At 30.7% G+C, this 71349-nt stretch overlaps 8 protein-coding genes and 1 long non-coding RNA gene across 12 annotated transcripts; 4 read left to right on the top strand and 5 right to left on the bottom strand.

Annotated features, from left to right (window-relative positions):
• Positions 1-16111: 16111 nt before the first annotated feature.
• On the top strand, positions 16112-18193 carry LOC8271502 (adenylate isopentenyltransferase). Its single transcript, XM_015724072.3, has one exon. The coding sequence runs from the start codon at positions 16621-16623 to the stop codon at positions 17779-17781; it is 1161 nt and encodes a 386-aa protein (XP_015579558.1). The 5' UTR covers positions 16112-16620; the 3' UTR covers positions 17782-18193.
• A 9566-nt stretch (positions 18194-27759) lies between these two features.
• Positions 27760-28835, top strand: LOC8260371 (VQ motif-containing protein 8, chloroplastic). The gene has a single exon (XM_025158743.2). The coding sequence runs from the start codon at positions 27920-27922 to the stop codon at positions 28559-28561; it is 642 nt and encodes a 213-aa protein (XP_025014511.2). The 5' UTR covers positions 27760-27919; the 3' UTR covers positions 28562-28835.
• Positions 28836-34827: 5992 nt separating this feature from the next.
• On the bottom strand, positions 34828-36117 carry LOC8260368. The gene has a single exon (XM_002526938.4). It carries the CDS (start codon positions 35972-35974, stop codon positions 34958-34960), a length of 1017 nt encoding a protein of 338 aa, XP_002526984.2. The 5' UTR covers positions 35975-36117; the 3' UTR covers positions 34828-34957.
• A 12889-nt stretch (positions 36118-49006) lies between these two features.
• LOC8260369 (endonuclease 2) lies at positions 49007-51231 on the top strand. The gene is made up of 9 exons (XM_015724071.3): positions 49007-49428; positions 49523-49697; positions 49924-50031; positions 50147-50202; positions 50308-50391; positions 50485-50577; positions 50667-50734; positions 50857-50930; positions 51023-51231. Exons 1-9 carry the CDS (start codon positions 49312-49314, stop codon positions 51115-51117), a joined length of 870 nt encoding a protein of 289 aa, XP_015579557.2. The 5' UTR covers positions 49007-49311; the 3' UTR covers positions 51118-51231.
• Positions 51232-51437: 206 nt separating this feature from the next.
• Positions 51438-52674, bottom strand: LOC8260370 (universal stress protein A-like protein). The gene is made up of 4 exons (XM_002526940.4): positions 52340-52674; positions 52151-52236; positions 51922-52040; positions 51438-51637 (listed from the first exon to the last, which is right to left on the bottom strand). The coding sequence occupies exons 1-4, from the start codon at positions 52566-52568 to the stop codon at positions 51562-51564; spliced, it is 510 nt and encodes a 169-aa protein (XP_002526986.1). The 5' UTR covers positions 52569-52674; the 3' UTR covers positions 51438-51561.
• A 3454-nt stretch (positions 52675-56128) lies between these two features.
• LOC112536139 lies at positions 56129-56864 on the top strand. The gene is made up of 3 exons (XR_003080198.2): positions 56129-56255; positions 56450-56511; positions 56622-56864. It is a non-coding gene; the product is annotated as an uncharacterized LOC112536139 (long non-coding RNA).
• Positions 56865-57363: 499 nt separating this feature from the next.
• Positions 57364-58623, bottom strand: LOC8260372 (universal stress protein A-like protein). The gene is made up of 4 exons (XM_002526941.3): positions 58192-58623; positions 57975-58066; positions 57698-57816; positions 57364-57618 (listed from the first exon to the last, which is right to left on the bottom strand). The coding sequence occupies exons 1-4, from the start codon at positions 58382-58384 to the stop codon at positions 57510-57512; spliced, it is 513 nt and encodes a 170-aa protein (XP_002526987.2). The 5' UTR covers positions 58385-58623; the 3' UTR covers positions 57364-57509.
• Positions 58624-59074: 451 nt separating this feature from the next.
• Positions 59075-61788, bottom strand: LOC8260373 (acyl-acyl carrier protein thioesterase TE3, chloroplastic). Of its 2 annotated transcripts, XM_002526942.4 has the most exons (5): positions 61428-61785; positions 61209-61309; positions 60380-60489; positions 59706-59801; positions 59075-59630 (listed from the first exon to the last, which is right to left on the bottom strand). In XM_002526942.4, the coding sequence occupies exons 1-5, from the start codon at positions 61631-61633 to the stop codon at positions 59511-59513; spliced, it is 633 nt and encodes a 210-aa protein (XP_002526988.2). In that variant the 5' UTR covers positions 61634-61785; the 3' UTR covers positions 59075-59510. The 2 variants fall into 2 exon arrangements, with proteins under 2 accessions (XP_002526988.2, XP_025014503.2); XM_025158735.2 differs by lacking the exon at positions 61209-61309 and having other exon boundaries at positions 61435-61788.
• A 2613-nt stretch (positions 61789-64401) lies between these two features.
• On the bottom strand, positions 64402-66467 carry LOC8260375 (transcription factor bHLH75). Of its 3 annotated transcripts, none has more exons than XM_048373168.1 (6): positions 65699-66467; positions 65445-65579; positions 65183-65248; positions 65039-65107; positions 64843-64920; positions 64402-64700 (listed from the first exon to the last, which is right to left on the bottom strand). In XM_048373168.1, exons 1-6 carry the CDS (start codon positions 65990-65992, stop codon positions 64602-64604), a joined length of 741 nt encoding a protein of 246 aa, XP_048229125.1. In that variant the 5' UTR covers positions 65993-66467; the 3' UTR covers positions 64402-64601. The 3 variants fall into 3 exon arrangements, with proteins under 3 accessions (XP_048229125.1, XP_025014510.2, XP_015579552.3); XM_025158742.2 differs by having other exon boundaries at positions 65445-65576; positions 65699-66466; XM_015724066.3 differs by having other exon boundaries at positions 65445-65567; positions 65699-66451.
• Between the last annotated feature and the right edge of the window lie 4882 nt (positions 66468-71349).

The raw sequence follows: 71349 nt of genomic DNA, 5'->3' as shown, positions 1-71349 counted from the left end.
GCAGGAGGCTCCATTGCATGTTCTTACCACTGTGGAACTGACCAATAAGTGCACCTCCGGCGTGCTCTAGACATCCAGTCGTTCTGATTTGATTTATACATATGAATCAAATCAAACAGTAGTTTTATTGGTACCAAAAAGTTGTAATCATAACATTGATTTTTGAATCTAGCTAGACAGTGATGTAACGATCTTACCATATGGTATCCTTTGGTTTAGTTAGTTCAACCAGATTTTTGCAATATGAGAAATCCAAATCGAACAAGAAATTACAACAATGAATATCACAACGTTGATTTTTAAAAAGAAAAAAAAAAAAGAGAAAAATATTGTTCATTATGGGTTGAATTATTGACTTCTTATGCTATAAAATAAATTATTAAGTTATTAATTCAGTCGTACGTCATCTTGTTAATTACCTAGTGTATAATTAGGGAAAAAACCAAATCGATATAATATTCATTAATTTTAAATTATTAAATTTATGTCAATCATTCAATTCTAAAATATAATACGTGTCACCGTGTGTAAGTGAGAATTATTCCATTCCTTTTTAAGTGTAGTTTCTTGGAGAAGTCTTTTTTTTTTTTTTAAATATATCATTTTAAAATATTGACAAGACTTTTAATTCTTTTTTTTTCAATTATATCCTTATTAAAAACAATAGATAATTGATGCATTTTATTTGAGTGTATCTATGTACTAAATGGTAGTTTGATAATTTTTTTAGCATGTATCCTAATTAATAGTTTCATAATTCTTGTGCAATACCAAAAGGGTCAGATCAAAAGGAATGGAGAGAATAACTCTCAATTTATTGTTAAGCTTTTATAGATTTAACAAATTTTAATAAATCTAATAAGACTTAAATCATAAGTATACATGATAAAAACAAAGCTAAAATAATAAAAATAAAAATTATTTATAATAAATATAAGAATTAGATGTATTCATTTCTTAAAAAATTTGAAAATCTTTGTGAAAAAAGAAGATATTATAAACAAAGGCAACTTGGTAATATTTTATGTAATTACCAGCAAGGAGTTCTGGATCATAGTGTATCATGCAAAACTTCAAGGGAGTTGTTATATATTTTTGAAAATCAGAAGGCCAAATAGTATAATTTTTATTAATTTTAGGAGGGTTTTAGTAAATTTCCTGAAATAGATGTGTGAAACGTGATTTTCACTGTGAAAGTTATTATTGAAGGTATTTAGTAGAGAAATTATTCCTTGGACTCTGCAGTAATGCCGACAAAGTGGAATGTGGACCGGGAAAGTTTGTGATTGTAAAAGAAAAAGAAATTTGAAAGAAAGGACTATGTAACTACCATTGTGATTTCAGCATCCCAATTGATGGGGAAAATGACTAATGGTTGAACTTTTTACGGGGCTGTTTCTGAAATTCCAGCCGAGGACTTGAATGGTTTGCAGTTTCTCTCCGGCTAGCTATATAGCAAACCAACCAAATCTCGATTTCAAAATAAACTTTTGCTGGCCGACTTTGAATTTGGGCTCTAGTCAAATTTAGAAATTAATTGAGGCTGTGATTTACTCATCTATATGAGAAATAGTTCTGTGGATTTGGGATTAGTCGGTATTACCAAGCTGAGCTGAGTGAGAAAATGTGATAGTGATTTAGTTTGAATAATTTGTATGCGGTCACTTTTAGTCCCCATTTTTCCCAACTTCTCCGATCTTTCTTTGTGGGGTTTCATGGAATTTTTGTTCATGTTGAGGAGGGTGGGAAGTTGGGGAACTTTGACAATAACAAGCGACTAATGCAAAGTCTAATATCCTATTTAATGCAAGTTTATCGGTTACCCAAGAGGAATTTCTTTAGTGTACATAACTAATGGATATATAATTTAATATATAAAATCAAAAAAAATAAATTTATTTTTTCCATACCCAACAATAATTTCGAGCACATCCTTAGTTATTATATTTATATTGGTTTGCACATTAGGACTTGATAGATTTTATCTTGTCCATTGTTTATTTGTTGGGTTAATAATAATCAAGGGCTACAATGGATATAACTTTTATCTTATGAATCCCCCCTCATTATGATAAGACTTATAAACTTCCACAAGTGAAAATACTCGAGTTTGATGCTTATCTGGTAATTTCTTCTTATTACAACTATTTTTGACAAAATTACACATGATGTTCTTGTGGTTTGGACATGCCTTTTTTATTTATTTATTAATTTTAAGATGTGATATTTAATCAATGATTAGTGATTATGTTTTACTCTATTAACAAAATAAGTATATTGTTAAATTTTTACAAATTTGTCAATATTGTTCTAATACAGTAAAGAAGAAAACGCCAAGTAAATAAAACAAATATTGCATCAATAAAAAGAAAAAAATATCCCATCATCTTTACGTCAGTAAAAAGAAAGAGTGAGTCACTTTTTAAAAAAAACAAATCTAGGTCTTCAAGAGGATCATCTTTCATATAATTGTAAGAGAGCAGCTGATAATTTTTTTTTTAATTTTTATTAGTTATATTAAAGTGTTTAAATATTCTTTTAAAACAGTCATCGGTAATTATTAAAATATTGGAAAGTTTTAGTTATAATAGCTTCATTTTGAAGCTATATATATATATATATATATATATAGGCATTATTTGATTCGATTAATTAATGCAATTTGATGGTACGGTAGGTGATTAATAAATTAATAGTAAAATTTTATTACCTGTTATTATTAGTATGTTAAATGATGATTGAAAACATGATTTATCTTTAAATATATTTTATTTTATTATTTTTAATGATACATCAATAGAAATAACTTATAATAATAAAAATGTTATAGTTAATTTTATTTAGCTCAATTGTATTTATTATTAAAAATATTAAAAAATATATTTTAGCACTAATAAAATTTCTAATTTTAAATGCTATAATTATTAATATCATAATTATTTAACTATATAATTTTAAATGTTAATTATTTATTATGAATAATAAAAAATTTAATTATATGAGACCAACCTAAAATAAATTATTATCATTAAGTTTTAACAAGGACGATATTGTTTAAATTTAAAAACAAATCAAATCAATTAGTAACTTATAAGAAAAAATTTTAAAATAGAGCTGATACAATCAACAACTGATTGAGACTAAGGCAGCTTTTAACTGCTGATTTTCTAGTTTTTACTAGACACTTGAATATAGTTGTTCAGTAAAAAAACTACTAAACACCCTCTATATAAATAAATAGATTATTGTTATTTTTACTTGAATTGTTATTCTTTTAAGTTTGACTAGTTATAACTTAAATTACATTTTCTGAAAAAAAGATAAAATTCAAGGTTATTCTTTGTCTCTTAGAAAACTAAGTTACAGGGATTTTGAATGACTAAAATAAAATAAAACTTTACTTCTCATTTTATTATTTTCTTTATAAATCTAAAATTATATTTATAATATCCTATTTAATGTATAAAATTATTTGTCATATAAATAAAAATGCTAATACTAAGATATAAAACTAATAAAAAAAATTTAGATGTCAAAAAAAAGGTTAAGATTTTAAATTTTATATTGTATTATAGTAATAGAATATAGTTTCAGCGACACCTGTTAGTTATCTGCAACAACTTAATTAAATAGGAGCAGGACATTATTGAATTTTTATGGAAAGGACGGTAGGTGCGTGCCTCTATTTTTTGCTTTGAAGAAAATGTTTAGATGATAATTGTCAAAAGGCAATCATTGATAAAAGCTCAAATTCATATTCTAGTTGTATTGCCCCATGAAATCTTTCACTTTCAACTTTAGCCCAACCCTCCTTTCAGCACATTCCAAATAGAAGACCAATTATGATATCTCAGTTGGAAAAATGAATTTCTTGTTCGATTTCTTTTGAAAAAAAATAAAATTAAAAACCCTCTATAAGATCGTGACAAGGATACTTGTGTCACTAAGTTAATAGATTTGCTACAAGGTAGGTCTGTGATGCCAAAAGAAATAAATATTAGATGTTGCCGTTTTGCCATTTCTAATTAATAATGATGATTATCTAATTTGAATGTGTAATGTGTGTTGTAGTTGCGAAGTCCCTTCTTATCAAAGATCTTTTTTATGTGATCAGTTGGGGAAAAAAAAGTACAAAGATTTGACTGTCTACTTTCCTGTCACTATACCCTAAAACTGGAGTACAATAATGAGCCTAATAAAGACTTAAATCTGTAATAACAAGAGAAGATTTTACTCATGGTCTACTAATAATTTGTCCTCAAGTGATGATTAATAATACACTGAACTTTGCATTAGATATTACCATTCACGGGATGGCTACTTGATTTCCTCACCATCTACCTTTTATCAAAATGATTTGATGTTGGCATCAATCAAGCTTGTATTATATGTAATCTACTTCTTAATTAATTAATCAACGATCTAATCTAATTATCTATTACACAATATAGCTTAATTAGCTTCTGCAGACGAGTCACATTAATAGGATTTTTGAACCATATCTCTCTTTCTTTATCTATCTTTCTTGTCCAAGTCATTTCTACATTGCACGACCACAAACAAGCTAGCCTTGCCAAGAAAATTGTTTTGATAATATTAATAATAATATTGCTTTGAGGTTCTGGTTAGTTGGTGTATGCTTTTAATAATTGTAATTAAGGAGTGTTAACAGCATCATCAACTCAAATTAATCATATTTTGCAAGTTGTAACGAAATTATTTTAATCACTGTGTTTAATGTCATGATCAACTTGAAAAATGACGTGAAGTTTGAGGCCTACCAGACTCTGCTAACCAGTTATTCAGTCGCCAAATCATCGGTTCCCTTAAGATCCTTCCAACAACAGATGATGTCAAGTAGTTGACTTTGTCTTTCTTTTCTTTTCCTGTTTAATTATTTGCTTAGTTAATAGATGATGAAGGATGCATTTAGCTAATTAATTTGGTTATTTTTGTTTGTTTCCTTTTCTTTCCTTCTTTCTTTCAATTTGTTGTTTATAATTTGAGGAGAGTATATATATATATACTCGTGTCATAAACTAGTCAAGATTTACCAATTCAATATCTTAATCCAAACTATATCTACCTAAATAATATTTTTAATTCGACATGAGGTATGAACACCTTCAATTTACCATACATAACAGATAAGACATGCAACTCTGTAAAACTTAAATTATTTGCAACAATGCAGATCGGTCTTTAGTGGGTCTAAGGACGTCTAGCCATTAATCATAGGAATGACAGTAATTGTATCATCTTGGTAGCTCAAAATTTAATTGTAAGGGACTAATATATATATAAGCTGAGACATAAAAATATTTTAAATACATAATTTTTGTATTTATTAAATGATTAATTTATTAATAGATAAGTTGTTTTCCTAATTAAAAAATAATTTCAATCATTAAATTCAAATTTAATGGTTGAGATTTTATTTCTCAATAAATAATAATCGCTATAGAAACTAAAATACAAATGATAAGATAAGACCCAGAAAAACAATTTATTAATTAGTAATAAATAAAGGCGGAAAAGTATGCAATGGATTGGTCAGCTTGGAGAAACTAAAGCTGTGTTTTGACGACTTTAAGTAAGTATGCGCGCATTCAGAAACTGATTCCTGCATGACCACTTTGAAGGACCAGTTCCTTTCGGGGGAAAATGCCGCATTTTGGTGTGCCCTACTAACTATCATATCTGAAAAACTTCCCACCTCAAATGATTACGAAGAAAAAGAAGATCGAGATAATCATTTTAAGATAACCTTTTTCTTATTATTTTTATTTGATACTTTAATTCTTAAAATGGATTTGATTCAACACGCTATTCTTTACATTTTGTTAGATACATAATTTATATTCATTGATTTTTAGTATTTAGATAATTAATTTAATAAATGATTCAATCAACTTATATATTATATTTTACCAATAACATTAGATACTAATTTATATATTTATATATAATTTTATTAGGGGTAATTGTCAGAAAAAGAAAAATCTATTTACTTTATACTTCTTTTCAAATCTAGCAGCTTAACATATATGTTTTAATTTTATTGTTTGTTGATTTCTGACAAATGTGTTGAGTTGATGATGAAGCTTAATTAATAAAATTCAATTTTTTGACTATCTTAATGTTCATTTGCAGAGTCGGCAACAAAAAAAAAATTTAAAAAAAATGCTGCTTTCTATTTTTCTCTTCAATTTTCTCCCTGAATAAATAAATATGAAAATGCTAAATATTTTATTTTTTTTCATAATATGGCATCAAATATTTTTAAAAAATTATCCATTTATTTTAAAATATTAAAAAACGATTTTATGAAAATATTAAATATCACATATAGATGAGTAAAAAATGGAATAAGAAAAATGGACTATGTAATATTATTGGATAAATTAGATCGGCGTTCATCAAACTTTTCACTTTATAACAAAAAGTTACTAAATCTTTAATTTGTAACTAAATAGTCACTAAATTTTAATTTTAATAACACCGATGATTTTATCCTCACACTTAGAGGATAAATACATATATGGTCACTAAATTTTACATTTTATAATAAATATGTATTAAATTTTAATTTATTATAGAAAGGTACTACCTATATATCTCTTAAAATTAAAATTTTAATATCTTTTTGTTACAAAATATAAAGCAAGGTGACTGCTTATATAATTTTTTCTCACTTTCCGAAAAAACTCATCGGTATTATTAAAAGTGAAATTTATTAATCATTTAATTATAAATTAAAATTTTAATATCTTTTGTTATAAAATACCAAATTTAATGACTACAAAATGATTATTCACAAAATATTAGCCCGGAGATCAACAAGATTCCATCATAAATCTTATATTTATATTTTAGATATCTCGTTAACATAGAAAAAGAATTAAACTCTAACAAAGACCAACTAAGGTAAACCATTTCAAGAAGAGCACTATGGGAATGCCATCGAGATTATGATTCATGAAAAGTCACATTGTTTCATGACAGCCATCCTCAGCACCGCCACCATATGGTGTAGGAGGAGAACTATTGTTTCACGGCGGCCATCCTTATGCACACAATATCCACCACCATCACCCAGTCCAACAATTCTCACTGTATTATAGAACACTATAGCTGGATATCTCCACATAGCTCTACCACAACGATGGCCATTTAGCATTGCCATCAACATCAAGTACGTACTGGTCAATGTAAGGAAGATGGAGGAGCAGGGTCATCGTGGTGGTCGTGGCAGCTAAGTTTTAGGACTTTTTTTTTTTCTTTGTTATCAGTATATAGAATATGGAAAATGATGGTGGTTGCTAGGGTTCGTTTTATGGAGTGGAAGGAGAAACATATAGGTTACTTGGAAGAACAAGGTGACACATCAAATTAAAACTGGGTTCTAAGTTTTATGGTAATTAAGCCTTCTAATAACTAATAAAGCTTATATAATCATGCCAAGAGAAAGATTACACTAACAACCTTGAATTCGAGAGAAAGAAGAAGGAAATTTTCAAATTTTTGTGGAAGTACAATGAAATAAAATGATTCATAATATATACCTTGTGATAATAATAGAAAAAAAATACAAAGAGATAAATCTTGATTCTTTGTTATATTAAATCTCAACTTTTTATTAAGTGTCTACTTTCCTTTTGAAGCAATAATAACATCAAAAGAAATAGGAATAACACAAATTTGATAATATTCACAAGCACAAAAAAAGTCAGCAGAAATTTCGAATTCGAAACTTAAGTATGCGGCTGTATTAAAATTTTTGAAATAGTATTTTTTATTTATAAGAAATTTGCACACTTTAAGATAAATATATATATATATATATATATATATATATTCAAATAAAAATATATAAAATTGATATAATTCAGGTGATTCATTATTGAACTTTCATATCTTTGGGAAAAGAAAGAAAAAGAGGTGTTTTCTAATGATGACAGTGATCAAGTTTCAACACATACTCTAAATCTTTTCAACAATGATCGTTAGCTGGATGTTATTTTGGCTTGAGTTTGACAATGGAAGGCGTCTAGCTTTCTCGTTTGCAAGCTTTGATATAAAAACCTACTTTTTTGACTAATTTTACTGGTGTACACATGCGAAAAAGAATAATATAAAGAAAAAATTATGAATTTAATATTTTAATTTTTTTTATTTTGGTATCTAAATTATTTTTTTAATTAAATATTTGAATCTGCTATAAATATTTAATATAGTATCTCTAACTGGTTTTATAGCTTAAAGTGTTTATTTGACTTTTTTTAAATAGTAAATTGACTTAAAAGCTTTTTCTTAAAATAATATATTTTTTTTTATTTTTTTTATTTTTATCCATTTTTAGCACTATTTCTTTAAGATTTTATTTATTTTTCAAAAGACAAAGAAAAAAAGTAAGATTATTTTATTTTTCTCATTCGTTCAAATAAAAATTAAAAAAAAATAAATATCATTTACTTATTCTTTTATTTTCATACATTCACTTTAAAAAATAAAATAAAATATATTCTTTCACTTATTGTAGAAGAAAGAAGAAGATATTAAATGATCTAAAAAAGTAACTTTTAAAAATGAAAAGATGATGAACAAAATTTTTTTTAATAAATAAAAATTAAAAGAATTTAAGCCAATTTTTCTTAATGCTAAAAGAAGAGTTAATAAAAAATAGAAAAAAATAAAAGAATTAGAAAAAGAAAAAAATAAATAGAAGAATATGTAAATAAAAATGAATAAAGATATTTAGATGATTTCATATGTAAAATAAATTAAATTATTATTTGAACCTGTAAAACCTATAAGAGACATTACAATATATATAATTAGCAGGTTCATGTACTTAATTGAACCTAAAAAATTATTCAAACACTAAAATAGAAAAAATAAAATATTAAGATATTAAATTTATAATTATTCATAATATAAAGTAAAGAGAATGGCAAAAAAAGTGTGAATTAAATCGTTATAATTTAAAAAATTTATATATAAATATACAAATATTTGGTTTCAACTGATGGGGCATAAAAGAAAATATTTGGACACCATAATATAGTTTTTCTTGATTGATACATATTGATTAGTTTTAAATGATAAAGTACATGTCAATCATTTAATTTTAAAGTGTAAAATATTTATATATCCGTGTTACTCTTTCATATATATATATATATATAACTATTGATTGAATAATAGATATGATATAATTGATGTGAGTCCACAATATTTAAATTGATTGCCCTAGCTTTGTGAGACGTTGATGAACGACAGGGGTGGGCAGGTTTATGAATTATAAGTCACTTTTGTGCTTAATGATTAGTGATCTTGGAAATTTGCTTGTGGTCGGTGACTAAGTCTTGGGTGGTGTAGTTGCAGAGGATACATCATTTGTAATAATATCATTAGCCATTAATTTTATTCGACACATTCTGTATTATTAAATTGAAAAATGTATTGTGTAAAAAGTAAATCTGATCCGTCCAAATCCAAATGAGAAATGGAGGAGCCATGAAGACCTAATTACCTGCTATTATCATGGGTATGAAGTTTCACATTAACCTGAAAGAATTGGTTCTTCCTCACTATATGTGTGAACTTCTTGACAGACTGAGACGCTGAAGATGGCTAGCAGCTTCAAATGGTCATACTTAATGGATTTTCTCTGTTTCACCCACTCCTTAGGCACTTGCTCTTCTTTTCGCGTTAATAGGATGGCCTATGAATGATTTGTCAATTAGCAATTGGAATTAAATCTATCACTAAATTAAACTAATTTTAATTTTATAAAATATAATTTTCAAGTCGTTACTGAAAAAAGTTACTTGATTAAACTAATTATCCAAATTTAATCCAATAATATCCCTACTAAAGATAAATGTTTAATACTAATAATAGTAGTAGTAATAATTATTAATTTCTAATCAAAATATGTAGGTCTAATAAATAAATTATTAATAATAATAAAATAAAGAAGAAAAGATATAATGAAACGAAAGAAACAATAAAATAAAATAAAATAAAAGAGAAAATAAAAAAGCAAAAGGATATTAAGATATAAAATTAAGTTGATAGAAACAATTTAATAAAATTATTAATATTAAATATTAAATTATAATATTAAAAAATTAATAGAAACTAACTATTTTTAAATATATTTTCAATTTTTTAAATTTTATACTACTTTTATGATTGAAAATTTGTTGTATGATTAAGAAATTAATTTATTATTGAATATGATTTTAAAAATATAATTTAAGATGTTTTATAGAATTAGAATTATTATCTAATTAGAAAAATAATTTATTAGTTAATATAATATTAAATAGAATTAATATATTATTTTTTATGATAGAATTAATATTTTTATCTAATTAAAAAATTATTTATTAGTTAATATGATATTAAAATATAATTTAATATGTTATTTCTTAAGATTAAAGTTCATGTTTAAATAGGAACGTAATTTATTAATCAGTAATTAATAGAAAAAATTATAAAACTTCATATAAACTTGAATTTTATATGTTAAAATAAAAGTTTTATATGTCAAATATTAAGTACATATGTCATAAAATAGCTTTAAAATATAAAATCAGTTCGAGTGAATTAAAATAGCATTTGAACTATAGGTATCTTGTAGCTAAATTTTATTTTTTTTAATTTATTTTATAAATTTAATTTATAAGAAAAAAATAAAAAGAGAGAATATTAAGATAGAGACCGCAAAAAAAAAAATGAGATAGAGAGAAAAAAAATGGAAAATAGATAGAGGAAAAGAAAAAACGAAAAAGCAAAGGAGAAGTAGATGAATTTAGCGAAAAAAGAGAAAATGTTAATTTTAGACTTAGCTATGAATAATTCTGACACTAAAAATTAAAAGAGCAAAAATGATTTTTTTTTTTTTTTGAAAAAGGTAGGTGAATTTAAATTTAGTAATGGATAATTTTGATGCCAAATAGCATCATTGCTAATATCATACCTGCAGGAATGTTGAAACATTCGCACACACTATTTGAATTAAAACGAAGATGATATGTTTATTACCCGTGTCTGTTTATTTTTATTTTAATACAATAAAAGTTTTTAATGAATGTCACGAACATGACTTTAACACATAAAATGTAATTAAATAGATTTGTATGTTAATTATAAATCTAATATGATCCACTTAATCTGTTAAATAAATATTATACATTATACACGTTTATTTCCTTAGAAGAAAATTAGCTAAAATCTTATTAACAAATAAGAGGATAAGAATAAAGAAGAAAAGAAGAGTAGAAAGCCGGACATCAAGAAATAAAAAGAAAAAAAAACATGTTGCTAGAGTTTTGTTATACTAATTAACTGTCATTAATTGTTTTTACTTTTAGTTCTTTTGTATTTCATTTGCTTTGTCTTTATATATAGTTATTTTCTTATTTTTCTAAAATTTATAGATTATAATTAAGTCGATATAATTCGACAAGATATATATGACGATTCATTTTAAATAATGTCCTAAATATGTTGATCCATTTATCGGTCCGAGATGCTAAATCTCAATGCTATCTTTTTTGACGCCCCTATTTCATAGCCAAATAGCGAAGGGAATTGTCATTGCTAATTAACGTTGCTAAAAATAGTGCCTATTGCTAAACTCCCGTCGACAATTCGTTAGTATTCTATTACAAAAATCAATGCAAAAATTGATGCTCAATCTGGCCAGGGAAGATGTCATTACTATGATGTCTTCAAATGTAGGAGAGTATCTTGTGTCAACTCACACTAATTTGTTACAACTATCTTCTAGAATGTGTGACATGTATTTCCGGGATAAGAAATCTTGAACTGACTTCTTATGGTTTACTACTGGCGTTTAAGGTGTTAGTTGACGTATATTATGGTTCTAGCTAGGTCGATGATACATTTCTAAATGCGTTTTTTGTTTATAACTATTGGTGGATGATAGCTGATAAATTAAATCGTTTAATAAAATTTTATTAACGGTTGTTGTTAATATGTTAAATAACCATTTAAAATATAATTTATTGTTAATATATTAATATTTTATTACAGTATATTATATTTAATGATATAAATTAATAAAAATAATTTATAATAATTAAAAAATTTATAGTTATTTTTTAGCTCAATTGTATTTATTATTAAAAGTATTTATAAAAATTATTTTAAAAGTAGAAATTTAAATTTAAATTTTACTAACAAAAATTTTCTAATTTCAAACATCATAATTTTAAATATTATAATTATTTAACTATTTAGAATAATTTTAAAATAATAATTATTTTTTAAAAAATATAAAAATTTAATTGTATGAGATCAATTTAAAGTAAATTATTATTAATATAATAAGAATAATAGTGCCCAAATAAATAAGAAATTCAAATCAATTATCAGCTAATAAGAAAATAAATTCTAAAATAGAGCTGATACAATCAACAACTGTTTGATACTAAATCAGCTATTAGCTGCTATTTCTTAAATTTTTACCAAACGCTTTAATATAATTGTTTTAATGAAAAACATGTATTAGCTATATTAAATCACTGAGCTAAAAACTCTCCAAATATATTACTTGAACTCTATAGAACAGTAAAGATAAGTAACGAAGTCTTGTAAACTAGGGCAATTTGTTACTTGTATATTTATTCAAATGATTTTCCGAATTATAATTATAGTGGCTCGTCATGCTGTATAGTAAAGCACTCCTGCAAATTTCAACATTTCATCAAGAATCAGATCTATTCACAAAATTGCATTGTTAAAAACTATATAGATTTTAAATAATCAAATTTTGTTTCTATCAAAAGAAAAAAAATAATTGTTTTTATAATAATTGTTACCTTCTCCACTTCAAAATAGTTTACATTTAATTTTAGTCGGTAGGATCCTAGTAGTCTTACATGTAATCAAATCAGTTTTACAATTAAAGTAATTAACCTTTTTTTAACTTTCAAGGTTGTTGGCATTACTTCTATCATCTAATCCATTCCTTTTTGTGCTGTAATTATTATTATAAGACCATTATTATTATTTATTATTATTGTTATTTTCCATTCTTAAGCTTTCATGGTTTTCACTTTCTTAATAATTTTGAACTTCTTCAATTCAAAAGTTATCACATCTTTTTTCCTTCTTTTTTCTTTTTTTTTTTATCAATTCTTGCCACATCTTCTTCTTTCTTTTCTTTATGGGTCGCGTTAGCCACAGCGTAATACACTAAAAGCATCGACCACAGATTAACTATAGTGTCATACAAATTAGATAAAAATCACAACATCAATCAAGTACTTTCTTATAATATTTGAATCATGCTAGCTATAGGGTGACACACTGAGCATCTATCATTATGCATCATGTTTTTGTGATATGATTCCTAAGAACTTATTACTAATTAACGTCTCAGTATGGAATTTTACAATTTAAAGATTGTACATGTAAAGAAGGAAAAAGAAAATTACTGATAAATATATCAATAGATATTCATTTGCAAAATAGTTTTTCTTCGTTGATCTTGTATATGGCTTGCACGTATAATGTTATTGTGATACTATCTTATTTCAAAGTTTCTAGAAGGGTGAGTTTCTATTACCTTATTTACTATGAATTTCAAACTTTTTATATTCAATTTGAGTATTAAGTTAGAATCTTTCTCCTTCATTTGTATATAAAAGAAAAAGCCTCAAGTACTTTATGATTTTCTTACACAGACCAAGGATCGAAGAATGTTGGATACGTTACAAGATTAACGTGCTCTTGTCTAAAGTTATAGATAATTTATTGTTCTAGGTGCAATGCAGTGTGATAAGAGTAAGTTGAAGGACTAGAGTAGCCGGAAAGCCGCCGGTCCTTCTGGTCACCATACATACATACATATATATATATATATATATATATATATATATATATATATATATTCATCTTTCTAAATGCTCACATGCGGGCTAAAAACAGATATTGAAGATGGGGGCAAAGCATTTAAGAAGGTTAAGAGACAAGAAATGAAGATGTTGGAGGGTGTTCTCCCTCTAAAGAAAACAAGAGCCAACATGCATGGTAGCACTAAAGAAATGAAGTATAGGGTGTAACCCATAAAGCGATCGAAACCTTAGGCAAATGCAATATAAGAAGAAGAAGAAGAAGAAAAAAAGAAATGCATGCATGTGGATGTTTTCCCTCACGCCTACTGTCGCACACAAGCAGCCACTGCCCATTGAGTAGTAGTGTTACTAGCAGTAATAGTCTCTGATCAAAGTGGCTACACATGTTTCGGATTGGGTCAAGAGTCGGTGCATTGTGGACCCAACAACAGATCCATTAATCCTATGTATGTAGCAATATTTGCATTAATTGTTAATAGGAATTGAACCCACCAAGAGAATTTAGGGTGGGGTTGGGATTGCAACGTATGAGATTTGGATCCCACATTGAGAATAGAAGATTTGATGAAGAATTTCTTTTGATCCAGAGTCTCCCATCTTAATAACAAGTTTTTAAATGTGTAATTTTCTTAAGATTTATAATAATTGGTATTAGAGTCATCCAATATGTCTTTCAGAGAGTTCACTTGAAGTTAGGATGGAAGTATGAATTTTAATGAGAAATTGATACAAATTAAGTCTCTCATTTTTCAATGGTTAACTTCTTAGATTTGTGATTATCAGAAAGTTCATAATATAGATGTTGCTTTCTTGAGAGACAAAAGCGTGTTATAGGTGGAAGGGAGCACCATAACAACACACCCATTAACACTACAACCTTGTTGTTTCCCACTCCATATATATATAAATTAATTCATTCTCCACCAGTTTCACCTACACCTTTGCCCTCATTAACTACTGTATATGTAATAAGGTGACAGACTAGCTCGAGGAAGTGGTTCGATAAAGGTAGGAAGAGGAAATGTGGTAAAAATAGAATACCTAAAAACAGAATTTCTAACAACATATGATTACATGAACGAATGAAATTACACATTAAAACAGAATAAATATAGTTGATAGTATGTATATAAAAAGTTAGAACTAATTACATAAAGTGTTTTTTAATTGTTTGGTTATGTAATTATAGGAATACCAAAATTAAACATATTGAATTTGTAAAAAATTTCTGATTGAAAAATCTTGAAAAGTTTTGGAATCATGTTATATAGTTTCAAATAATGATGAATATAATAATTTTTTATTTTTTATTTTTTTATTCTTTAACTTTTCAAGAAAAAAATAAATAATATTCTATAACCGTTCAAAAATTTAAGACAGGGGTGAATCATATCCTATCCAATTCAATACTATTTTCCATGTATAAATTTGTATAAATATATTATCTTTCAAGTATTCTGTAATTTATTTATTTTTTTATGTACAAAGTTGGTTCTAGTAGTAGGAGTGGGTTAACATTTTGTGAAGGCTTTAGACAATTAAAAAATAAGGCAATTTAATTTTACAAATAAATAAATTTACTAAAAAAAAAAATTAATAACAAAGGGCCTTAGACAATTACCTCACCAAGCCGCCCTGGTTGGTATTAAATTAATAGTGACATTTTGCCAAAAATGTTGTATCTCGCGTTACAAAATTAAGTACTTGCAACGCAAGATTCCTGTATGATTCCGCTCAAAGAAAAAAGAAAAAGATTCTCGTAGAAAATTAAGTGATCACGCACCACTTATAGTGGAGGATTGTGGGATATTACTTAGAATGTGAAGAACTCAATTTAGTTGTTTTTTTTTTTTTTTGAAAAAAATTGAAAGAATGATTTTATAAGAATATGAAAGAATAAGCAAACAAGAGTAATTTAGTAATTTACTATGTCATTATCGGAAATATTTGTATGTAATAGTTCTTCACTAGTTTATGTAATTCTATAATCATCCATCCGATAGTATAAATTACATAAGGCAGTTGAGATAATATTAAATTAATCTAAGGAATATAATAAGGTTTTTGTCATCCTTATTATGACAAAAGAAAAGAGATGAATTAATGGCGCTTTAAGGAAAAAAAGAAAAGGTGGAAAAGGGATATGTGTGTGTATATATATAACCCTCATCTCACCCCCCGGCTGTTCATTTCTTCGTTCCTTTCCCTTTTGTCTAAGAAACCAGAAATAAAAACTCCCTTCCTCCTGCAGTCACTTGGGAGGTATGCGTAATTTCAATTAAGATGGAATTATAAATTTGCATATTATTTATTAGAAAAAAGAAAAGGGAGAAACTCTCTGCTGTTGTGTAGTTGAATAATAAAATAAATCAACTACTACTAGTAGAAGAAGTTTTATTTGTTGGTTTGTTTATAATTTAGTAATGTATAAAATTAGAAGTAAACCCATGAGGCCATGCCAAATAAAATTACAGCAGCACAGCTAGCATCATCAGCAGCAGACCAGGGAGGGTACAGGTACGAGCACACAAGCATTATAGTTGCTTATTGTTCTCTCTCGCCGCTAGAAACCCCACCCACGCTTTTGGTGTCTTAACATTCCGTATATGTCTCTCTCCTTATCGCTCCTTCACACCTCACCACCACCTCCTCCTCCTCCTCCTCATAGCCTAACTGTATTATTGTTACCGTTATTACCCATCTTTCTTTCCTCCTCTATTTGCCTATGAAGTTCTCTTTCTTTAACCTCACTCACCACTCCCATTACACTCCTCCTCCTCTTTTACCTGTAACAATCATTAAACCCACCCGCCGGAAATCACCGCCACGGTGGGTCCGCATGGACTCATCATCTCCGTCTCCTCCTAAGCAACAGAAAGACAAGATCGTTGTGATAATGGGAGCAACCGGGTGCGGCAAAACAAGACTCTCCATTGATCTAGCTACAAGATTTCAATCTGAAATCATTAACACTGATAAAATGCAAGTCTACAAAGGTCTCGATATCACCACCAACAAAATCACCCTCCAAGACCGTCTCGGCGTCCCTCACCATTTACTCGGCGAGGTTGACCCCGATAACTGCGAGTTCTCCCCTTCCGATTTTCGCTTGCACGCTGGTTTGTCCATCTCCGATATTGTTTCAAGACAAAAGTTGCCTCTTTTAGTGGGTGGGTCCAACTCTTATATTCATGCTCTTCTTGTTGACCGCTTTAATCCCGAGATTAACGTTTTCCAACAATCCAAAAACTCGGAATCGGTTTCGACCCAGTTAAGGTACGACTGTTGTTTTATTTGGGTTGATGTCTCATTACCGTTGTTATGTGATTACCTATGTAAAAGAGTCGATGAAATGCTCGACTCGGGTATGTTTGAGGAACTATCGGAGTATTACGCTTCGGTTAACCCGGAGAGTCAACCGGGCTTAAGAAAGGCTATCGGAGTACCGGAGTTTGACCGATATTTTAAAAAGTATCCGCCTGGTTATCAAGGGGGGAAGTGGGATTTCGTACAGAGGGGTGTATATGAAGAAGCAGTCAGGATGATAAAGGAGAACACGTGTCAGTTGGCTAAAAGGCAGATGGGGAAGATTTTGAGATTAAAAAGTGCTGGATGGGACCTACACAGAGTTGATGCGTCGGAGGCCTTTAGACAAGTGATAAGGGCATCAACAGCAGCAGCAGCAACAACAACAAATACAAATGGTTGTTATTATAACAATAATAATATTATTATTAATAATAGTAATAATAATAGTAATAATAAAGATATTATTATTATTAACAAAAAGAAAAAAAGAAAGAAGAAAAAAAAATGGATGGAAATTTGGGAGAGAGATGTTTTGAAGCCAAGCATGAAGATTGTGAATCACTTCTTGGATGAGTAGGTTTTCCATTCATCCAGCTTTTTCCAGCTATTATTTCTTTTTCTTTTTCTTTTTTAAATTCAGTGCTTCTTCTTCTTCTTCTTCTTCTTGTTCTTCTTCTCCTCTCTCTCAATGTTTTTTTTTAAAGAAAAAAAAAAAGAGTAGAGAAATTTTAGATTAGAAGTTGGGTAGAAAATGGTAACCAGTTTTGCAGCATTAGGACTAGACCCTTTGGGCTGCCTGGGCAGTAGGCACTGGCTAAAGGGTTTCTTTTCTTTTTTCTTTTTATTTTGGGTCCTTTTGACTTGTGAATGGGACCATTCGAGACAAAAACAAAACATACACATTGGAGGAGAAGGATGAGGAATGAAACATTGTGAATTATTTGGTGAGAGTTGTTTTGTGTTAATACTTATATACTTTTGAGTCACAAGAGATTGGTTTGGTGCTATTTTGTTGCATTTCCTTCTTTTCTTCTAGTTTGTGTGTGGAGTTGTATGGAATGTAACGGAAGAGAATATTCTTACATGTGTAGTCCATTTTTGGTAATTTGGTTTCAAGACTTGTTATATAAATGGATCCAAAAGAGACCTTTCTGCTTAAACCCTTTTCTCTTTTTTCTTTTAAAAAAAAAAAAATTCTAACTTGCTCAATGGGTAAAACCTCTATCCTTTTTGTCTGTGTATTGCAGGCACTCTACCTCCTAATTAAGCCTCCAACAGGCATTTCTATACCCTGTAATTCTAAATGGAATGCGCTTTATAATCTTACTTTCTTTCTGCCTATTTTAGGTAGTAATCACTAATCACCCATATATAAATGTACAAAATATTCTTCCTTTAATAAAAATGTATTCCTCTTTTAACACGTTCAGAGCATAAGTTTGGTTTGGTGTCAATACTATAAACTAAATAATTTTAAAATGATTTGACACTTGGCAGGCAGCACTTTGAGCAACTCCTTATATTGATCTGGGAATCTTCTTCCTCCTAATTGTGAACTGTTTCCATTTCTCCAAAATATTTGATATTTAAACAAAAAAATAAAATTATATCTGATCCCTAAATTCAAAGAGGTTGCCATGTGATCACTTCTAAAATCCTGAACATTGATCCTGAACAAGAAGATCTCGCATCAACATTTGACAAAATCTATCAAATTGGTGGCCTAGATTACTTGATAGATTTTGTCAATCTTGTCACAAAACAGGAGAAAGATTTTTCATATTTATCAAAATGGTATTTAAATTACAGTTTATATATACACAATCCACCCAATGATTATCTTGGCAAAGCTTGGTTTTTGAGATTCTTGAAAACTATTCGATATAAAATTCAAACTTGTTACCCTCTTCTTCTGGGTCAAACCAAACCCTGTATATAGGAAGTTTAGAACAATGGTCCAGCATCCTTGAGTTCTGTTTGGCTTTTCTTTTGGAATTCTGTGTATGGAATAGGACAGGGATGTTAAGGTTATAAGAATGCTCTTTTCTCTTTGTAAAATTTTAAACCATCTACTTCTTCTCTCTTGTCCCTGTCAATAGGATTGCAGCCTTATGTTTTGGAGAATGACACCTGATGTTTTCAATGGGCTCTTAAATGAATGTAGGCTGTGAATTGTTAAATTCTTTTGCCAGAGTTTGAAGTAGCTGTAAATGAACTCATCTCTCACTAATCTCAACTTAAAGTTTAAGGTTTCCACCATTAACGCTACATAATTGTAAAACTTTGCTGCCTTACTAAATAATAAAAGGCGAGATCGTTTAGAGTAAGCACCAGGCCGGGTTCCAAATTTTACCGCTATTGATTTTATTATCTATCTGTACAGAAAAGTTTAAAACAATAAATGCTAGTATCTGGCTTGTCCCATTTTATTAATTAAGATTCATTTAAGTATTAGTGAAATGACACTGATACTAATCCAATGCAATCTTTTATGATTTGATTGTCTAATAGATATGGATTTATTTTCTATCAATAACTAAATCTTCTCTGTAGTAATCTAACCCCCCAAAATCTTAGTTCCTCTTGATTTTCTCTCTTTCTTTTTCCCCTTTTTGTTTGTTACAAAAGTTTGGAAAATATAAATATATAAATCCACCTGATGTCAACTAAGATGCTGCTTTATTATATAAGATTTGATACAATTGTGTGAACAATTTGGTCGTGAAAGATATGGAAGAGGACAAGGTACTCAAATTTATCAGCCCGCAATTGGCTGGGATACTGATTAAAGCATTCCAAATGGAATAAAAATTACCAGAAAATTTATTAATCTGAATACTAAATGAACCCATCTTGTGCACATGGCAGGCCACAAAACCCTATAAAATTTTACATATTTGGGAATGTTAATTGATTCAAATCCAGCTTGGTCATTATCGTTTCTTTAATTCTAATAATATTGGGTTAATGGAGGGTCACGATCACAAATAAATCAATGTTAATTAACCATGATAATACATTTAACTTAATTATATCTTGTATTTCCATGTGTTATTCAACTATATGTCTAATGCATGTCCATGCGTTGAACCTTGCAACACCTGAATTGGCCTCTTCCTAATATGTTCAGTTAGTTATATATATATATAACTGTAAGTTATTTACATTGCCTATAATATTCTTTAATGTAGTTTGCACATGCTTGGCTTAATGATAGCTTATCTTTCAAACTAGACAAAATAAAAGAATCAAATTTCTCCTCTCCTCTTATTAGCAAAAAAGTACATAATATATAATTTTTTATCTAAATAATTGTTATAGTCAATAATTTTTTATAATTTAATTAAAATTTCATATTCAAAATTTAAATATACATTTATATTAAATCAGCAAACTAAAATTTTATTCAATCCACTTATTGGAAGTATTTGAAATACATTTATACACTGGCAAGTTCTTTCATTATTGTTGAATGTTCTGCAACAATTAATGATAGAAGCTATACTGCATTTGCTACAGGCTAGAGATGAGACACTAGCAGTCTTATCCCAGTTTCAAATCTCTAGGAATTCTCATATTCATGGGGTTCTAAGAGGTGTATAATTGACAAGAGCCAAAAATACATATTTAGGTTTTTATCACATCCATCAAACACAGTTTTGGAGCTCTTTGGATTTTCTGTTTTCCATTTCAAAGATCAACTTCTTCACAATGTGTTTGTCTTTGGGTCCACATCACTATTTATATACACAACTATAAATTTATAATGATGGGTCTCAACTCAACTGATGAATCTGTTTATCCTCCATATATGTTCTTAAATAGCATTTTTGCCAAACAAAGTATTAGGTGTATAAATAAATCGGCCATTCCTACCAACATTATGAAAAGTGCTAATCCATCCTCATTTACGAGAATGACATGTGGATAATATCATATGCCTCGTAGATGGGTAATCATCATTTTTATCCTCTTTTAACCTAACAATAACCAGAAAAGAAAACATGGTGGAGTCAATTTGATGTTAATTACTTCCATCTTAATTAAAATTCATAATGTAGAGAAGAAATTATGGGTTGCTTTTAAGAAATTGGCTGTCATGCAGTGCGCTCCATAGAGTACAATGTGGTGAAGGACATGTCTAATGGGGTTCTTCTTGTGCCAGCAAGCAATGCTACATGGGGAGACTTTTTCTTTAAGCTAATTAAAATGAAATTTTCAATTAGCATTCTTATTACATAAGATCAGTGAAGAAATAAATTAATTAGTGCAGTTTGATCATTTCTTTTTTCGCTAAATAAATAACTGTGATGATAAACTAGCTCACTAAAACAAGACAGACTCCATTTAATTATTTAATAATTTAATTTCTCTTGTTATTGAGTCTTGTGTGGGGATCATGATCACACATGTAGGTGTAGCTCAGCTGAATAGGATAATTAGGTTAAACCTACCACTTGCACTAAACACAACATGCAAGGATTGATAATAAATGCACAAATTGCTATGCTCGCATGGAGAGTGTAACCAAGAAAAAACAAAGAAACAATTAGTTGTTCTTCCTTTTTCTTTTAATTTCAAAAAGAAAAGAGAGAAAAGAATTCCAAATCTTGGAGTACATGGGATGTACTTGAATTGGCTAGTCTTAACTAACAAGAAACAATATGCTATAATTATTATCCTCATGGTATGTTTAAGCAGACAACAATAGGCAAAAGCTAGTTAATAGTTGGTAAGACCTAATTAGGAACATAACATAAGCAAGAAGGAAAAATTTATTGGTTAGTCAAACAAAATGATGAATCCTAGCCTTCTGCAAGACTGCACTAGTGCATATTTGTATTTATTTTATGGTATTTATTCCTGCAACTTGACATTAGAGAATGTCAATGTATGCTTAATTGTTTGTATTTGAAGCAGGAAGCTTCTCCTCAATAATGGAGCCACTACTAGAGAATTATGAGCACCAAAGTTATGATTATCCTAGTTGTTGTGTAAAAATACAATTAAAAATAGAGTTGTAATGAAAACCGTACCAAGACAAAGTACTAAAATGGATTTTTGGTAAATAGTGAGAAGGATATTGGAGAAAAATTAAAACTGCACATGCTTGGTTCATTGAACAATTTTGGAACTCATGCCATTCTAATTAAAAAGACCATATATATTAAGTTCTAACCCTGAGCATTATTATTATTATTATTATTATTATTATTATTATATGGTCTAGTATTGCCTGATTTGCTGTCATTATAAAAGATAAATAAGCAATTAGGCATCTTTTCAAGTTTTTTTTTTAAAAAGGGTCTAGTAGTTTACACTAATAATGGAGTTTGGTTCTCCAAGCTGAAATACAAGGTCTTTTCAGGATAGTTTAGAGATGGTGTTTTTTATTTTTCTTTTTTTCAACTTTTTAATTTAATTAGGCTCAAGTGATACTGCCAGAAGCACCCATATTGCCAAATTGCCATCATGATGTTGTGACCAGATTAAACAGCTGTGCTAGCAAGAAGAATTAAGGTGGAGCAGTGGGAGGTACATGTCATAACAATAATCCTACGTGGTATATTGAATATGTTTTATAATCTTACCTGGCGAATGAATTATTTAAGAACTTTCAAATTCTTAGAATAAATGATGGTTTTACTGAAGCCGCACGTCCCAAGAATGTTTGCCTCAAGAGTTAGAAAAAAAGAAAAGGAACACTTAGCTTAACAAATACATTCAAAAGTACAAATGAAAGACCACAAAAAGGAGGGGAATGATGGGAAGAGTGGAGAAGTGGGAGATCCAAGAAAGGAGTGAATTAAAAGAGTTAAAAAGACAGGAACAGTAAAGAAAAGAAAAAAACCACAAAGAAAGAATTCTTAAACAAATGCAAAACCAGAAGAGAAGAGAACAGACAGACATTGTATCCAACTTCAACTCATAAACAGACCACATTTTTTAAGAGAGACAAGAAACATGAGAATGGGTAGCAGAAACCAAGATCAGAGCTGGTAGCTGTGTGACTGAATTTGTGCAGAGTGCGCGTGCGGTCTCTTTTGCGCATGATCCTATAATAATAATAATAATAATTCTACCCTTTTTGTTTTTCTAGCAGAGGAACAGTGTTTTATGGCCCAAGAACAACAAGTCTCTTACAGACAGAATGATTTAATTAGTTTGCATGCCTAAAATTAATGAATTAATTATATACTTAATTTTGTCTTGAGCGAGCTTAACTATGTTGACTCTGTTTGACCCGACACTTCAAACTTACTTAAATTATCGACATTTACACTGATGTTCTTTCTTGGCTTCTTTGGTTATTCTTTCAAAACTTTGTCGTTACTTTGTTAACTTCTTCCTTGTCTTCTTTACCTTAATCTTTGCCCATGTATATATATATATATATAATCAATTTTCTTCCCTTTTTGGCAGGTCAGTTTCTATTCATGGCATGCGCTTTTGTTTACAGTATTTTATTTTATTTTTTATTTATTTCAAATATTTGATTGCTACCTCTCTCTTAAACATGAAGGTTTTTCTTTTTGAACCTGTAATTTCATTAACTCAATGTCTAAAGGCATGATGCCATTAATATGTGATTTCTCCAATAAAATTAAATAATTTTTTTAATTCATTGGACGCCTAAGACCGTGCACTTTAAAAATATAAATACTCACTATTTTTATATTTATTATAAAAACAAAAATTACTTAATGCAAAGAAGAAATCTTGAACCTGAAATTTCTCTCTCACACTAATATAGACGCTTATATCATATGAGATATGTCTCAAACATTAGAAATACATAATTTTAGTATAAAAAAATATCGAGACTACAATAATTAGCATAAACTAAATCTAAATTAAAAACTGAATTAACTTAATATCAATATCAATATCAAATATGAAAATAAATTCTTTTTGTAAGAAAATAAAATTAATCTTAAAACTACTCTAGTTCTGGACCCTTTATCCGCCAAACAAAATCTATTTAGTGCAATATAGAAATGTTGGCATGTAAGTCCTTACTTTATGTTACATAATTTTATTAATTCATGATTCTTCTATGAAAGAAAACAATCGTCTTATTTTGTTAATCATATTTTCTAGTTAAATTAATGTCATTTTAAGAGCACAAATAAACAATTAAAAAAGTTCATAATAAAGCTGGTAGAGCAGTAAAGTCAGTGTAAAACTCTAAAATGTCAATTTATTAATCATGTTTTAAATTCTAAACATACAAAATGAAATAAATATTTAATAATTCTTTTTATATCGGTGAAATTTCAAACGGTGGCCTCTCCTAGCCTAGGTGAAGCATCAATTTGGACTATACTTGCGATATCGGTTCAAGCCCGTTTAAAGCTCCGATCCAGGCTGAAAAATAGGACTATGGTTATGGGTTCTAGCCCAATTAATTGTATGGTGAGCCAAGGCCTCTGTGCCCCTCTTTGTGTTTAGAAGGACCATTGGATTATACAAATTCATATCTATCTTTTATCTATATCTATCTACCTATCACATATATTTATTTTTAAATAAAAAGGTTCAGCTCGGGAACATATAAACTGGTAAAATTGTTTCTTTCATGTTTTTCTTTAGATATTTACCAAAAGAATCATATTTTATAAGTCAAATTTTATTAGGAAATTACCTAAAAATCATATATTTTAATTAGGATCAGAAACATATTAAGATTTAATGAAAAATATATTAGTGATTAAAATATATAAAAAAAAAGATCAAATTGTGATAAAATGATATTTACCTATAGAACTCTGGATTTAAAGTTTAAAACTACAAATCCATTAGCAATGAGAATTCGTAATTGAATTGAAGACAATAGGGATTGGGCTTTGTTGGCTTCTTTAAGCCCAATTTATTTTATGATAATTTTAAAAAATATATATTAAAGGAGCAGGGACAAAAAATCTCTATCTGTTTCTTATAATCCAAAACAGTGTCGTTGGACTCTTGGGATCACATACATAGATGCTCCAGACTCCATTTTATAGTTAGCGCTCTCCCTGTTCACCAAATTAGACTTTAATTTAGTTCAATTTTAAGGAAGTCTTTACTTTTGAAGTATAGTTTAACCACAAATAGTTTATAATATATCATTGGAACTTTGTTCCATTCAGACATTACTGCTCCTGCTGTAAACAGCCACAATATAATAATCAATTTTTATGGACCTAATAATCAATGGGCTGAACATTCCATTATTAGACGATTCACTTTACCTATAAATAAATGGCAATTGAGATTTAATTGAAAACAATACATTTTAAAGTTTATATTTTTTGTCCAAAATATGTTAATAGCCTTATTTTATGTTGTAAAATAATCTTTTACAAAAAAAATTGAAAGACTAATATACAATTATTTATATAAACTACTTGTGTTTTTCAGAATTTAGCAAATAAAAGATTATTGGGCCTTTCTTTCTTTTTCTCTTCTTCATTTTGATGGGAAGGTGAAAGGTATTAGTTGGTAACCCAAAAGAGAGATGCAACTTGGAGTTGTTTCCAATAACTAAATAATGTCCAATGAGTTTGTTTTTTTTTTTAGTTTTTTTAATGTCTGATAAGCATGTGGTCTTCCCCCATCTCGCCTGGCATCCTATTTTTGTTTCTTTCCCCCCTTGTAATAAATTTAGATGCGGTAAATGGATTAGGCGATATAATAATCCACATCCAATGAATAATACATATATAGATAGAAAGTTCCACCCAGAAAGATTCCTGAGGCAATCACTAATCTAATGTTATATACGTGATTAACCAAAGCTGAGAGAGCAGTCAGCCACAAAACTTGAAGGAATCCAGCTTAAATGAATACAATTGACTATGGTTGGCCGCAGCTTCGGTTGATTTTGGATAAATTCCCTTTTGTGGGTTGACTTTTGATAATATATATATATATAATATATATATATATATATATATATATATATATATTAATAAGCATATTCCAAGTTTCATAATTGCATTGCAATGAGTGTGTTTTACTTTGACACTGTATTTAATAAAAGAAAAAAAATGAATTGAAAGACAATTTGCAGACAAAAAAAAATAATAATAAGAAGGACAAAAGTCGAGGACTTTGACTCTGACTTTCAACAATTTCAAAAGGATTCATCCCAAGCTTTCCATACAAGAAGTCTCCTGGAATGAGCCAAGACTTGGATTCTTTTCGTTTTTTCTTTTTCTTTCATCTGGATAATTGAGAAAACAGGTCACTTTGTACGTCCATGGTTTTAAGATGGACTCAGTTTATTATTAGAAATTTAATGCGTCTAAATTGGCTAAGCTGCGAGTTACCTCTTTCCCCTTATCTCATTCTTAAACAATTTAATGGCGTCTTGTTGGAGATCAATTGAGGTTTATTAAGGTTAATTATTTCTTGTTCCCGTGTGTGATTAATGCTTAAACGCCAGTGGTTAAATTAATGTACTGCTGCTACTGGTGTTTTGAGCTTTCGGAGAGACATGAATGGGGATGATTGGTAACTATTGAAAGCTAATAATTCCTGAATAATAATAATAATAAAAGAATTAAATACTACCATTAACTACAAATAGAGTTTAATTACTCATTTGATTTAAGGTTGGTAATGAAAATAGTACTCAGAATAAGAATGAAAATAATAAAAATGAAAATAATTATAATAGGGAATCCCACTCTAATTTTAGAATAAATATTTAGAAACGAAGTACCAATATTGGAAATCATTCATTCACACTCTGATTCACATTCTTATCATATATTTTCATGTACTAAATGGATTCGGCATTATTAGTTTTTAAAATTAATTATTGGTGCTAATGAATATTTTTATTTGTAAAATATCAAATTAAAAAAAATATTTAAGATTGTTGATTAAAAATGTTAATTTTTATGTATTTCAATCATATGAAAAGAAATAAGCGAAATATTCTAAAACATACGGAATCTAGAGATGGTATTTCAATAACTCTATATTTTTCAAATGTCTTATACATTTCCGGTAGCTGGTTTTTTGGTTATCGTCGAAACTAATTTGGGGTCTTATTAATTTAAACCAAACTCAAAACAACTATATATTTTTCATCAACATGTAAGTTAATAAATCTGGAACCACCCACAGGTGGCTCAACCATCATTCATACACATATATAATAACCATCATAACAACAATTTGATCCAATCAATCAATTTTTCTAAACTTTATTTATTTTTTATTCTAATATATATAAAATGACCATTGAATTACTCCTTTGCTAGATATTTTATTTTCTCTCCATAATTTTCTTTGATTTATTTTAACTTGAATTCGAACTAGAATTTCATGCTAAAGAAATAAATGAAGATCAATAAAAATAAAGAAATAGAGCTGGCCGAGCCGACAAAGACGGCCAAAGCTACCTTGTTAAAAATAATAATAATAATAATATAAACAGCTTTCCGCTAAACCCTTACATTTCAACACCTTATACATCTCCATTTATATGTCAACGGTCAGAATCGCTGGCTACTCTTATAAAAAAGATTTCGTCATTCCCTGTTTATATATAAAACATATTTCCCTTTCTTTCTATAGTAACAAACATCCTCAAAACCAAACTTGTAAACTAAATCTTGTTTTTTTGTTTTATTGGTTGTTGCTGTTTTAGTGTCTCAAGCTAGCCGTATATATCTCCTCTCCTTTTAGCTTCATTGGTTCTCAGGAATTGAACAGCCACAATGAGCCCAGGAAAGTTGCATCAGCAACAGCAGCATATCATTATCAATGGCCTTCGCCTTTCTCCATTGAAGATCAACAAGGCTTCCCAGCTCATTCACAAACAATCTTCTTCTTCTTCTTCTTCTTCTTCAAACAATTCCTTATGTAATATGGGTGGTGAAACAAAGCGAGAGCAGCAGACGCAAAGAAATGTTAATCCTGTCATTATTTACACGCATTCACCAAAAGTTATCCACACACAGGCTAGGGATTTCATGGCTTTGGTGCAAAAACTGACGGGTCTTTCCAGCTCTAGAAATGATGAACCATCATTGCTGCCTGCTCAACAGATACAAGGCAGTGGTGTTACTAATAAGGGTTCAGACTCAAAGCGAGGCAGGAGCAATGAGAATGAGAATTCTCTGATTTCAACTGATGAGAATTGTGGTGGCGGTGGTATCAATTCACCGATTCTCAACCCGCCAAAGAATCCGTATTTTGCTGACATTCCATTGTTTACACCTACTTCGGTCGATTACTTTTGCTCGCCTAAGCCTGTGTACAGATATTCTGAGTCAGCTTATTCATCATCACCAGTCATTGGGAATTCCGTATCTCCTTCTGCTGCTCTGGAGTTCATCAAAGGATTGCCTGAATATTAATTGGCATGATATCAAAGTAGTCTAAAGGGAATTAGAGAGGCCATTGAAGCAAATTAGTAGTGAAGTGCTGAACTTCCACAGATATGATGATTAATGGAGTTTCCTCCTTGCCGTGTCCATAGAAGAGAGGTCGATTAGTTCTTTTATATTGTTAATCCGTATGTTTATTTACTACTCTTATCATTATTTCTTGTAATGTTTAATTGTGCTATTAGGATGATGGATCGATCATCTAAAGATTGATCAATGTGAATAAATATGTAAATTTAATTCATTCTTTAGCCGTTTAAAATATTTAATCTTTCAGAATCTATATAATGTTGGTCAAATAATATCATATAATATATAAAACATTTTATGTTTTGTTATTTTTCTTTTTCTACATCTTATATCTCAATTTTTTGAATTTAAAACACTAAAAGATTGTACAAAAGAAAGATCTTAAATTGCTGTTATAATGGCGATTGAATATGTTATAGGTACATAACAAAGGTCACTTTTTAATTTCAAAATTAACCAAAAGAATAAACAATAGATTTAAATGATTAGTAAGAACATAGGAAGCTTCAAGGATTCTACCGTGAAATTACACTTGTCTAATATTTTATGAAGTTGAAAATAATAGATTGTATTTTGTAAGGCTGTTATTATTAATTTTATAATTAAAATTAAATTTATAGATATAATTTAATAAATTTTTAATATTTAATATTAATTTATAATATTTTAAATAATAATAATAAATTAATTATTATAAAAAATTTAAAATTATTTATTTATTAATTCTAATATTATATAAATTAAAACTACCAATATAACTGATATTACTATTTTTTAAAATTAGAAGTTATTATATAATTAAAAAGTAATTTATTAGTGAATATAATATTTAAAAATATTATTTGTTGTAATTAGAATTATTATCTAATTAAAAAATAATTTATTATTTAATATAATATTAAAATATAATTACTATATTATTTTTAAAATAATTATTATATAATCAGAAAACTAGTTATCATTTAATTAAAAAATTAATTTATTATTAATATGTTATTTTTAGAATTAGATGAATGTTTAATTAGGGATATGAGTTATTAATCAATAATTTAATAGAAAAAATTATAAAATTACATATAAGTTTAAACTTCATGTGTCAAAAGTAAGTACGTATATCAGGACAACAACTATATATTTTAAAAATTAAACACATATATTAAAAAAAATTAAATATTAAAAATTAATATATGTAGATTAAGATTTAGGCAGGGGCTGAGGTAAGTGTCTCCTATGGTGCAGGGTTTCATTAGTTATTAAAACTTAGAAAGGCTCTAAGATAGATCTGCTCTTATCCCTTGCCACTAATTAACTTTCTGATCCGATCTGATGCAGTATGATAATTAATAGGCCACAATTGTAGCTATGAATTGCCTTATTTTAGTTTTAATGGTTAGAGACTTTGTAATGTCGTCTTCTATTTTTTGTCTTAAGTGATTCTTAAGCTCTTTAGATGGCAGTGACTAGTGACTAAAAGCATTTTTAGAAATTTAATCACCTTATTCACTTTCTTTTATCACATATATATATATATATATAGGCAATATATTTATATGCAACTGTTGTTTATTATAAAATTAAGAGTTCTTTTTATAAATGCCACAAAAATATAAAATAATTATAAAATACCTACAAAGATTGTTGATAATAAAAATATTTAAAAATAAAAATATTTAGAATTTTATTTATAAAAATACCCGATTTAGTTTTTTTCATATGGAAATATATATGTTGGATATATATTGAAGAAAAAGTGTATTGTTCAATATATTTTTGATAGAATATTGAATATAATACACATTAGTTCTTACAGAATATTATTGTATTTTATTTGATTTTATGATATTAATAATGAATAGATAAACAAATAAATCTAAAAAGTAGTTTTCTGATTTAAAAATTTAGAAATGTGTTGAGAATATCATATCTAAAAAATTGAGATAACTTGCTACAAGATAAAAAGATGTATATGTTTAATATATTTTGAAGAAAAAAAGCATATGTCTAGTATATATTAAGAATACATCAGATATTTCAACCTATTCTAACTAATATAATATGTAAATTCAAAAGAATTTGAACGATAAAAGGTATATGTTCGGCAAATAGTATACTTTAGGTATCTAAATTTTTTAAAATTGAAATAAAATTCAACTCAAATGTTTAACATCAAATGGTATATGTTTATTAAAATATGTTAGACGGTAGACATCTGTAAAGCATTTCAAAATAATTTTGAAAAAATAGAAAAAATAAAGAAGGTGAAGAATGAGTACTTCTGAAAACAACATGGGGTAATTTAAAAATAAAATAAAATTTAAATTTTTTTATAACTATTTTTTAGAAAATGGTAAATGGTGAACCTTTCTCTAAAATTAATCTTTTGTATTCTTTTCTAATGATTTGTTTTAAAAGAGGAAATGAGCTTTATTAATCAATCCATAAGCAATAAGGTCCTCTACAAACGCAGGAGGGGCCTGCCAGACAATAGATATTAATGCTCTAGCAATGGAATGAGCAATAATATTGGCTTCCCTATTAACAAAATAAACAGAAAAACCATTTTCGGATGCTAGAAGAAAATTACAATCTACGATCCACATCGCAATCTACTATCAAGAATTAGTTTTCTAATGATTCTTAATCTTAGATATAATTATATTTTAAAATTTATATAAATTAATAAATTAATTTCTAATTATAACTTTTATATTTGTTGCATTAATAAAATCTTAATAATAAGAAAAACACTTTAAAATGTCTTAAATTATTGTTAATTTTAAAATGTGACAAGTAATTATTAAATATTATAAATCTTTTATATTATTACTTATAATAAAAATAATAAAAATAATCATGCAATATGAGAATATACAACTAATTTTTCAATCTCATAATACATCCACTATATCATAGATTAGCTTATCTTGTATTTTTATTAAGAATGGAAGTATCTTTTAATTATATTTGTTAATTAAATTTAAGGACTAAGCCTGCTCATAATAAAGCCCAAAGCTCATGTTAATGAGAAACTACCTATGATAATGATTTGGTCTATTAAAAGAAAAATAACAATTTCCTATAGACGTGGAAGAGTATATAACTATAAACAAAGAAAAATAAGGAGAGATTACAGTAGAAAAGTTTCAACAACTAAAAACAATAGTTTCTGCAATAAGTTACAAAGATTTCAGGTTGCTTGTGGTTAAAGGAAATCTTTTCAACACCGGTGATTGCTTCTATGGGTCGGTGATTTAGTTTCCAATTTGCTCCCATAAGGAGAAAACCTGTAAATTGCCCTAAATATTAAAATATGCAATCTCTGTGTTTCTTGTTCTTATTTTGTGATGATACTTTTGAGCATTCTTTTAATGCCATATGTTGATTGTCAAGAACCCAATACTGTCACAATGTTTTCAATGCGATGCCGTATGTTGATTGTCAAGAACTCAATACCGTCACAATATTTCCAATGCGTTTTAGACAAATGCCTAAAGTATGATTGATTAAGCTGTTGATAGCCGATAGTTATTGTTGATAATTGGTAGCTAATAGCTAATAGCTGTGATTAGTAAAATTATCTATAGCAGTTGTTGTTTATATGTCTAATTATTAATATAGATATTAAATTATTATAAATTAAAATTAAAAATAATAAATAAAATTAACTTAGTATATTTATTTTAAAATTAAGAATTGTTGATGAAAAGTTTTTAGAATTAAGAATTATTGATGAAAAGATTTTATGAACTAAAGTTGTTGGATGTTCTAACAACTACCAACTTGTTCAAAAAAAATTAATTAAACACTTTGATATTGCTGTTAAAAACCAAAAAACTATTAGCTCTAAGTTGCATAGAGATGGGCCTATAACAAGAAGCACATAGTTTGACTAAAAAAAAAAAAAAAATCAATTTCATGCCTTTTAGTAGAAGCTAAAAATAATTAAAGTTATTGTGTTTATAGGCGAGGTGATTGGTTATATGAATACTTACCATAACATTTAGACTAAACTGGAATGAAAAAACGTGATTAACAAAGGAAAAAAAACAAAAGCGTTATTATAACAATAAATAAAAAAAATAATTAAGATTTATTATATCAAATCCTAGAAAAATTTTAAAGTCTAAAACTGGGTTTAGTTTTGGATTAAGTTAATAATTTAGTTAAATAGTTTGATGACTAGGATAGTAATTTACCAATTTCTTAAAATATGTGTAATTTAACATTGAATATTTTAGATTTATTATTATTCTAGCGAGTTAAATCATTAAATTTTAAATAAATAACTAATTGATTATCCAATTTAAAGTTAAATAATTATGAAGAAATAAATAAAAATATATATGACTAAAATAAAATTTTGTATAAAATTAAGTGAGAATTGGTATAATTGTTTTATCATCATACCAACAAAAAGTAGGATTATAGAGTGGGTAGTTTATTTGGACAAGTAATAAATAGATCCAGCTACAATAAAAAATAGACATTTAAGTTAAAGTTATTTTATATCATAATGCTTCAAATATTTTCCAAAAAAAAAAAAAAACAAAATTACCGCTGAAATATATACAATGTAAATGTCTTGGAAAAGAAAACCAATTGGACGTACCAGATAATGAAATTAAATTTTCGTTTCTCTATATATTACATATGTTAGAAAGTCAAATAATCAAATAATTTTCTTTTTGAACAATTAAAAGAAAAGATAGCATACCCCACCTTCATTATATAGGTACAACAACTAAACTTATGGATATAAAATAACTCTTTTTTTCTTACATATTTATAACATATTATCGATTTTTAGCTAAGATAGCAATGGTCCAAGAATATTATGGCATAGCACTTTTATGTTTTGATGACAACACAACGAAGCATCAATGCCTATCTATTTGATATGTGGTGCATAATTTTCAAAATCGCATTTTTTTTACTTTATTCTTTTCATCTGCAGTCTTTCTTTTCTAGAAAACTTAGCTACTGTTTGGCTGTTGGTAAAATTGCTAGGAAAAGTAATTCGGAAGTATAATTTTCTTGTTTTTGGTTTGTGGAAAAAGAATCTTTCTTCGTTTGTAAATTTGTGGTTCGAACCTGTTTTTGAACATGCATGAGAAAGTGCGGCTGCCGCTATTAATTTTTTTTTAACTAAATTTATATATAATAAATTTTAATAATATTTATAAGAAACTAAGTTAGTCTTATTTAATTATATTTTTTTTATAATTAAATCTATTAAATATATATTTAATTCAAATAAAATTATTAAAAAGTGAAAATTATTAAAAAAATAGAAAGAATACCTCTTAGGAGAGCTTGGATGAAATTTACGAGAGAAGGCAATAGCATTACTTTCTTTTAAAATATAATGACTTATTTCTTACTTTATAAAAAAAAAAAAAAAAAAAACTCTAAAAGTGCTGGATTAAAGAGTTACTTTCGCATTGACATTGAATTGGGACATAGAAAAGAAATTAACAATTAAGCATTAATATTTAACCTCGTTTTAACTCTTATATGGTACGTACTCATTAGGAAGTTAACTATGCACTTAGTATAGCTAGACGTTAACCTTCTTATAATGAATTTTTATCAACTCTTTTCTTTTTCTTTTTAAGGTAATAATAAAAATAAAAATAAAAATAAAAATTAATTTATTGCTTATGGAAATATTAACACTTTTTTTTTTTTTTTTACTTTATCCAGATGCATTCTGAATACATAGAATAAATTATACTATTTTCCAAAAAATTACTTTGACATTTTATATGTTCAACTTCTGAGTTTACCAGAATTGTAATTTCCCAGCAATATCGGGCAGAAATTAATTTATAATAATAATAATAAAAAGTTATTAGCTTTTAAGACTTGTTATGATTTTGGCAGCTCTTAAATGAATTACATCATCTTCACAGACGCTTTTGAATTGAGATGTTGAATAATTCTGTTGATTTGTCAAATGTCTGTACCAAGTCTTTTAATTACTTAATACGGTGCTGCTACTTAAAACAATTAAATAATCATCTGAAGTTCATTATTTATTGGAAAAATTAGCCTTGTGCAGCACGAGTTATTATTATTATTATTTTTTGCTCTTTTCCTTTTTCTTACCACTCGTGCAACTTATGGACAGGACACAAGAAACTAATTATTAACAAGAAGCAGCAGCAAATCAAAGAATTGGTTAAATTACCACCAACCAAATAATGTACTAACCAAACAATTATAATTTAAATCTTCATTTCCTAATAAATAAATTTTTTTAAGAGAACATTTCCTAATAAATAATTATTTACACAATTGACACTCTTTTGCCAGTCTTACAACAGCTCACGGCCCTTAACCGCGTAGCAATACCGAGTCAGGACTACTGCCCACCCCATTATCTTCTTCTCCAACGCTTACGCCGTCAGCGTCCCACCACGTGTCCACGTCAGTTTCCGTCGCATTCACTAACGGCGACTTCACTTTTCTCATATCACCCACCGTCAACCTCCCCGTGACGTCATCTCTTACGTATACCTTCCCCACTCCGCCGCCGCCGCTGCTAATTCCAACAAATTTTCCCAATCTCGGTCGCCACTCCGCCAGTATCTCCGGTATCCGACATCCAACACGCGTGTCCCACACTTTTAACAAGTTCCCGGCCACATTTGCCTCGGAGGAAACAATCACCGCCGGCGATGAAGAGGACGTGGAAACCGCCGGAATATCGGATCTCTCGCCTAAAATAGAAAAGAGGCTTAGTTCTTTATTGATGTCATGAAGAGAAACGCAGTTTCTTGAATTGTTATCAAGATTCAAACCAAATCCAAACCCTAAATTATCCCATAGCTTCACTACGCTCTTGCCATTCCTGAACTCAGAAAATAAATCTTGAAGGCTGCTATTTCTACGTCTCCTTAAATTACGATTCTGCCACTGGTCATCGATATAATGACCTGATCCTTTAACGACACTGTAATAATCATCGTCGTCGTTGGACCTCCAAGAACATCGCTCGTCCTCATCTTCTTCATCATCTTCCACTTCTATGTCTTGTTCGCCGTCTGAAGAAGAAGAAGAAGAAGAGGTTTCTGATTCGGTATCGGAGTCGTAATGCTGTTGGGTGGTAAGAGGAGGAGGCGGTGAAGGTGTCAAATAATGGTTTTGGATTCGAATGATGAGAATCTTGATTCTGTTGATTATAGTAGAGAAAGAGGCGACAAGGGCGAGAATTAGAGCTCCCCATTTCCAGAAACCGTAAGCTTGGTGAATTTTTTCCACACCAGATAATGTAATTGCTTGTGAAAGAAAAGATGGGTTTTGCAAAGAGGCTTCGAAATCACCTATTCTGTTGATCACTGGAATTTCCATTAACTATACGATCTTTCGAACCAAAAACAAAAATCGTAAAGAAAATAAAAGCAAGAATATTGAACGACCAGACAAGGATGGATGGAACTTTTCAACGAAAGATAGTGAAATAAAACCAAGAGAGAAGAGAGAGGCTTTGTTAAGGGAAGGGATTGGGCTTTTAAAGGCAAAAACGGAGAGAGCCTGGAAGCTGACGTGCCAAATAACTAATGGCTACAAGTAGAGATTTTACAGCCACGTCAGAGAAAAGTAGCAGCCTGGCTCTTCGTCTAGATCAGGTGCAATAGACCACAAGTTACTTGTATAAACGTGTCATATGGTCCGTGCAAAAAAAGTTCTGTAAAAAGAAGATAGAGACTGCCGAGTCAGCTGATACTAATAATAAAAATAAAAATAAAATTCTTGTAAACGGGTGTATGATTGTTAATATGTGGTGGAAGGAGCAAATGATAACTATTAGGTGTTGGGTCATTGATGAGTCATAAAATCAGAAGGGGAAATGATATGATCCTCTAAATTTAGAATGGGTCCCAGAGAAAAGCCACAATAAAAATAAAATAACAAAGAAACCCTCCGAAATATGAGGCTCTGTGTGGTTGGTTGGCTACTTTAGTGAGGACAGGAGTGACGGTTTCATGTTTCCACCACCAAAAAGACAGCTCATTGTTATTTTGTTTTGTTTTGATTTGGGTCTTAAGTTAAGACGAGATGCTGGGAGACCTCTGCTTTGGATTATATGTTATGTGTATTCTGATGTTTCTGGGTCCTTCCTTTTTATTATGTTTGTGTTGTGGTGGTCTCCACATGCCACTGTCTAGACAATACCTTATTTTCTTTTTTCTTTTCGAGTACTGCAATTGCAAAGTGCCTTTGCATTGATGATTAATGTTTTTATGTATTACGAGTCCACGAGTTTGTCCAAAGAAAAAACAAACTTGTGGTCCAAATGAAGGAATTCATATATTCCACGCAATTCCTGCGTCTTTCTTATTATTAAGGGAATGAAGTGAAATTATTGTTTTTCTAGAACTTTTTAATTTGGATACATTATTTTTAATGTAATGGTAGTAAAAGAATATGTTACGATTTGGACGTCTCACTCTATAGATGTTAGAATTATATATATGTTGAACTATGGAACTATTAATTTAATAACGTTAGAATTAATTAATCTTAGTAATATATATAATATAACATTTATTTCTCCATTTAAAAAACAATGGATGAAAAATTTATATAATTATGAGAGGATTATAAAATAAGAGAGTATTTAAGTGAAATACCGATTGATGAAATTTATTGTTAATGTAATTTAATTGATATTGATACAGTTAAGTTTGCTTTGCAAATATATAGACATCTTCTTGTCATTGTAGTTCATTTTTTGAGAAAAAGAAGAAAGATAATATATAATATTAATGTGGTATTCATCTAATGACCGGTTAAATTTCGAGATATTTTTCAATCAAAAATTATAGTACGAATAAAGACAATTTAAATAAAAATTATACAATCGTGCTTTTACTATAATTTAGCAGCATTAATGTAGTCATTAGTTGTATAATATAGACTAAAAAGAATAGCTATAGTTCTTGAATATGAAGGAGTACTTATCTTGATAGGAAAGAAATGTACCTTCAACACGAAATATAAAATTCAATTAGGAAAACAATACCTATCGATACGGGTAAACACAGTTGTATTAAAATACAAAGTCTATATAAAGGCAAAAAGGTATACTATTATGTAATTAGTAACTAATCTAAGTTTATAATCTCAATTCCATAATTAATTCACTCAGTCATAAGAAGTAAGCCACCGGATTCAAAACCCAGTGCTCATCTAACACTTTTGTTTCTATTACAAGTCACACCTTGAAAGAGGAAATCGATTTTGGCAACCTTATGTGAGTTATGAGTTAGTACTGCTTTTTCGTAGATTTAATTATTTATTAGCTTAGTACAAGTTTCTTCTGTAATTGAGATGGCAAGTTTTGTCTAAACATCACCACTAATTATGGAATTTAAAATTGAAGTAAGACAATAATGCGTACTAATTAATTCAACATAATCATCTGAGCAGTGGTTATCCTAGCCAATCACAACATTAGTGGTATATTTCTAAATAATTAGTGGCGTTTTCAGATTATATTAGTCTTTAATCTAAAGGGGGCGGGTCGGGCAATCAACTATATAATCACTAATATATATTTTGAGATGCTAATACCGGCGAAGATAATATAGAAAAATGTTGATGGGATGCCATATATTTATAAAATAATAAAATTTTGAAAAAGAACGGACATGGACATGGTTGTTGGTAGGAAATTAATTTTTTTTAGTTATTCTTAATATATTATTTTTTATCATTAAATATGTATGTGGATCAATATAATTAATTTGATCGTTGTGTTCGGACTTTATTATGAATTTCTAATCAAATTCTTTACGGGACCTCTTATCTCTTCTTTCTCTAAGTTCGGATTATATAATTAAAAATATATAAAAGTATATATTATTTTAATATTTAAATATAAAATATTTATAATACCTATCAATTAAATGTAATACAGGGATAGTTAGCTGCCTTTTGGGTTAGGTAATCTCTACCCATGGTGTCATTGTCCAAATGTAGGTTAGTAGAATTATTCCCATTCTCTTGAGTCGACATGTACTTGATAGTTGAGTTGATAATTACACCAAATAAGCCAATATCAATTATTTGAATAAATTTTTCTTCTCCTCAAACTGCCTTATTTTTTATTTTTCTTTTTCATGAATTTAGTGGTTTAAAATAAACAAAAGAGACAGTGAAAAGGTAAAAAAATACTTTTTCTTTCATATATGCATAAGTCTCGAATCATATAACTAATTAATTTTTTATTTATTTCGCCTGTGATGTGAATAAAAATTAGAAAAATGAACTTATATACAATTTATAATTAACATATTCCTAGGGTTGGATATACGAAAATGAATACCGTTATTAATAGCTTCCTACTTTGATTTATGGCGGTGGACAAGCATAAAAAGAAATAGAAACAAAGATATTATGCTTGATCAAATATCAAATTTGTTTCACTTAAAATAAATTATATATGCATCATATAGTAGTAAACACATTATTTGCATATGAATTTTAATTATTAAAAGTTTGCTTGTAAACAAAATGATTCTTGCATATATATATAGTTTGAACAAAATATAATGGAAACTCAATTTAGGCATTACTAAATACTAGTTGTTTACCCATGTATTACATTACGGTTATTATTATTTCGATCATAAGATTAAGTTGATAAATATAATTTAATAATTTTTTAATATTTAATATTAATTTATAATCTCTTAAAAAATAATAGCAAACTAACTATTTTTTAAATATTTTTAATTTTTAAAATTTTAAAATTTTATTAGTACAATAATATAAAATATTTATTAATTGATTTTAGTATTATATAATTTAATACTATAATTGATATTACTGTTTTTAAATTAAAATTTTGTTATATAATTAAAGAATTAATTTATTACTGAATATAATATTACAAATATAATTTAAGATATTATTTTTAGAATTAGAATTATTATTTAATTAAAATTAATTTATTAGCTAATATGATATTAAAATATAATTAATATATTATTTTTAAAATAGAATTAGTATATAATTATTTAATTAAAAAATTATTTATTAGTTAATATAATATTAAAATATAATTAAAATGTTATTTTTAGGATAAAATTAGTATTATTGATTAGAAATTTATTTATTAGTTAATATAATATTAAAATATAATAAATATGCTATCTTTTAGAATTAGAGTTAGTGTTTAATTAAAAATATAATTTATTAATCAATAAACCAATATAAAAAATTATTAAATTATACATAGGCTAGAATTTCATGTGTTAAAAATTGTGTTAAAAATAGTACATATGTCAAAATAAAAATTTTACTTATTAAAAATAAAATATATGTGTGAAAATATTTTAAATGCTAAAAATTAATAGGATGAATGACTTCATTTTTATAAGAAAAAAAAAATTATTCGATAAAAAAGGCGTTTATTATTGGAGACTGAAAGCCTTCTTGTTTAAAAGTTTTGAAATGAGAAAAGATCGTCAAAGCCATTATCTTCTATTCATAGCATCTTTTGTTGCTGGAACTATTAATTTAACTTACTTTCATGAATGACTTCATTTTTTTTAAGAAAAAGAATTTTCAAATCACATTTATAGGATGAATTACATTCATAAAAAGTATCAGATTCTTTATTTGTGATTAAATTGTTGCGAAACCTTAATTTTAATAATACTAGTAATATTGAAATGTATACTATTTTTTGTTAAATATATATCTTTTGCTATTATATATATCAAAAGTATACTATATATTTTTTTTTTGATATATATTGAACATGTACTTTTTTTTAAAAATATTTTGTGACAATTTATCTAATTTCTCGGATATAATATTTTTAACACGTCTCTAAATCTTTAAATTAGAAATATACTTTTTAAATTTATTTATTTTTTATTCATTATTAATATCACAAAATCAAATAAAATATAATAATTTTTTACAAAATTAATGTATTTTAAATTTAATATCTGTAAAAAATATATTGAATATATATACTTTTTCTTCAAAGTATATCCAAGGTACTTTTTCATCTGAAAAAATTAAATTGGATATTTTTATAAATAAAATTTTATTTTAAAATATCTTTATAAATAAAATTCTAATTTTAGATATTTTTATTGTTAGAACATTTTGTAGATATCTTTTGTAATTATTTTATATTTTTATGACATTTATGAAAGGATTTACTTCTTTTTTTAAAAAGAAAATATCTTAAATGTTTCGAGGCCCCGCTGGAACTATATAAAACTAGGATATGAAGCCGGATGACAATTTTTTGGTTAGGATTTCTGCTTTCGATACATTACACTTAATCTGAATAAGAAAGATAAAGGAATAGAATAGACAGTAGCTAGTTTCAATCATATTTGACTATTATAATTTATAAAAGACAGTGAAAAATAGAAAATATAAAAATCTCCTTCATTCTCCAACCGAAATTGAAATTGAAATTGACTAAACCTTAATTTATAATATAAAAGTTTCAGGTTATAAAAATAAATTAAATGTCTTTTTAAACTAAATTTTCAAAAAGTTAAAAATTTAATCAATTGGTTTCAATGGTTATTTGATGCATAACCTAACATAAGAGGGTAATATTTTCTCTTCTCTTTCTTTTCTTTTCTTTTTTTATTTTTATTTTTATTTTTTTAACTTCCTTCCCTTTCTTTAAAATATCTTTCACATATTTTCTTTTTTATTGCCATTACATAATATTAATACTTTTACAATTAAGCAAGAGAAAATATCACATATCACATATTTTATACTTTATAACTATTTATCATTTGGGATACTTTTTAATTACAGTTTCAATTGTGAAACAGTTATAATTCAATTTTAGTTAAGAGTATATTGTCTTAATCGATTGTGTGAGATAAATAGAATGAAAAATTTACATAGTTAAAATGTGAACATGTCAATTTTTTATTATATATTATTTTGGTTATTTTTCTTTGTACATCTCTTAATTATTAAAATTAATTATATAAAAAAATGTTAACGTGACTACATCTTAACTCTGCAGGTATGTTGTCAAAACTCTCTCCGTCTGTGTCTCACGACTCAACTGCATGTCTTCTGTAATATATTGTCATCTTACCGTCCTATTCTATACATATAATTCCAAGAAAAGGCTGGGAGAAGCTGTCCTATTGAAGAACCGATAGAGAGCACAGCACACAAGATTATAAATTAAAATTAAAGAAGAGAAGATAGAATCCTGACACTCCGATAGGGATTGGTTGTTTTCTGTTGATTGATATTGGAAATTATATTAGCAAGCCATTTATAGAGTTTCAAGCGAGTGAAAAAAGAAGAAAAGGAAAAAGGAAGAGCTCTTATGGCAGTCAACTGACATTCAAACATGGCTGATTGTCACGGCTCGCCTCGTAGCTAGGCAGGGAAGGCTAAACAACACGGCCGTGTTGGATTTCAACACTGCCCGTGTTGCCAACACGCCCAAGGACACGCCCGTGTTGGTTGAATACAAATGCGAAAGGCCTAGAAGCTTCGGGAAACACGGCCACAGTAGGTAACACGGCCAATTACCCCAAACCGTGTTCCCAACACGGCCTTGAGCACGGCCATGTTCCCAACACGGCCTGGAACACGGCCATGTTGGCGGACAGGGGGAAAACTATAAATACCCCTTCCTTGTATCATTTGTAAATGTTAGGAAGAGAGCTTGTGAAGAGAGAGAGTGTGCTCATTGTAAGTGTAAAGAGCTTTAGTGTGAATTAATCAATACAAGTATACACTTCTACAACTCTTGCGTCTCTTTGTGCCACTTTCGTGAATTTACTTCCGCTAGCGTATTTGCTATCATTCTGCCGGGTTTGGCAATCAAGGGTAGGCTGACTAGCTATCTTGACTTTCGGGAAAATCAAGCAAGCTAGGCCGCATGTGGGCAAGGTTTTGGTTAGAAAATAAAACTCACGTGACAGTTGGTATCAGAGCAAGTTTGAGACGGAGCAGGTTGGTATCACGCCACAGTTGGAAGTATAGCGCAGATAAGTTCTTTGGGAGAATTCTTGCACGAGGTAATGGCCAAGGTTGGTGAGCAATCTACTTCTACCGCTCCTCCTACTCCAAGGGAAGGAGGAAAGGATAGCGGAAAGGGCCGGAGGGATAAGTCCCGCGACGTGATTGGCGCGATGGAGGAGAGGCTGGTCAGGGTGGAGACTACCATGTCTGATTGGGGGGATAAAATCGAAGACATGGACCTACGCATCGAGAAGCTAGAGTCCAAGGGGGACAACGGAGAGCTTCGCGAGGAGATGAAAGGTGCCTTGAATGTTCTCGCCGACAATTTATCGAGGGACAATGAGGCTCTCAAGAAGGTCGATAAGCTCGAGGTGGAGCTTAATTTATGCAAGACCGCGTTGGCAAAGAGTGGGGGAGCGCAAGCAGCGACGGTCCACAAGGTCGATGCTCCTAAACCAAAAGCCTACGGTGGGGCGAGGAATGCGAGGGAGATCGACAACTTCCTGTGGAATTTGGAGGGATACTTTGAGGCAGTGGGCATCGTGGACGACACCACTAAGGTAAAGTCCGTATCTCTCTACTTGTGTGATATTGCTACCGTTTGGTGGAGACGGAGGTGCGAGGATGTGAGAAAGGGCCTCTGCACCATTAATACTTGGGAAGATTTTGTTCGGGAGTTTAAGAAGCAATTCTATCCCGAAAATGCCGAGAAAGAGGCGAGGTCAAAGCTTTGACGTCTCCAACATAGAGATGGTCATATTCGGGAATATGTGAAGGAGTTCTCCGAATTGATGTTGGAGATTCCCGATTTGGGGGAGAAGGAAGCTTTTCATGCCTTTATTGATGGGTTATCTCGGTGGGCTCAGTTGGAGCTAGAAAGGCGAGGTGTGCAGGACCTTGCCACTAGCGATGTGGGAGTCCTTGATAGAGTTGAAGAGGAAGGACTCGTTTAAACCAAAAGTAAAGAAATACGAAGGAGGTGACAAAGGTGGTGGAGATAGGGGAAAATCTTCCACCAAGGATGGTAAGACTTCATATAAAGACAAGGGCAAGTGGAAGAAGGAAGACAGGCGTAGTTCTTCCCCGAGAAAGCTTGCTCGCCTATACGCGACGGACCTCATCGGGCATATGATTGTCCAAAGCGAGGAAAGCTTGGGGCGCTAGTGATCACCGAAGAGGAAAGGCAAGAAGAAGAGCGAAGACTTGCTTCCCTTCGACTCCTTAATGTTATCCAAGCCAAAGTGGAGCAAAAGCCTCGTGGACGAATGTACGTGGAGACCAATATCGGAGGCAGGAGTATTCAAGCCATGGTGGACACTGGAGCTGACACGGTATACATGGCGAAAGAGGTGGCTGACTCCATTAAGCTGCCTTACAAGAAGGAAAAGGGCTTCATTAAAGGGGTAAACGCAAAGAGATTACCTATCATTGGCGTTGCAAGAGGAACTAACATCCGAATAGGCCAATGGCAAGGTAAGGTCGATATAACAATTGCTTCTATTGATGATCAACGATTTTATCTTGGTATGGACTTCCTCGACATGGTGAAGGCATTCTTGGTTCCTTACGCCAACATCATGTGCATAATGGAGAATGGCCAACCTTGTGTTGTGCCGATAAAAAGGGAGTTAAGTCAAGATAAGATGGTGTCGGCCATACAGCTCTCAAAAGGGGTAAAAAGGAAGGAGCCAACCTTCCTAGCAACCCTTAAAGTGGAAGAAGGTACCCATGTTGATGAGCCTACACTTCCAAGCCCTATCCGAGGCGTACTAGATGAGTTTAAAGATGTTATGCCCCCAGAGCTGCCGAAGAAGCTTCCTCCACGCCGAGAAGTGGACCACGAGATTGAGCTGGAATCGGGAGCCAAACCACCCTCCTTTGCCCCCTACCGTATGGCGCCTCCTGAGATGGAGGAATTAAGGAGGCAACTTAAGGAGCTGCTTGATGCAGGCTATATAAGGCCGTCCAAAGCTCCGTATGGTGCGCCGTTGTTGTTCCAGAAGAAGCATGATGGGTCTCTTCGGTTATGCATTGACTACCGAGCGCTGAACAAGATTACAATCAAGAATAAGTACCCGATTCCTAACATTGCTGACATCTTTGATCAACTTGGTGGTGCTAAGTGGTTTACCAAGTTGGATTTACGGTCCGGGTACTACCAAGTACGCATTTCCGAAGGACATGAGCCAAAGACGGCGTGCGTGGCGAGATATGGGTCGTATGAATTTCTTGTCATGCCCTTTGGCCTCACAAATGCGCCGGCCACATTCTACACGTTGATGAACAAGGTACTTGCTCCTTACCTTGATCAATTTGTTGTTGTTTATCTAGATGATATTGTTGTGTACAGCAACACGCTGGAGGAGCACGTAGAGCATTTAAGGCTAGTGTTCAAAGCCTTGCGGGTTAACGAGCTCTACGTTAAAAAGGAGAAATGCTTGTTTGCCCAACGAGAAGTAGCGTTCCTTGGGCATGTCGTTGGCAATGGGAAGTTGAGGATGGACGGTTCAAAGGTGAAGGCCATCCAGGATTGGGAGCCGCCGACCAAGGTGACAGAGTTGAGGTCTTTCCTTGGATTAGTAAACTACTACCGGAGGTTCATTAAGGGTTATTCTTCCATTGCCACTCCCTTAACGGATTTACTAAAGAAGGGTCGTGCCTGGGACTGGTCTACGAAGTGCCAAGAAGCCTTCGAAGGGCTAAAGAAGGTGATTATAGAGGAGCCGGTCTTAGCACTCCCCGACTATACAAAGGCGTTCGAGATCCACACGGATGCTTCTGATTTTGCTATTGGTGGAGTACTCATGCAAGAGGGGCATCCAATAGCCTTTGAAAGCCGGAAGTTGAATGACACCGAAAGGAGGTATACGGTGCAAGAAAAAGAGATGACCACGATAGTCCATTGCTTGCGGACTTGGAGGCACTACTTGCTCGGGAGCAAGTTTATTGTAAAGACCGACAACGTTGCCACTAGCTACTTCCAAACGCAAAAGAAGCTCACACCTAAGCAAGCTAGGTGGCAGGACTTCCTTGCGGAATTTGACTACATCATGGAGTATAAGCCAGGAAGAGCAAACCTTGTTGCTGATGCCCTAAGCAGGAAGGGGGAGCTTGCCGATATAAGCCGTCCTGCATGCAACTTGGCGGAGCGCATCAAGGAGGGGCTAAAGCATGATCCGATGGCCAAGAACTTCCTTGCTCTTATTCGAGAATGTAAGACTCGAAGGTTTTGGCTGGAAGGAGACTTGCTTTACACAAAAAGAAGGAGATTATATGTGCCGCTCCATGATAATCTAAGGAAGGAGATACTTAAAAAGTGCCACGACAGCAAGTGGGCAGGTCATCCAGGCATTCAACGGACAATGGCGCTTGTGGAGAATGCCTACTATTGGCCTCGCATGAGGGAAGATGTGGAGGCCTATGTGAGGACTTGTCTTATGTGCCAACAAGACAAGATGGAGCAACAAGCCCCGGGTGGTCTACTAAAGCCACTTTCTATTCCTGAGAGACTATGGGAGAGTGTCTCCATGGATTTTATTGTGGGGCTTCCTTTGTCAGAAGGATGTGCATGGATCTTTGTGGTGGTGGATCGGTTCTCTAAATACGGCATCTTCATTCCAGCTCCAAAGGCCGTCACCGCTGAAGAAGCTGCCCATCTTTTTATGAAACATGTGGTAAAATATTGGGGTGTGCCAAAATCCATAGTGAGCGATCAGGACACTCGCTTCACAAGTCAGTTTTGGACGGAGTTGTTCAAGCTATTAGGCACCGACCTCAGGTTCTCCACGAGTATGCACCCCCAGACGGATGGGCAAACGGAGAGGATCAATGCACTTCTGAAACTCTATCTAAGGCACTACGTGAGTGCCAATCAATGAGATTGGGTGAAGTTGCTTGATGTTGCCCAATTCTCTTATAACTTGCAAAGGAGTGAGTCTACCGGCAAGAGTCCGTTTGAGATAGTTACGGGCCAACAACCTTACACGCCGAGCACTCTTGCCCTAGACTGGTCAAGCCGCAGTCCACCCGCCTTCAAGCTTGCAAAGGAATGGAAGGAGCAAGCTGATGTCGCTCGAGCTTACTTGGAGAAGGCCTCCAAACAAATGAAGAAGTGGGCTGACAAGAAGAGGAGACCAATGGAGTTTCAAGAAGGGGATAAAGTGCTCGTCAAGCTATACCTGCATGGGAAAGCCGACAGACTTCATTGGGGGCTCCGAAGAAGGTATGATGGGCCTTTCCCCATTATTAAACGAGTGGGAAAGGTGGCGTACAAGGTTGAACTTCCCCAAGGCATCAAGATCCATCCTGTTTTCCACGTAAGCCTGTTGAAGCCCTACAAGGAGGATCATGATGACCCAAGCCGAGGCAAGTCTACGAGAGCTCCTTTGAATGTGCGGGCTCAGTATGACAAAGAAGTGGACTACATCATCTCCCACCGTAAGGTGCCACAGTCCAATCAACCTCCTATGACGGAGTTTCTAGTCAAGTGGAAGGGACTCCCCGAGAGTGAGGCAAGCTGGGAGCCAATTCGCGACTTGTGGCAATTTGAGGAGAAGATTAAAGCTTATGAGGAGCAGGCAACGGGGGCGTTGCCAGATTGAGTGGGGGAGAATGTCACGGCCCGCCTCGTAGCTAGGCAGGGAAGGCTAAACAACACGGCCGTGTTGGATTTCAACACTGCCCGTGTTGCCAACACGCCCAAGGACACGCGCGTGTTGGTTGAATACAAATGCGAAAGGCCTAGAAGCTTCGGGAAACACGGCCACAGTAGGTAACACGGCCAATTACCCCAAACCGTGTTCCCAACACGGCCATGTTCCCAACACAGCGTGGAACACGGCCATGTTGGCGGACAGGGGGAAAACTATAAATACCCCTTCCTTGTATCATTTGTAAATGTTAGGAAGAGAGCTTGTGAAGAGAGAGAGTGTGCTCATTGTAAGTGTAAAGAGCTTTAGTGTGAATTAATCAATACAAGTATACACTTCTACAACTCTTGCGTCTCTTTGTGCCACTTTCGTGAATTTACTTCCGCTAGCGTATTTGCTATCATTCTGCCGGGTTTGGCAATCAAGGGTAGGTTGACTAGCTATCTTGACTTTCGGAGAAATCAATCAAGCTAGGCCGCACGTGGGCAAGGTTTTGGTTAGAAAACAAAACTCAAGTGACATGATAGGCGCCTTGATGTAGAATATGCAAGTGGAAAGAATATGAGTAACAGGGTAAGATAATGGCAGCATTTAAAGCTAAGGTTTTGAGAATAAACTAAGCTAATTGCTGCCAGCTAAATCTTTTGATCACTTTAATTATTTGTTCCCAAGAATATCTTGCAATCTTGCATCAATTAATAATTAATTGTAAAAGGGTCTTGCTTGGATTTCAATTTTTTTTTTTAAAACAAATAGTAATGTATGCTTTTAGTTACATATAAAATGGAGATAAACATATAAATGACAAACAATCCAAAATCAGAAAGCTTATCAATACATTCAGAACTGTACATCTAACCGGCTTAATAATATTGAATTTCATAAAAGGTGAAAAAAGAAGACCTTAAATAAATAACAGGTAATATATTTTGGAGATTTTAAAGAAAAGAAAAAAAAAGGAAAAAAGAAATAGACTTTGATTTTATAAAGGTAATTTTGACAATGTCCAGCTTTAAAAAAAAAAAAACATTTTTTGGCAATTTTGGTAATTTAGTAACAGCATCATGCATTTTTCTTTTGCTATTAATTAGTTTTTTTCTTTTATTATTAATTAGTTTTAATAAATAATATTTTTTGTGAGGTTTTATAATTCGTGTTGAGTTCTTCTATATAAGTTTTATAGTCATCAATTACGAAGTTACTGAGTTCTCCCTCTACGAGAGTGATGAAAAAAAAAATAGATACAATTCGGTATTAACAATTAGGCTTGTTAAAAGAAATTTATAAAGTCGATAAATGGCTTAATGTCACTAAAAATTACAATTTACAGCTAACGGCACGATTGATAATTGTCAGAATAAATTTCTTTATATATATTTGTTGATGTTTAATATTTATTTTTATTTTTTATATTAAGATATACTTGTTAATTTTTATTATTTCTAAGAAAATATAAATTTCTGATTTGCTAGAATATTTTCGAAAGTGATTTTATAATAGGTCAGGGATCTTATTTCAACTTCCATACAAAAAAAGAGCGAAAAGATCTATCATTATTCTTCACCAATATATGGCATTGCCAACTAAATCCAAGTTTTTATTACTATCATTATTCTTCCAAAAATATTAAACATATCGGATCTCATTTGATTCATGAGTAGATTCCTCAATCAAACCATTCCATAGCAATTCAGCCTCCTATCTTTTTCAAAAGTTCCTTTCCTTTACAAGCACGTATTAACATAAGCATGGAAATCATGACCATCATCCCCAAATGGACAATCCTTGGAAGTATCTAATTCTCAGGTCATCATTGCCAATATATATAGATATATATATAACCAATCATGAGTGATGTGTCTTTAATGATTTCCTTATGACAAAACCAGACACTAAAAAAGTTAAGCTGTTCATACGGTTCACACCAATCTAAACCCATACGTTTAGGTTCTTGCCTTAATATCAAGGAATTGAGAGGCTTCCAAGGACGGCTGACACCCTCTGCCGGTTCTTGCCTTTTTGCTAGCATATAAAGCAGGGAAAGCTTTCTTTGTTAAAATGAAAATGGGTATCACAATTAACATATTCTTAACTATATTCTCACTTGGATTTCTCTTTCCGGTGATTCATTGCTGGGGAACTGATGGGCACTTCATAACTTGCAAAATCGCTCAGGTCTTTTCTTTTGACTGCTCTCTGCAATTTTGTACTGTATCTTCATTTTTTCTTTAGATCATTGTTTTTCTTGTGTGTGTTTGTGTTGTTGCAGTCTCGGTTAAGTGAAGCTGCAGCTGATGCTGTGAAGGAATTGCTGCCGGAATATGCAAATAACGACTTAGGGAGCATTTGCTCCTGGGCAGACCATGTCAAATTTCGCTATCACTGGTCATCTGCACTTCATTACATTGATACTCCAGATTCTCTATGCAATTACCAATACCATAGTAAGTTACTTTTCGTTTGTATTTTTTGTTTTAATTGATAAGAGTTTGAGTCTGGGGCCAGACCATGCGGAAATTCCCTTGTCCCTGAGTAAATGGTCATATTATGATGCACAAAAAAGCTGACTTGTGATGGAATATGATTACCATAGAAAAAAAAAAAAAGAAAAAAAAAAGAATGACTTTTGAGTATCAATTGCCTAATCAATCTTTTCTTTTTGGTCTTCAGGGGATTGCATGGATGAAAATGGAGAAAAAGGAAGATGTGTTGCAGGAGCAATTAACAATTACACTTCCCAACTTCTTACTTACAACAGTGCTTCCTCTCAGGCTGAATGTAATTAATATTAAAATTAATTTGTTGTTTAATACATTAATATATTGCCCCCTTTTAATAAGTTCTTTCTCCCCCATCTTATTCTTGGCTAACAAAATAAAAATTATACGATCAGATAATCTAACAGAAGCACTTCTTTTCCTTTCTCATTTTGTTGGAGACATCCATCAGGTAATTCACTTGGCAAACAACTCAAGCACTGGTGCACTGGACATTACAGATTATTTTCTTGACATATTAAATCTGTGTAAATGATCTTAATCTTCTACGATGTAGCCTCTGCATGTGGGTTTTACTTCAGACAGGGGAGGCAACACAATTGATGTCCATTGGTACACTAGGAAACAAGTGCTTCACCATGTAAGTCTTATTGCCAAACCAACCTCATTAGCTTAAACCTTTACGGCAAACTTTTTGCACATGTAAACTTTGTACTACTACAAATGCATACAGGTTTGGGATGCCAATATAATTGAAACAGCTGAGGAAAGGTTCTACAACTCAAATGTTGATGACATGATTGACGCAATTCAACAGAATATCACGGTATTTTACTGATAAAATAAAATTATCTTATTTCTGTAATTCCTTTAATTTGGTAATCATCTTTTGCCTTTAATATAAATGAACAACAGACAGAATGGGTAAATCTAGTGCCGAGATGGGAGACCTGCAGTGGTAACAAGACAACTTGCCCAGATATGTAGGTTTACGTACCTCAATTTAGTAGTATACAATGTCTGAACCTGTTTCTTGGTTAAAGAATTATAATATGTTGGTTTCATTCATACGTTACTTTCAAATATAAATGGGTGCCATTTGCAGATATGCATCTGAAGGTATCAAAGCAGCATGTGATTGGGCTTATAAAGGTGCAAATGAAGGATCAGTATTAGAAGGTAAGGCAGAAATTGTTCTTAGACTTGACAGCAAAGCATGTCCATTTGTTCTTTGATCAATCAGAAACAATTAAGCAAGAAGCTGCTTGCAGATGATTATTTCTTATCAAGAAAACCAATAGTGACTTTGCGGTTAGCTCAAGCTGGAGTCCGATTAGCAGCTACTCTCAATCGAATTTTTCAGTGACTCTGTTTTTACTTCTGGTTTCATATCAGAGGCCAAGTATGCCTGAAGCTACTTAAAACACATTGTTTACTTCGATTGTTGGTATATTAGCAATCTATCCTACTTTTTAAGGCATTGCTTGCAGAAAATTGTAGGTATCTTCTAATAATTCTTGCAGCATTGTATTCTCAAGTACTTGATGTTTAACATTTGCTTATATGTAAGTACTTGCGATCACTGTTAGAAACAACAATAGGAAACAGTAACAGTAGCACTTCATACTTTCCTTGGAAAAGAAACAAGTAACAGTATATCAAGGAAAGAATAAAAACGGAAAAATCTAAGTTAAAACACTTTGAAATTATAGAATTCTTAACATAGATAATTTACATCCGCCATCATGTCAAACGACATCTGAAAATGCAAGGACTTGTTGTTTAATTTTAAATTTGTAACATAGTGTACTTAGGGTTTCTTCACAACCAGAACAGGGCACTTTGCATATTGAATACAATAACTGCTTACACTTCCTATTATGGCCCTGAAAAAAGGAAAAGGAAATGGTATCAGAAACCCATTATATAACAACAAAAACAGGCGAAGAAGTGCTTATGTACAAATGAACAATGTACGCTAGCATTATTCTTGATAAAGGGCTTGTTATGTATATTCTTGGTGTATCCAACAACTACCTATCTAGATTCATGATGAAGAACTCATACACATGTCTCATGGGTAAAATGCATTTTCAAGAAGTTACATTTGTTCTATTAATTAGTGCGCATTGGCTATGTCGAAACTAGTAGCAGGAAACTGAATTCAAACCTTTTGATTTTCCCAAGGCCGCATTCCCCTAAAACAAGCATACTGATATTTAGCTTTTGAACTACATTGCATATAGTTGTTTTAGGATCTCCTTCCTCTGTCAATATCTCTGCATCCACCTGCCCAAAAAGGAAAAAAAAAAACAATAAATTTATTCATAAACTAAGTTGAAAACATACGAGTATAATAAAAGAAAGATTTAAGATATGATTATTATGGGCGGACATACTCCTCTACTAGCACAAATTTCCTTAGCTTTCTCAAGAAATGCCAACGCCAGCTTCTTGTTTTTATCTTTGACAGAGTCAACATAATCTGGAGAATACACCATAGATTTTCTTAATGAGACTTTAATCTCTAGTATTAGTCTTTTCCTCAATTGATTCTGTTATAAAGAGAGAAGTCGCAAAGCATTTACCAGTTGAAACGGCACAGTACATGCGAGCAGAGCCGAAATTAGCAGGAAAATTGATGTTTCTAGCAGGAGGCTGTGCCATGAAGATAAAAAGAGGTGATTTTGTGAGTGATTCTTTCAGATTATCAAGTGCCCACATCAGTGCATAGTGACTATACTCGCTTTCATCAATGGCGATCATCACTTTCCTCTCAGCTTCTTCTCCATTTGCTGTTACTACTACCTCTTCCATTTTCAGGGTTAGATGAGACCTGGAGATTTTGTTTGGTGGACGAAGAGTGGTAAAGGGTTTACTGAAGATATAAAAGAGAGTTTTATTTGTTTACACTAGAACTTCAGTGTCTAGGCTTACTAATTTGTAAAATGGTAGTTAGGAAAACAATGGTCTGAAAATTTAGCTCATAACTACCAGTCAACTGTCAGATCTTTCAGCTCTATGACGAAATCAAACCGCCGTAGAAAATTATGAGTTAATTAGGAGCGCCTCTCAACTAATTTTAATTTTGGTTCTGTTGAATTGAGACTAAAATCAGTGGCCTAATCCACCTACACTATAAATATATTTTTATAATAATAATTGCTAAAGTATTCCAAATTAAAGTTATATTTCTTAATTATATATTTTTTAAAAATTATCCCCCAATTAAACTATATTGTCAAACTTAAAGACAAATAATTATTTTTCTTAAACCATCCCGGATTAAAGTCTTTCCTTTAAAAAATGATAGGCTAGAAAACAAATCTAGCTAGTGTAGAGTAAAGACTAGTATTATAGTTCTTTCCTTTTGTAAAATTAGAATGAACAACAAAAAATGACGTGTCACTGTCTGTAGATTTATTTTTAGCTGACTTCTCTTCTTACATTTTGACATAATAGTGTTTTTTGTTATGATATGATCATGTTCATTATGTTATTGAAAAATTAATAAAGTCTGATGACATAATTCAACATCAGTAGATTTTAGCATATTAATACCGGAGTCACTTCTTGACTGTAAATTGAAATTCCGGTTAAGCAAAAAAAGACAGACACCATCACCTTACAGATGTTTGATCAAGGAAACATCTATTTCTTTTTACTCAGTTCCATATAACTATTAGTAGTTATCGTGTCATTCTGCCATTCATATAACATCTGAAATTACTATAGTAAAAGCAAAAAAACATATAGATAAAATGGTACGAATTCTATTTAACTCAACTAATGTCCCAACTACAAAAAAACTTTTGAGAAAATTAACTATATATATATATATAATTTAGTGTAGTAGAAAGAAGAAGCCAGACAGTTCATTCTCTTTCTTGAACAAAGAAAGAGAAATTATTTCTCATGTAATCGACAGGTAGGCTTGTAACCATGCAAATAATTGTTTGATCATAAAAGTGCTGTTTTGTATTAGGAGGATAACTTGGAATTAATTTCGTTGGTGTTCCAAGTTTACAAGCAGTCCACATCTTACATATATATATACAAGTTACAAGGAGTCCATCTGAAACAATTTACAAGAAAAGTTTAACTTCTTGCTCTGCTATTATCATGTGAAGAAACCCAAGCACATAAGATCAAAAAAGAAAAAACAGAGCAGAAGAATACAGGTTTCAATAGGAAAAAATGGGGGAGCTGTTCTTAAGAGCACAACCGGAATAGTACTAGAGAGCACTGCCCAAGTTGAATCTAAGAGCACTTGACCTGTTTAAGAGCGATTAGAGGAAAACAGTACCAAGTTTCTTCACTGTTGCATCTTAGCCTTTCTAAGGTAATACCCTTAACTCCGATCCAAAGCACAGGATATATTGTGGGAAATTAGGAAGAACAGAGCAGCATAAATAAAGCACAGGCAGAAGCAATTTTTTTTTTGCAAATTGATGAACTACTAAATTGGCATCCCTAAAAATGTGAGAGACGCACAAGGACGGCATCGAATTCCAAATGCTATGAATTTTGCTATTTGGATCCCAAAGTCTCCATCATCAATAACTCCATTCACCCATATCGTATTCAGTAGTGATTGGGTGCGAAGCAAAGAAACGGGGAAGATGAAAAAATTTCTCTGAGGGGCTTCCGAAGATTGCTTGGACCTCCACTTTGTTATCTCTAGACCACTTAAGAACCCTACATATTCACATAGATAATGGTGGATGCTTGTTCAAAGAAATTAACTGCGGAAACAACTTGCAAAACTTTTACATACAGGTAGGAAAGGATGCTTACTACTCGAAAATTGCAGGCAGCGCAACAATGCATCTGAGCGTAAAAGACCAAATTGATGGCCAAAACAGGTAGCAACACGGGTGAAGGAGTTGTTGGGCAGAACAAAGGAATTATCATTGAGGTATCGGGAAGGTTTAAAGAATGTGAATCAATTTGTGGCAGATAGATTATCAAATTGCTTGGAATCTGTCTACATCAGACACTGTGACATTGCAAATGTCTATTCCTCTGGGTTCTTAAAATGTCTTGACAGCCTAGAACAACTCCATATAAGTTCTTGTCACAACTTGAGAGCATTCTTTGTGATGAAATCAAGGCCGATCATTTACCATCAAGCAAGCCAAGAATGGATCCATTGAAGTATGAGGGTCCAATCACACGAGCTAGAAGCAAGAAATTTAAGACTACCTTGTATCATTTCATGGTCCACGTGATAGACAAGATGCATTCAATAAGCAAGGTTAGTGAATTAAATTTAGAAGATCAAGATTCAACTTTGATTAATTGTATTTCATTCATGGATTAAAGCTCAATGTGAAGACATAAAGATCAGATTTGATTTGTATTGAATTCAAGTCCAAACGTAAAATCCAAGTCCAATGTTGAATATTTAAAGTCTAAGTCTAAGTCAAAAAGTCAAAGTCCAAGATTGAAAATCAAGTCTGAATTTTCTTCTTCAAGATCGCGATTTCCTTCTTTTATTCCTATTCTATTTGTTTTCTTTCTATTTTTGTATTTGACTAGTCAATTCCTTAAGCTAGCCGAATTTGACTAAGTCAAAATAGAAGTTTTCTTTTAACTTTTCTTTTATTCCAAGTTTTGTTTTTTTAGAAAGTCTTTTATTTAGGAATTCTTTTAGAATAGGAACTTTTATTCAGTCGAATATGCGGCTGTATTCTAAGGTTTAATTTCGTTATTAAGTGTTTAAAAACACTATAAATAGGTTGTATAGTCAATTGGGCGAAATAATTCTTTGATTGAATAATAAACCTTGTTTTTTTGCTTAAAAAGTTTATTTGAGTGTTCTTGAGATTAAAACTTATTGTTTAGGTTTTGATTTCACTTTTACCTTAAATTAATTCTATTAACTTGTTAGTTTCTAGGATTAATTAAGTTTATCTCATTATAGCTATTGATCTTATTTTTTTATAAATAAGAGTGATAGTTCCGCAAATAACTTTTGGCAAACCTTATAAGTATTCTTGGCGTGTAATATATCTTCCATAGAAGATTTACATCACTTTGTCTCCCAAGACTATGATTTTAAATTCATTGTTCTTCCTAAACTACACAAATTGGTTCTAAAAGATTTTCCCAATATGGAAAGCATATGGAAGGGGCCTGCTGTCTGATCATGCTTCCACAACCTGCGTTATTTGACAGTGCAAGGCTGTCCATGTTCGAAATTTCTCCTCCTGCCAAACCTTGCTGAGACTCTTCAACAATTATTCTATCTAGAAATCTCAGACTGCATGAGACTTGAAAGAATAATCTCATAAGGAGTAGGAGAACATCAAGTACCTCCTATGATAGCTTTCCAAAGTTAGCCTTCATTTCACTGTCAAACTTGCGGAAAATTGTGAGTTATACTGATCCTGCGATCTCTCTTGTGCTACCCTATTTAGAAGATCTATGTGTGAATGCATGCCCGAGATTGACTACCGATCAGCAACTTTACCATTGCGATTGAAATACACTACTAAGCAGGTACTAAGATGAGAATTACAGAAAGGACTTATAATAGCAGGCTGTTTAATATTCCCTAGTAGATTGCATTTCAAATATAAGTTGAAAATACTTTACTGTGCTTGGTCTTTCTACCAGTAAAAAAGGATTTACTTGATTAATATAATTTCTAAGTATATCATAAATATTTAGTCTTATCTGTGATTGAATTTCAGCCAACTCCAAATGTATTTTCAACTTCTACCAGATTGAGATCTCCAGCAGATCGATTTGATCTGTAAGTATCTTCTATTTTATTTTATTAGTTTATGAATTGCTCAAGTTTCTACTGGTACCATTAACAAGAAAGGACTTGAGAAATCTGATGGTACAAAGGAAATTATGTAGGTCTGAGACTTCAAGGGTGAGTGGAGCTGAATGTTCTAAAAGAGGTGGTCTGAGTGTTAATTGCTGAGAACAACTGGTTCAATCAGCCTGACTACAGTTCATAAGTCAATGTTTAAAATTACTTAGTTCCGCAGATATTCCTGCATATATGTACAGTCTATGAACGTCTGCTGCTATGTATGCGGTGTATTCTGTTGATGATGTGAAATGGTCTTCATGTAATTGCCGGGTTCTTTGTTATTAGCTGATTAAGTTCTTTGTGAGAATATAAAATCAGCAAGTCAGCATGATTCTAGATCATCATAAAATTTGTAGGCTGTCAACAATTAAAATGTGTCTTTTGGACTCTTCGCAAGTAGTCTATTTGGAGACTTCATAATGCAGACTCTTTGAACATGGGAAAAGAATTCTTGTGTCAAATGTGTCCATAAAAAAAAGAAGTGACTTCAGAGGATAGCGGAGTCTTTGCCATCACTTTGATGCTCTCCTTGGAGAATAGTCTAGTAGTAGCACTGGTAATATTTTTGGTGAAACATCATTCGAAATTAGATCTGGTAGCAACTTGGAATAGTTTCAGCGAATCAGGGAAATTTTTTCCTTTGGGGATCCTAATCTTTAAAAAGCTTTTCATTTTCTGCAAAGATTGTAGATAAACAGATCTCCAGCCCCTTAAAACTTGCCACCATACTTTTCTGAATTGGAGAAAAATAACAGCTCTATAATTATATAACAGAAACCAAACTTACAGAATTGCATTTATTTCACATTTGGTAAATTACAAATTCCACAACTTTTGACAACATTTCTAAAGCAAATTTTGATAAGTACACATATGGCAGGTTGGTAAAACTGAACTTACTTGTCTCCTCAGTGCCAGGATTATCAGCATTATGCTTCAAATCTTTGTAACACAAGTTGTTGAAGTGGTTTCTTTACAACAAGAACTGGGCACTTGGCATTATGAACACAATAGTTGCTGACACTTCCAAGAAAAGCCCTGTCCCAACAATCTGAACTTGGCATCACAAGACAACATGCTCTTGAAAGGCCAAAGAATTTAAAGGAACATAACTAACCTCTTTATAGCACCTCGACTGTGACTGCCTAATACAAGCAAATGGATGTTGTGCTTCTCTACTGCATCACATATTGCTTCTTTAGGATCTCCAATCTCTGTCAATGTCTGTGCAACAATCTGTCTCGAAACAAAGTTAAAAGAGTAAAACTTGAGTCAGGATCGCAACTGGGTCTTAGGTGTCTTTTCTTTCTTCTTTTGGTTATTCATTAGAATACAATAAAATTCACAAGAATTTATGAACTAAACAGAAAGTGAATATGTAAAACATAATTTACCCCATGGTCAGCACAAGTGTTCTTTGCTCTCTGCAAGAGAGCTAATGCAACCTTCTTTTGATTCTCTTGTATTAATTCAATCAAAGTCGCAGCTGATAACCCCAACAAAAGTAACAAAAGGGAAAAAGAATGAAGCATACGGTTAAAATGAATGAGAAATTGCTTAAAAAAGAAGAAGAAGAAGAAGAAGCAAGGAATAAGGAGAGGAACTACTGACGGGCAGCACCAAAGGAGGAAGCATAAACGTAGCCGAAGGTAGAATTGTTCTGAACCGTGAAGATGACAAGCTGAGAGTGGATTATGGTAGCTTTTAAATGATTAAGAGCCCACTGAAGAGCATATTGGCTATACTCGCTCTCGTCTATTGCCACCATCACTTTCTGCTTCTTCTCCTGCTTTCCCTCTTCCATTTCTTTCTCCAATTATATGCTGCTCTTTCTTTGGGCTTATACCAACACCAGCCCCAACTTTTTTATAGTAGTGAAAAGAAACCCTGAACCGTTTTGTAAATCTGTTGGCGCAAAAATAACGACTAATAATGATCATTGATCAGGTGCTAACTGACGATCAAACCAACCATATCTAATAGCAAGGGTTTATTTATTTAGATTTTTTGTGATGTGTTTGAGAGTTAGTTGGAACTTGGAAGACTCCAGACACAGCCCGTGTCGTACATCAGATTGTTGGCATATTGGCTACTCGCTCTCATCTGTTATAAGATAGATTACAATGTGATTGTCCCTTAAAAAGTCTATGGTTTTGAATCAATAATCCTTGGTTTAATTTATTATAATGACTTATGTTGATGCAGAGGACGGTTAGAAATGCTTAAACCTTTTTTCTAAAAAAATATTCATTTTCTTATGGATTGGTTCTAGAATGTTTCTCCACCAATCTTTATTACAAGGCAAGAAAAAAGGGCAGATAAAGTCATTCCAGTTAAAATAGTTTACATACTAGAAGATACTGGATTCTTGGTTCGTGTTCCTTCACACTTAAAACCCACATGCGGGGTTCATCTCTTTGTTTACTAGCTTAACTGCAAGACTTGAGCTCATTCATCAAAAAGCAACAATGTATAGCTCACAACAGCAAAACACTTTCTGAAAGCCCTGATAAGGGTTAGGTAGAAATGAAATTTCTTCTTCCAGTCCATCAAAGATACACACTTGGATATCTACTCTTCAAGTGGGAATGCCTATCAATTCAGGGTGTCGAGTAAAGAGGATATTATCGCAAAGGGGAAAGAAGCCCAGACATCTTACTAATGTTCAAGCCTTTCCAACATTTAGGAAGAGAAGGATTAATAGGAATTTACATTTTTTTCAGAATGTGCATAAGAAAGGTGTTTGCATTGAGGATAGAAACATAAAGAACTCAACAAATATGATGAACTCTGTATTTTTCCATTCCATTTTCAAGCTGAAGTTTCCCAATCCTAAACGTAATTTTGTATATGTTGAGACGCCGTTTTTGCTAACCACAATGACTATGGTTAGTCAGCCATCCATTTTCCAAATTATTATAATGGTAAAGCTAATTAGACTCCTCGTGTTTGAGAAACTGAACCAATTTAGACCTCATATCAGATGGAATACGGACAGGACGATAATTTTTGTCAAGCCATACTGCTGTGGCTTTTGCTTCCAAAATAGGCTGCAAAAGATGTAAACAGAGCTAATGAGCATAAAATTAAACCTTGGAATGGGCATAAGGATGACAGTAGCCAACCTCTTCATTTGGCAGCTTGAAGATGAAGTGATCAAAGTATAAGCGGGCAGCTGAGGAGCCAGAGATCCTCACCTTTACAACAAACCTGTCTCCACTCTAGAGGCAAAAGACACAAATGATAAGGAATAAACAACCTCAACAATAAATTATTTGGCTTTAAATAATAAATCATTTCTTAATTTCCCAACTGAGCACATTGCACATGTAGCCACACATTTGCCTTTCTTGGTTAAAAGGCCCGTGTTTTAATCATAGTTGTAAGCATGCACGTGAAAGAAATGCCCAAAGCTGAAATGAAATTCAGGCAAGCTCTGAAGAAGCAACCTGCCTTCTTGTAGAACATTTCTTATAATTATAATGATAAACTTCACAGTGAGCTGCTCAATATCACAAATACCATGATTTTCATGTTTTAGACTCACCATAACAAACCATTCGTCCTTTCCAAACCACCCTAGCCAAACTAAATTCAACAGAATTCCATGCAATAGAAGACCATCGCCAGGCTAAATTAGTAAATATTGATAGGTTTTCATAGTCTACTCTTTTGTTCTATATTGAAGAAACCCAAGAAGCAAGATTGAAATTGCAACAGATAAGATAGTTCCAGTAAATTACCATGTAAATATATGGCCATGGTTTAGTAGTAAAAATGATAAAGACCAATGACATACTCTTAGAGGTGCAAGGAACTTGAGTGACAACTCGGAGAGTGCCAATGCATCACCTGTGCGAGCAACAGCATCAGCACTGACCCCAATCCTCTCCAAAAGTTCATGACGACCTGATTAAGATATGCAAAATGAAGAAATTATACATCAGATGACCAAAAAAACGAATCAGGTAAGCACTTTTCCAGGCAATGAAAAATACAAGAGCTATTTTGAAGAGCCATGAAAAACATAACGCCATATTTTCAATCAATTATCCACAATTGCATAGTGGGGATTTATAATTTATTTTCATTCTACTCTCATCCATGCTTCTTCCATAATACTATGCAACAAATGAGGAACGACACAAAAAGATATCATCACCTTTCGTCACAATCATCAATGGCTACAGTTAACAGGCTCAATATCCAGAATCAAACTCATTTTCATATGGATCAAACAATGGAACGGAAATAGCAAACAACTGCTATACAATTTGCATATAAGCATCGAGAAGTTCAGGCTACAAAAGTAAGTACTCCCTAGCTTCCATGGCCACCATCCAACATTCTACAATCCCCTAATTTATTTATATATTTATTTAATTTTATATAGTAACTTCATGCAGTGATCTAAACTAAACTGTATAATATGTTAAATTTAAAATGAATTAATAAAATTTAGAAAACTTGTTTAATTTATCTAACTAGAATGGCAATAAAGTTTCATCAAGTTAACAATAACTTTTTAGCAATGATGCAGGAAATGAAAGTAAGAAAGCACCAACTTACTCAAAATTAGTCTAGCTTTTAAACATAAATTGGTAAATCAAGCAAAAACAAGAAATTACCATGCTGACAATAACTGGCATAGACAGCATTATTGACAACTCCGTACTGATCAAGCTCATAATCACGCACTTTTAGCTCAACACCAACAAAACTATTCATTCTACAAGTCAGATTTCCATAATATAACAACCGGGTATAATGATCTGACACTTGAATTAAGTAATTAACTACACAGCATAGATAAAATGACGGGGAAAAAAATTTCATCTTTTGTGTACCCTTTACCGCCTCTGATATCAAGAAATGATAACCCACTGCAGCTCTTCACGGTAGGGAGTGACCGGACGACTGGCGACATGGGCGGCCGGGAAACTCGAAATAGTAGTGATGCTGATGGACGGTGGAGATTGATCCATGTTGTGTTGGCACGTGAGAGGGGAGTAGTCACTTGCATTGGGTAGATAAATGCCTGCTGCAATGCCATTGTTGACAAATTTGATCAATGGAGATACGAAATTGATGAATTGGGTATGGTTATTGTTTGGTGGGCGTTACAGTCCATGCTAGAGAGCAAGCGGTTGGACGGGGTGTTCACAAACCGAACCTAACCGAGCCAATTCAACTTGCAAAATGCGATTTTTATACAGTGGCGGTTTGATTTAGTTCGAACAGATTTGACTTCTTTTTCAGTATTTTTATATAATGTGAAAATAAAAATATTCAAAATTGAAATTCAGTCTGAAATAAAACATAAATGAATATATAGGCCTAAACCATTCAAATCAACTTCAATTATACAATTAATATTTTGTATGCTGTTATTATTTTAATTATAAAATTTGTAATTTATAAATTTTAAATTAATACATCTACCTTTTATTATTTACCTGACTCACCAACACCTCTATTTATATTCATATGCTTATACTCGGCTTCAATTGCGAACATATTAAGTGATTACATGTAAAATTAAGCTTACTGAGCTTTAATTTAAAAATAAAACTAACTAATAGTAGACTCAATTAATTACCAAAAATAATATCCTCTCCTAATACTAAAAAGAAAATGTAAAATTAACCTTTATTGCACTACTGTCATGAATGGGTTCATTTAAATACCTTTCATTTTTGCTTCTGAGATGCAAATTAAACCTAAACCATATTATATATATATATATACATATATATGCAAGTTCTAAACTAGTAAACGGCTCAAAACTGGCCACGAGAACCTAATCCTATAGGAATTATCGTTCTTTAATGGATGAGAGGATTAAGCCCCAGAATTCAATTATTTTAGTGGAAGTCCTGGAGGTGGGGAAGAAAAAGAAAAGCATAAGAAATAAAAGGAATGAGGCGAAATTAATGAATATGGATAGAAACCCGTGGGGGGAGCAGTTCTCCAGGCCTTGCAAAATGGCCTTTGCTGGAGACCAGCAGGCAAGTCCTATATACAACAGTGCGAGTCTGGGGTTCTGCAATGTGACATTTTACTTGTTTTTTGGAAACTTAAATTTGAATACATCACATTCATGTTGTAGGTAGGCCTACACAGTACAGTGAGAGTACGTACTGGGGGGGGGGGGGGGGGTGGTTTGGTTTCCGCAATGTGACACTTCACTTGTTTTGCCTAATTTCTGGTGCTAAACCCACATTCGTATTTGCATTCTTAGCTTGGGATTCCTACGGATTTAGTGGATTAATTTGGCGTTTGGCTGTTTAGCAGAGTGCATGTTTTCTTTCATTCTCCTGTGCTCCAATGTAATTCCGATTTGGTAACATTAAAACTTGATAGGGGGTACATATAAAATAGGACATGAACTTCCATTAAACTGCCAAATAGATGATGACCCATGAAGGCCCAAGAAGTCTGGCAGCTATGGCCAATGACCACTCTGCAAGTACAGCTTTTTGGTGTACTTATTTTGTCTTTAGAATCGGTGCCAGAAGTTTTGTAAGATGTATCTTTCCAACTGCTTTAGTTACTTAGCGGTGCTGAATAATGCTGCGTTTGCATTGCTATTACGTTACACATCAAATTAGGGGCCGAAGCTGCACCCTTTACTAGCACTTAACTGCATCACTCTTTAATTCACAATCCCACAAACTCAAACCAATCTTTATAAAGTTCCAAAAACTGAGGCCTTATCCTTTTATTTTTCTGTTTCTTTCTTTTTTTAATCACCGGACCCATTGCATTGCTTTCTCTACTCTTTGTTGCTGGTTGGGTGCATGCACACTCTCAAGTTTCAAACACTAGCTAGCTAGCATTTATCCTTTCAAATGCCAGTTAAGAGAACTTTGCATATAATAAAAAATATATATATATATTATTTCTTTATCATATGATATCTTATCATATGTCATTTCTCTCTTTTATTCATTAAAAGATCAGTTAAACTACTAACTATAAAGATACAACAGAAGACTGAACATGCTTGTTATTATTGTTTTTGTTGGACAAGTCGCCTATCTTCAAATTCCTATTAACACCTCAATACTCAGAGTAGGGTAAAGTAAAATTTTATAAAATAAATAAACATAAGGTTTTAGAAAATAAAATAAATTTTAATTTTACATCATTTAGGAAGAATATACGTTGAACGAAAATAATAAAGAATTTCTTAAATTATAATTTTTTTCAATCTACTATTTTAGTGGGTTAAAATTTTGAGAGTTTTGATAGTTTTTAATTTTTTTTTTAAATTTTTATCATATTAATAGATTGGAGTTTTAAGATTTTATAAAACTTTCAAAAAATTTCATTCAAATAGATTATAAAGGATTGAGAAACTAACTTTGTAATCAAATAATTGATTTGTTTTTATATAGTCTGTCTTGAACTTGCCTTGGTTATAATAAAGATGTACAATGTATCTGCCTTTCATAAGTCTACATCATCATCATCAATTTATCATCACATAAATTGTCAAGCTAACATCACCTGAAATTTACACATCTATCATCATGGTGTGACATATATATATAGGGTGTATTATTTGAGTGCTTACTATATATGATCACCAATTATAATTTAGATATTAGAGAGATTTAGGAATCCTTTGATGAAGAGATAGTCTACCTAGAAATTAACCTTCACATGTAAGGGTTGGAAGCGGCTAAGACAATCCTACCCACCTAACAAAATTAAAATGTCATCTTCCGTATGTCTTTCCCAATAATTTGTTTCGTCTTTAATATATGATTATAAAGAGACAATTAGGAGAATCTCTTACATATGATCAACAGATAATTACTCAAATGCAAAAGGTACCATAAATCATTATAGACAAGTACAATATTACATTAATTAACGACTTTATATTTTATGCCTTTTCAATTCCCACCAGCAGATAAGGCATACAGTTTTTGCACTTTTCAGTTTTCATGCATGCTTACTCGTAAGTAAATTGAATTGAAAAGGACCAACAAAAAAAAGAGAGAGAAATCTATCTATGAATTGGGCCAAGTTGAGTGGAAATAATTTGGTACTCCTCCATACCCTTCTCTTTCCATCCCCTCCATTTCTTGGACTTCATATGCATTTGTTCCCTAAACCACATTTAATTAATTTTATTAATTAATATTAGACGTACATAAATGGGCCGGTTCGATTAACATATATAATTAAGAGTTAAAAAAAATTAACGATTAATTTATTTTTGGACCATAAGTAAAGCATCGAGTGACTTGCCTGCATCGTTTCAATGTTGTCCCTCTCCATGTTATAGTCATGGTACATACTAGCTGCTGAAAGCTTCATAGATAGAAACTGGGAATACAATAAAATAAAATAAGTGCAAGAAGTAGAAGGGAAAAAGAAAAGAGTTAATTTACATGGAAAGTATTAATTTATGATTATTGATTCATTTGTGATTAGTGATTCTCACTTCAATCTGATTCTGGAGTGACTGAACATAATTAATAATGACATCCAGCATAACTGCCATTCCCATCGTCTGCAAATATCAAATGATAGATTAATCATACAGAATCCTGCAGAAAATTAAAAGCTGAAGGTGTAGATGTCCGACCTTATAGCATCCTGGAACCAGGTCCTGTAAGCACCTAAGCTTCTCATTGATTCTCTCTCTTCTTACCTGCAAACAACATATTAATATATTTTATGTTGAGAAAAAAGAAAGAAAGAAAGAAAGGAAGGGGGAAAAGAAAAACTGGATTTTCCATATATATATATATATATATATATATATATATATATATATATATATTATGGCATGAACAGATTTTCTTTCTTCCTTTTTTTTTTTGTTTAATAAATCAATGTGTAGATACCCGTTCTGCCAAACTGTGACTATCTGTAGCTTGGCCTCTTTTTGCTCTAACATGAATTACTTCTTTCGGTTTTTCCAAATCTTTCTGATCATCCTTTCTCTTTCGTTTTTTTCCTTCATGTTTCTGCAAGAGCTTTTATATTAAGGAAACGTAAAACAAATAGGTAGTCTAAAATCTTTTGAGCAAAGAAACTACTGTGCATCAACACACAACACAAAGCAGAAAAAGAAATATATTTATGTTTTATCTCTGACCTGAATGTTCGCACTTCCAGTACCAGTAGGTACTGCAGGAGGAGATACGCTGAAGAAGCTCTGGATATTAACGTCCGCAAAGTTCATAGGAAGCTGCTGCTGACGATGATTGGAGAAAGCTAAGAATTCGCTAGGATTACTATCATCATCCAAGAACACTGGTCTCTGGTTGTTATAGTTCCCTATCTCCAGTAAATATGATGATGATGATGATGACGACTTCATCTCTGAGAAAGGAGACTTCAGGTTCTGTGGGTCCCTAGTTAACTCACCCATTATCTGATCACACTTCATAACCCAACTTTGAATGCTTTATATAAATGCAATATTGGTTTATATAAATATATATGTTCCAATAATATTATATATATCATAGGCTACTTTGGCATTATTTTTTCCCATTTGTTTTATTTTTAATTTTTCAATTTTTAGCTGTTTTATGTAAACTGGATGCCTAAATATCAAACTAGCCTTAATTGCAAGTATATATATATTCGCTTACTCCAACCTGAATTCGTGACTATCAAATTTTTAAATAGCTAACATAATCTAGTTTGGTTTTTTTTTTTTTCGGTTGCAATACAGATTGGCTATTCAATTATTGGTATAAGAAAGATTCTGAGAAGTAGTATAACATTAATTTCTTATTACAATTTATATATTCACTCAATCTAAATAAATATTGTCTATATAGTGAAAAATTTATTTGGAATTTTAATATGATAGTCAAACTGTTAACGGAATACAATCTTAAAAATAAATTAATTTTTTTTTTTATAAAATAGGTCTAATTATCAATTAAAGTTTGAATTTAATATATTTTTAATTTTATTTAATAATCAATATTTATATATCTAATTTATTTTAAAAAGATTTATGATGAAAAGATTTGAAATTTTAGAATGGTGAGTTTTGTTTGAGACCATTTTAATTAACTGCCCATGATTGAGTATATGGTAATGGGCTTTGCTTGGCTCTGCACTCAGAATTCTTGGAAATGACATGATTCCCTACAGAAAATTTGAAGCATCTTTGTGATAAATAGTCCCCTTTGTATGGCTCAAAACTAATGAACTACCACCGTTTCTGTATTTCCTTTTTTCCTTTTCCGGTTAAATATTATTAGTCCATTTTTTGGATGTTGCGATTCTCATTTGTTTTTGTTTGTACTTTTTATTCTTTTCTACTTCTTTTAAAAGATTTACACCCATGTATTGCTGTAGTAAATAAACATTAATCTTAGAGTCATTATATATATATATATATATATATTAATTTTGTTCAAGATAATTTAATGTTTGCTAGGCTCTAAAATAACTTATTGTCTTAGTGACTAATTTTATCAAACTCTAGAATTCATTTAAAAAAAATGATATTGTACCTGATATAAATTATATAAAAGAAAATCCATAAAGGAGAAATATAACAAAAAATAAGAGAAAAGAGTAAAATAAAAAAATTGAAGAAAATATTTTCAATCTTATAAATATATTAGTTTATTAGCGAAAAGTTTTATTTTAAATTTTTATTTATTTACTTTAATTTGGTTTAACTTTAATTTATTTTATCAATTAACTATCATTTTATCAAGATATATTTGAATTAATTTTATAAGTAAATTCTGTATAATATATTTCAACTAAACACAATATAAATTTTAATATAATTCATGTCTTATATTATTAGTAATTATATACGTGTATAAGATTAAAAAATATGAGACACTATCACTTAAAAAAAGAATATAGTTTTGCAATTTATATTTTCTATATAATCAAAAACTGAATCACCAAAATTTCTATTAATTGTGTATTTATTGGCGCACAGATTTTATGCATTGTAGAGTGCCATTGAGCTCGTATTTATGTGAAAAACAAAGTTAGAGATAGAAACCTGAAAACAGAAGAGTGCCATGCTTTTAGAAAAACTTGCCGTTTTACTTGAGCATGAAACACGAGAATAAGACCTTGGCACCGCCTGAAGTCAATCATTAGTACTGCAGATCTTAATTAGTAATTCGCAAAACTTAATTAAAGAAAATTATTTTATAGTTGAAATATATATATATATATATAAAATAATAATTGCCAATCTATGTGCTAGCACCTCAAGTTACTAATTAGGCAACTTAGGTCCATTAGTTTGGAACTTGTACTTGATTCGACTAAACCATATATCACTTTTATTAAATTATCTTTTCTATTGTTTTATTTTTTTTATTTTTATGAGAAATTTATTTGAACAACATATTTACGTTCTGTTACCATTTCTGAAATATCATTAAGCATAAATATATTAAATACATATCACTCGATTGGTAAAATAGTATGTCGCTCTATTAATTAAAAATTTTAATCTTTGAAAAGAATAAACCATATAATAGAAAGAGGTTTCAAATATTTGAAATGAAATAAAAATATATTTAATTTCATAAGTAATAATTCTAATCCTAAAAATAGTATAATAATTTTATATTTTTATTTTATTAATTTTTGAATATAAATAATATATTAACTAATGATATAAAAAATCTAAACTATTAAATATTCTTTTAAGAAAGAGTCTTAATCCTTATTCTTGACCGTAATATTGTCAATTATATCAATCACTAAACTGTTATTATACGTATCTAATATATTATTATTTTTCATAAAATATATATTTTTAGTTAAAAGATTAAAAATAATCTTTTGTTAAATAAAAAATACAGTTGCATTCAAATATATATTCTCAATTGACATAGTTGCATAGAATTCATTATCCTTGTTCAAGTTATAGTCAAAGTGATAAGATGAGAACGATATATTAAATTAAGGCTTAATTATTAATTAAATTTTGAATTTTATATTTTTTAACAATTTTATCTAATTTTTTTAAAATTCTAAAATAAATATGTGCTTTCAATTTATTTTCAAAAGCACTTTTTGGTAACAATTTATTTTCAAGTCAAGTATGCTTACTAAAATAAAAATTAGTTGAGTATATAAAGATGTGTTATATTTAGATATAAAATATTTGAAAGAATGCATATATATTGCATTTTTAATGGTCATATTATTAACTTTAGGATAAATTATTTTTATTGATCCATAATAATAATAATTATTATTTTATTAAGCATAATTGACTTCTCATGTCATTTCTTTTTTTGTGAAATTTTAAAAATTATCATTGAAAGTATTTTTAAAAATAAATTAAAAGAATGAGTATTTATTTTGAAAATCTAAAATAAATATATAAAATTATTAAAAAGTGTAAAGTTCAGGATTTAATTTATAATTAGACCTTAAACTAAAAGTGTCAAATTTAAAATTCTTTTTAGTCATTAGAACAAAATAATAATTATTTTACTCTAATCACAAATTAAAACTTGAACCTTAATTTGGCAACATGAAAGATAAAACTCACTCAATGGTTAAATTAACCCAAATCGAGTTCATACTAATTTTCTTTGTGATTCTATTATTTATAGTAATATTGTCGACTTTTTTTTCCTCTTTATTTATTTACTGAAATTTACTGTCATTTTAAAGATAGTTAATTTTATCTAAGAGTATATAGATGAGATGGTAAATGTCTATTCTAGTTTAACCAAGTTCTCAAATTCGAACCTTAGGTATGCAATTGTGTTAAAAACTTTTGAGGAAGTATTTTATCACCTGTAAGGATTTACCCGGCATGTTCTAAATTAACTTTAGATATATGTGTACTAAAAAAATAATAGTCAATTGTAAATATATATATAATAAAATTTAAACTCAATATTTCTCCCTTATATAGTAATCTATAAAATTAGGTTTAATTGGGACTTGCATACAAATCTATAGCTTAACCTTCATGGAGGGTTCCTACTCTAGATGGGTTGTTACACTATTGACTAAAATCCTACTCAATTTGGAATTCTATTCCTAAATTTGATTATTCTAATTTTCACATTCAAAAACCCAATATAGGTTAGTTGAAAACTTCATCTCTACAAATACCAAATCACCAATAAAAAAAAAACCATTTAAAAAAAAAAAAAAAAGAAGAAGAACACTAAAAGTTATGCCATATTAGTCTTGCTTTGGAAAAATGCTTGTGAGATTGTCTAAAGCTTAGAATAGTAGACGAAGTAAACAATTTATGAAAGAGAATCTTGAATGTAATGGGGCTATGATTTGCATGCTTGTAAATCCTTGCAAGTACTTAAGTTTTCAGAATTCAGATTCCTCAAATATATCAAAACATCCAAAATTATAGCAACCAAAGGGTTGTTATGGATCAGTAAATTGATGATAATTTTGCCATAATCTGAATGGGCTTTAATGGGAACTTAGACTATCACCATCTTCATTAAAAAAGTATTCAATCATTATTTTGATGCTTGACATTTGGTTAGGTTTGCAACTTCATTTAACTCTTACCAAATTCTCCATACTCTACTTAATTATATGGCAATTCTAGAATCTTAATTTATTTGAATCCTACAATTTAGTTCGTAACAAGCTAAGGGCGAGATGAGAGTATAAGACAAAATGACCTACTTCTACAAATAGACATCAAAATAAAAGTATAAGATCTTTTATTTCTTTTCTCTTGCCTCTTTATTAACTAAATTTTAAGATATAAAATTTAATTTGACTATTGACTTTGTTGTCGGACACCTTTCAACCTTTTTTTTTTTATGGACATTTTAATTTAAAACTTTTCATATATCATTTAAGTTAGTTCTATTTATAAAAAAAATTATTTATTGATAAATAAAAATACAATCTTAATAGCTATTTTATAATTTTAATATAATTAATATGATTAAACCAATAAGTATTTTTTACCATATCATTCGTGTTGCGCCCTCACCTCCACCAGTCTCCATCGCCCTTGCCACCATAGCGACTCTCTCACTACAAGGATGCAATAGCGATTACGATTCTAGTCATTATTGACAAAAAAAATAAAATTATAAGAACATCAATAAATAATAATATTATGTTAACTCAAATAATTGTATTTAAGCTATTTTTTATTGTATTCACTCTTAATTTAAAGAGTGTGTAAATATTCTCTTCTTTTTATCTAAAAAGATATAGATGAGTCAAATATATAAAGTTTTGGACTGTATATCCATAAATTGAGGGGGAAAAAACTAAATTAAGCACAAACGACAATACTAATGGCCAAATTGGACCTTATTCTAAATTGAATCATGCAATTGAGATACTATCGGTACTTTTTAATGGCTCTACTTTCATCCTTAAAAGTAATTCTCTCTTCTTATGATTAAAACTGCCATCCAATAATCATAATTTTTATAAGATTGTTAAAGTGTAATTCAATACAACTAAATGGTGATACTCCCATTCACAATTTCAGAATAAGAATCTAAAATATTTGTTATGTAACAATTCAACTTAATAGAATTGTTTATAGAAACTGAGCTCTCTGGTTCATAAATATTATGTTTTCTTTTTTCATTGTATGTTTCATATTTATTTAATATTGGGGAAGGGATTTTCTTTTATGAACATATGAACTCCATTAAAATTCCATAAGCAAGATAAAGACTTGAAAAAGGATATCTATAAATGGAGTGTGGAGATGACAATCACATTTTGCATAGCCTTATTGGCAAAGGGGCCTCTCTGATAAAATGCAAGTAGAAAAGGATA

Source organism: Ricinus communis, chromosome 4 (assembly GCF_019578655.1).
Source record: "Ricinus communis isolate WT05 ecotype wild-type chromosome 4, ASM1957865v1, whole genome shotgun sequence".
NCBI classification, from domain to species: domain Eukaryota; kingdom Viridiplantae; phylum Streptophyta; class Magnoliopsida; order Malpighiales; family Euphorbiaceae; genus Ricinus; species Ricinus communis.
This window is presented reverse-complemented; position numbering and strand designations above follow the sequence as displayed.

Bases quoted from the DNA above. Each gene is read 5' to 3' on its own strand.
- LOC8271502 (XM_015724072.3), top strand. From the start codon at position 16,621: ATGAAGTTCTCTTTCTTTAACCTCACTCACCACTCCCATTACACTCCT.
- LOC8260371 (XM_025158743.2), top strand. From the start codon at position 27,920: ATGAGCCCAGGAAAGTTGCATCAGCAACAGCAGCATATCATTATCAAT.
- LOC8260368 (XM_002526938.4), bottom strand. From the start codon at position 35,974: ATGGAAATTCCAGTGATCAACAGAATAGGTGATTTCGAAGCCTCTTTG.
- LOC8260369 (XM_015724071.3), top strand. From the start codon at position 49,312: ATGAAAATGGGTATCACAATTAACATATTCTTAACTATATTCTCACTT. The intron at 50,032-50,146 runs GTAATTAATATT...TTATACGATCAG, and splicing joins TGCTTCCTCTCAGGCTGAAT to ATAATCTAACAGAAGCACTT. The intron at 50,203-50,307 runs GTAATTCACTTG...TCTACGATGTAG, and splicing joins TTGTTGGAGACATCCATCAG to CCTCTGCATGTGGGTTTTAC.
- LOC8260370 (XM_002526940.4), bottom strand. From the start codon at position 52,568: ATGGAAGAGGTAGTAGTAACAGCAAATGGAGAAGAAGCTGAGAGGAAA. The intron at 52,237-52,339 runs GTAAATGCTTTG...TGTATTCTCCAG, and splicing joins GTACTGTGCCGTTTCAACTG to ATTATGTTGACTCTGTCAAA. The intron at 51,638-51,921 runs GTTTGAATTCAG...TCCTTTTTTCAG, and splicing joins GGCCTTGGGAAAATCAAAAG to GGCCATAATAGGAAGTGTAA.
- LOC8260372 (XM_002526941.3), bottom strand. From the start codon at position 58,384: ATGGAAGAGGGAAAGCAGGAGAAGAAGCAGAAAGTGATGGTGGCAATA. The intron at 57,817-57,974 runs GTAAATTATGTT...GTTTCGAGACAG, and splicing joins ACACTTGTGCTGACCATGGG to ATTGTTGCACAGACATTGAC. The intron at 57,619-57,697 runs GTTAGTTATGTT...TTGTTGGGACAG, and splicing joins AGTCGAGGTGCTATAAAGAG to GGCTTTTCTTGGAAGTGTCA.
- LOC8260373 (XM_002526942.4), bottom strand. From the start codon at position 61,633: ATGGCATTGCAGCAGGCATTTATCTACCCAATGCAAGTGACTACTCCC. The intron at 61,310-61,427 runs GTACACAAAAGA...TCTGACTTGTAG, and splicing joins GATATCAGAGGCGGTAAAGG to AATGAATAGTTTTGTTGGTG. The intron at 60,490-61,208 runs GTAATTTCTTGT...TATCTTAATCAG, and splicing joins TGCCAGTTATTGTCAGCATG to GTCGTCATGAACTTTTGGAG.
- LOC8260375 (XM_048373168.1), bottom strand. From the start codon at position 65,992: ATGAAGTGTGATCAGATAATGGGTGAGTTAACTAGGGACCCACAGAAC. The intron at 65,108-65,182 runs GTCGGACATCTA...TGATATTTGCAG, and splicing joins TGGTTCCAGGATGCTATAAG to ACGATGGGAATGGCAGTTAT. The intron at 64,701-64,842 runs GCAAGTCACTCG...AATGTGGTTTAG, and splicing joins ACAACATTGAAACGATGCAG to GGAACAAATGCATATGAAGT.